The 72089-nt window shown below is 36.6% G+C and overlaps 1 protein-coding gene across 2 annotated transcripts; it reads left to right on the top strand.

Moving 5' to 3' along the window:
• The first annotated feature begins 35418 nt into the window (after positions 1-35418).
• Positions 35419-42933, top strand: LOC131045924 (thaumatin-like protein). Of its 2 annotated transcripts, none has more exons than XM_057979572.2 (3): positions 35419-36040; positions 38059-38507; positions 42333-42933. In XM_057979572.2, the coding sequence occupies exons 1-3, from the start codon at positions 35992-35994 to the stop codon at positions 42564-42566; spliced, it is 732 nt and encodes a 243-aa protein (XP_057835555.2). In that variant the 5' UTR covers positions 35419-35991; the 3' UTR covers positions 42567-42933. The 2 variants fall into 2 exon arrangements, with proteins under 2 accessions (XP_057835555.2, XP_057835556.2); XM_057979573.2 differs by lacking the exon at positions 35419-36040 and adding an exon at positions 37718-37836.
• Positions 42934-72089: the final 29156 nt, after the last annotated feature.

Raw genomic sequence — 72089 nt, 5'->3', positions numbered from 1 at the left:
ATGGGATTGCAAGGACATGCATGGAATAGATCCAACAGTTTGTACCCACCATATCTATATAAAAGAAGAATGTTTCCCACTCAGATAGCCACAAAGAAGAATCAATCCTAAATTAAAAGAAATAGTTAAAGAGGAATTGCAGAAGTTGTTAAAGGATGGGTTTATCTATCCTATCTCTAATAGCCAATGGGTATCACCTTTGGTAATAGTTCCTAAGAAAGGAGGGAAATGGAGGGTATGTGTTGATTATAGAGCTTTGAACTTAGCAATAAGAAAATATCATTTTCCATTGCCATTTGTGGATCAGGTATTAGACTCTTTGGCTCGGAAGCGATACTTTTCATTTCTTGATAGATTTAGTGGTTACAATAAGATTCAGATAGCCCCAGAGGACCAAGAGAAGACCACATTTACTTGTCCTTGGAGAAAATATGCATATTATGTTCTTCCTTTTAGATTGTGTAATGCTCCAGCTACCTTTCAACGAGCAATGGTCAATATATTTTCAGATATTTCTCAAGATATCATGGAAATTTATATGGATGACTTTACAACTTATGGTTCTGAATTTGAAGAAGCAATAGGGAGCCTGAAATTTTTTTTGCAACGGTGTGAAGACTAGAGTTTGTCATTAAATAGTGAGAAGTGCTTCATAATGATGCAAGAAGGAATAGTCCTTGGTCATCATATGTCTATAAAAGGAATACAAGTTGATCCAGCAAGAATTGAAGTCATTCAAAATATCAATGCATCGGTAAAACAAAAAGATATTTGAAGTTTCCTTGGTCATGCTAGATACTATAGAAGGTTTATCAAAGATTTCAGCAAAATTGCATGTCTCTTATATTCTCTACTTACCAAGGATATGAAATTTAAATGGACTTCTTCATGCAATGAAGCATTCTTGAAGCTTAAGCACGCTTTGGCCCAAGCACCAGTTCTTAAAGGTCTGAATTGGTCTTTACCATTTCAAATTCATACAAATGCATCTTATAATGCAATAGGATTAGTCTTAGGATATAAGATTGATAACTTGGAAAGTGCAATATATTATATTACCAAGAACTTGCAGGGGCCTGAGTTAAATTACACAGTCACTAAAAAGGAAATGTTAGCAATTATATATGCACTCAACAAATTCAAGCACTATATAACAAGGTATCCCATATTTGTGCATACTGATCATACTACAATCAAATATCTCATGAATAAGCCTTCAATTACCCGTAGATTGGCTTGTTGGTTATTATTGATGCAGGAATTTGATATCACAGTTATTGATAAACCAAGAAAGTCCAATGTGGTTGTAGATTACCTTTCAAGACTTCACTTACAGAAATATCCTACAGCCATAGACGATGCTTTTCCAGATGAACATCTATTCCTTATACAATCCCACACTCCCTGGTATGTTGATATTGCCAACTATTTAGCTGCTGCTAAAATGCCACTTCATTTCTCTCCTAAGGAAAGAAGGTTTTTAGTGGAGAAAAGCTTAACTTCTCATGGATTGTTGATTGTTTTTTTTATACTGGACCTGACCAAGTCATGAGAAGATGTGTAAGAGAAGATGAAACATATGACATCCTGCATGCATGTCATGATGAACCATGTGGAGGACATTTTGCTGCTAAAAGAACATCACTCAAAATACTGAATACATGATGCTATTGGCCCACATTACATAAGGATGCAGCACAGTATACATGAAAATGTGACAAATGCCAACGCATGGGGAGACCTACTAAATTTGATGAGATTCCATTGTATCCACAAATATTGGTTGCACTGTTTGATAAATGGGGATAATATTTTGTTGGCCCAATTGATCCCCCTTCTAATGCCAAATCCTACATTTTAGTATGTGCAGATTATGTAACCAAATGGGTGGAGGCTCGTGCCATGACACATGCAAGAGATAATAAGGTGGCTGAGTTCTTTTATGAGGAGATATTTACAAGATATGGAGTACCAAGGGAAATTGTATCGGACCAAGGCCCACAATTTACTTCAACATTGATTGCAGCCTTGGTCAATGAATACAATATAAGGCACATAAAATTCACCCCATATCATCCACAAGCTAATGGACAAGTAGAGGTTACAAATAGGGAGCTTGAGGCTATTCTTGCCAAGATAGTAGTAGTTCATAAAAAAGATTGGTCTCATAGACTTTCAGAAGCAATTTGGGCATACAAAACAACTTGGAAAACACCAATTGGTTTTACACCTTTTGAGATGGTGTATGGAAAAGTAGCAATGATGCCTATTGAGTTTGAGCATAAAACTATGAGGAAAGCTTTGCAATTAAATATGACACTTTCTGAAGCACAAAAGGAACGTATTCAACAATTGAATGTTTTGGATGAATGGAGAAAGATGGTTGTCCAACAAATAGAACTAATACAAAATCAGAGAGAAAAGTGGCATGATTAATACATCAAAGAGAAAAAGTTCAAAGCAGGTGACTGGGCAATATTGTATGACTCCAGATATAAAGATACTATGGGAAAGTTGCAAACCAGATGGTTAGGTCCATATGAGATAGAGGAGGTTTTCAACAATGGAGCGATTCTTTTGACCACAATTGACCCGGTTCGGTTCAAGCTTTTGATAAATGGTCACAGATTGCGTCTTTATCATAAGCCGGCCAACAAAGAGGAGTTCCTGCAGCAATTTGCTAAAAAGGATCAAACACAAGTTCCTACAGCAACTAATCAAGTTCCCGCAGCCATTGATCAAGTTCCCACAGCCACTGATCAAGTTCCTTCTGTAATTGAGCAAAGTATTGGAGGTAAGGTTCCTGCAGCCACTGCAGTGAACATGCTTGCCACTTCATAATTCTCCAAGCATCATTTCACAAAAATATTTCCATGTTTTATGGAAATATTATTCTCCATAAATAATTTTTTTCATCCACGTCATCCCATCTCATTTCCTTATCTATCGTTTCATTTCATTTTGCCATTCTTTTCACGCGACTGGAGGTATGTACATATTTTATTTTATTTTAATTAGGCATTTATGATTTCATTATGATTATTGCCTTTGCTAAATCCGCGTACACTTTCCTAAATCCTTTCAGCCTGTGTGGACACGTGCCAAAGTAAGTTGGGGGGGTGTTTTATGGTTCAGTTTCCAAAATTAGTAGTTACTCATCCTTTTCGGTACCTTGATTTGATTGCTTGCCATCATTTCTAAGATATTCTTTGGCATAAGAAAAGTAATAAACTGTCGCCAAACTCTGCTACCAAATGTGGAAATAGGTAAGGAAGTTGCAATTTTCAGTCTGTAGAATATTTTGGTTCTTCATTTCTTAGCTGCAGAGTTTGATACATTAACAAATTTAGAAATGGGTGGAGATCCAATCCGCCATGAACCAATAGTCCATGATGCGTTGCTACAAGATGCTCTTTGTGAGCATTATTTCAGGCAGCATGGTTGGATTGTCTACTTTCTGAAAATAAGGGATTATAATGAAGAAATTTTCGTAGAGTTTATGCATTCATTCAATGAAGGAGAGGTCATTGTTAAAGGATTAAGGGTCATTGCTACAGAGCAGTGGATAGCTGAAGTTACAGGGTTGCCGTAGGAAGGAGAATTGTTTCCATAATCAAAAGATGCCAAAAGCACCAGAGTAGAGTTTACACTTCCCACAGATGGACCTCTAACAGTGAACAAGCAAGGAAAAAGGAGGGTTTCCCTTGCAACAGAGTGGCCTCGGGTGGCTTTATATGTAATAAAATACATTACTTGTGAAGGGAGGTATTCAAATTTACATTCACCCCATTTCAAATTGCTTAGTCATTTATGGCATGGTCATAGGGTGAATGTTCCTAATTTTCTATACCACTTCATTTCCAGAAGTGCCAAAGAAGCACAAAGGAATGGAAATCGTTTTGTCAACCATCATGGTCTGATTAAATTGCTGGTAGAATGTTCTCTTAGCGATGTTTCACATATAGAATGGGGGGTATTTGAAGACATATTGCAGTTTAGGGTTGAAGATGCTCCTGTTGCAGATGAGCCAGCAGTTGAAAAAGAAAATATTGAAGAACCCTCTTCTCCTATAGTTTCTGCAGAGAATGAATCGCCTACCGCTAAAGGAGTTGTTACTGTTATGAAGAAAGAGATGACTAAGACAAACATTGAGCAACCCTCCACTTCTTTTCATAAAGAAGTGGTATATTCTAAAAGAAAAGGGAAAGAATTGGAAATAATTGATGTAGATGATGAACCTATGGTTCAGCCGCAAGCAACTCAAGTTTCTCCTGCAGCCAAGAGGCATAGGTCGAAAAGAAAAACTCTTGCAGCAAAGCCACAGGTAGAAACCATTCTTGTAGCCACTCCAAAGGTTTATGTGAGAAGGACTCAGAGAAAAACCCAGAAGGCCCATCCAGCAACTGATCCGGCAGAGGTTATTTTAATGGAAACATCATAATAAGGGAGTCCTGCAGATGTTGAAACTCAGAAGGAAGATGATATTGATAAACTCTCAAATCTGGCATATGTGGTAGAGAAGCTTGAGGAACCTATTGAAGAGATTCCATGGCCTAAGGTAACAACTATTAGACCTCCATCATCCCTATGCAGTTTATCTATTGCGTTAACATTTTATAGGAAATGGGAAATAGAGAGGGCTAGATTACAGGGCATTATTGACAAACAACAAAGGGAAATTAAAAAGAGGGATAATAAAATTGAGGAATTAGAGCTTAAAGTTGATACAATCACTAGTATGGTCCCTGAATTGATGCACTGCAAGGCACCGCCAAGAGTTTACGCTCTGCATTTAAGGGAGTGGTATAAAAATTTCAAATTGAACCGCATTGTCAAGGACCTTAGCCCCACTTTAGAAACCCCTGAGGAATTTTATGATGCTTACCAGACTTCCCCAGCAGTTGTGAAAAATTTGTTGTGTGAACTTTATTTGCATAACTATGTTGTAGCTTCTGATAGTGAGTGGAATCCCTTGTTATATATTGGTGATATCCACATAAAAGCTTTAATGTCATGGATTCAGAATGAGATCAGCATGGGGGCACAAGCTAGAGCACACAAAGATTTCAAATTTGATTGTCCATTGTCATTAAGGAAGGAATCAAAAGAACCAAGAGTTCTTTATTATGAATGACAAAAGTTGCTAATAAGGCAAGATGTTAGGAATCTAGTGCTGTTGATGAGGGAAGAAATATTCCAAACATATGAGCATTTAGTTCAAAATGAAAGTGCAGCTACAATTGATGGTTTAACTCAGTGCTAGAATAATTTGCTAGAAGAATTGAAACAGGGAGAACCTCATTCACTGTCGAATTTCCATGCAGCTATGCAAAGAGCCCCTAAATATATACAACTGGGCAGAGTGAAAACCAATGACTAGTTACCCTTGATCTTCCAGCCTCTTATTCTTATGTGGCCATTATTGGGATGTAAGACTACAGATAAGCCCTATGAAGCAGATACAAAAGAGGCCAGATGGTCTAGGTTGGAAAAGATGAAAGGGTTTTACTGGAACTTAGCTTCAGGAGGAACAGGGCAAGGAACCATTGCTGACCTAAGAGTTAGTGCAAGAATCAGAAATTTGTTGGCATTATGTGAACCGGTATGAGGACATGATGACATTGTATGTTGTCATTGATGTCAATATGTTGAAGAAGAGAGAACCGACATGTTACCAAGAACTGGTATATGTGAGAACCGGTATAACATTGTGAATCGGTATATGTGCCAAAGTGAAGCGGTGTGTTTGTCCAAGGTGAACTGACATGTTGATATGGGAATCGGTACATGGAAGCTTTGTATGACTACCAGTTGGTAGTCTCAACTTTAGGGTTTCCGGTTGAAGTGCTTCAAGCCTGTGTGACTCAACCGGTGACTTTGTGTGATGAGTTAGCATTGTAACGAAGAACAAATTGTGTTGCCACGTTAGCCTTGTGCATGTGAAGGATCTTGCATGAAGGAGATTGTTCCTTTCTACCTCGGGAATGTGCAAAGTCTGTAAATGGTGAAAACGCATGATGGGTTATCAATCGCCATGAAAGCGGTGGAAAACGAATGATGGAGAATGTCTTGAGATCGGTTCAAGACTGTTGCATTTAATGCAATGTGCTCAATGGTCAGGATTGAACCATTTGAATTGCTTAACCTAACAGGTTTAGGGTTTATGCTACCAACCTATCTGTTTCCTATAAGGTCATTATTGTGTTTCTTTCTGAGGTTGTTGGCAAAAGTTGTGTGTGTATCCAAGTAAAGAGATATGTGATTCTTGGTAGACCAGAGGAGAGAAGTGATACCTGCAGAGTGTAAGTGCAGAAGGTGAAGAGGAGCTAAAGCGGATCTGCATTGGCATTAAGTGTTGTTACCAGATCATTGTAATACCTATTGATCTCTAACCACTTCAACAGTTGGGAAATCCCTTAACAGGGTAGCTTTAACTGGCTTATTGTAAATCCTTTGACAGGATGACTCAAAACCATTGAGTTCTTGAAATCCTCTAACAAGGTAACCTTTAACAGGGTTCAACCCTTAACCGGGTATTCTAGCCATCCCTTAACTGGGTGATCCCTAACAGGATCGATTCCTAACAGAACCTATTGTATCAGTCTTTAACCAGACAAGGCTCCTAACAGAGTGGACTTCTAAAGAGTTCAAAAATAGCTCGTGGGTATTCATCCTCACCATGGTTTTTCCCAATTGGGTTTCCACGTGAAAAATATGTGTCTCATGTGTGGTGTTATTCATGTGATGGTTTAAGTGATTTGTGTCTAAAGGTAAATCATGTTGATCTAGCTGTTTATATATCTTTGATGATAGATTACCTGTTCATGCACTAGGGTGAAATGGAAATGAAGTACTAGATTGTATGAAAAGATAAGTGTCAGTCAGTTTATGCTTGTCTCAGTTATTTTGAGTTTTGCCGGTTGTACTTTGTTTAAGCCGGTGCTACTGTTTGTCTGCCAAAGCACAGTGTCTGCTGACAAATCGGTTTTAGGAATGTATTTTTGTCTGCACTGATTCACCCCCCCCCTCTCAGTACTAGTTTGGTACTATTCATTCATCATTGAGTTATCAATTGGTATCAGAGCGTCCTCCAGGTCCTCTGTGTTATAAGCTTAACTGCTTGAGGAAAAGATCCTAGTCTAATGATGAAGAGGGAAGGTCCAAAGTTCAACAGAGATAATTTCAATATATGGAAAGACATAATGAAGATATACATTAGAAGCATGGGTGCTCAACGCTGGAGCTATGTTGAGAATGCTTATGTTTCCCCTATTGGTACTCTCACCGATGACCAAAAGAGAGACATGTAGGAGAATGGGCAAGTCATGGAAGCCCTAATTAGTAGTTTATCTGACATTGAGTTTATTGATGTCCAAGATAAAGTAAATCCCAAAGAAGTATGGGATACTCTTGAAAATATCTATAGTGGTGATGAGCATGTAAAACAAGCTAAGGAAGAAAGCCTTAGAGGGAAGTTTGAAGACATACAGATGGTTGAAGGTGAGACCATTCAACAGTATGGAATAAGAATCAAAATTGTTGTCAGAGATATCCAGAGTGCAGGTGGTAAAATGGAAGATTCCACTATGGTAAGAAAAGTTCTGAGATCCTTATTATGGGTCTATGCAATAAGGGTTGTTGTTATTCAAGAGTTGAGATCAATAGACAAGACTAAGGTATCCCTAGACTCCATCATTGCAAAGTTGACAGCCTATGAGCTAAATAGTTTTGATGGCAGTGTTTAAAAGACTGAATCAGCTTTTAAAGCTTCTGTTGTACCATCCAGAAAAGGAAAAGAAGCAAGCACCAGTGGTGAACCAAGGTAGAGCAGAGAAATGGATGATGAGGAGATTCTGATGGAATTTGAAGCTCTTCTTGCCAGGAAACTTCCTAAAGGAACCGGTAAATATAGAGGTAAGCTTCCTTTGAAATGCTTTTCTTGTAACCAAATAGGACATATTGCTGTAAACTATCCTAATGGTGACAACAAGGACAAACCTGAAAGGTTCAAGAAATGCAAAGGAGGAAACCGGAGAAACTGTTTTGTGGCAATTGATGAAGGTGTCACAGATGAGGAATCAGAAGATGAAGAGAATGAAGATATTGTGTTTGTTGTTGTCAAGGAAGATGTGTCAGATAAGAAGGCTCTTGTCTCCCGCTTTGATAATTCCAATGAGTGGATTATTGACAGTGGCTGTTCTCACCATATGACTAGTGACCGGAGCAATTTTCTATCCTTGGAAGAGTATGATGGTGGTGTGGTTCGTTTTGGTAATGATGCACCATGTATGGTCAAAGGCAGAGGGTCCATCTCTCTGAATGGAAAGAGTAGTGCTAACAATGTGTATTGGGTTGATGGTCTCAGACACAACCTTCTGAGTGTTGCCCAGCTGAATGATAGTGGTCTCACTCTGGAATTCAAGAATGGAGTGTGCAGAATCAAAGGAAAGAATGGTGAATTGGTGGCCACTGGCATGCAGACCAAAGGTAACCTATTTCAACTGAATGCAAATATCAGTACATGTCTTATGGCCAAGTTCGATGATAGCTAGATATGGCATAGGAGACTCTGCCATGTAAACTTTGATAACATTGTGAAGGCCAATAAGATCAAGGCAGTTAGAGGGTTGTCGGTGCTTAGCAAACCAGAAAATACCTTGTGCAGAGAGTGTCAACTGGGGAAAATGTCTTCCTCAACCTTTAAAGGTGAACCTTTCACTGCTGACAATTTACTTGATCTTGTGCATACTAATTTGTGTGGTCCTATGAAAACTAGGAGTGTGCAGGGTGATAGGTACTTCATGATTCTCACTGATGACTACACAAGAATGATGTGGGTCACATTCTTGAAAGATAAGTCTGAAGCTTTTGGAAAGTTCAAAGCTTTCAGAGCATTAGTGGAGAAGGAAAGCGGTAAAAGGATTAAGTGCCTTAGAACTGATCAAGGAGGGGAATTCACTTCCGATGAATTCAACAAGTACTGTGAAGAACATGGCATCAAGAGGCAACTCTCTGCCCCCTGAACTCCACAACAGAATGGCCTAGCAGAGAGGAATAATCGGACTGTGGTTGAAGTAGCAAGAACAATGTTGATTCAAGGAAAGGTTGCTCACACCTTTTGGAGAGAAGCGGTGAGTACTGCAGTCTACACAATGAATCGGGTACTCATCAAGAAAGGTAAGGATAAAACTCCTTATGAGTATTGGACCAGTAAGACACCTATGGTTAGCTACTTTAGAGTGTTTGGTAGCAAATGTTGCATCAAGAGGAGCGAACACCAGAGCAAATTTGATGCGAAATGTGATGAGGGATTATTCCTAGGGTATTCCACCAAGAGAAAAGCTCTCAAGTGTTTCAATAATAGGACTCAGAGAATTATGGAAAGCATCAATGTGAGAGTTGATGAAACCTCTGAGAAAACTGAGGAAACTGGCAGTGAGTAAGCGGTAAATGAACCGGTTGTAACCTTCTGGGAACCGGTTGCTAGTCAACCAAGTACCAGTAATAGTGTTCCTACATCGGTAGATGTAGATGTTGATACTGATGGAGATGAGAATGAAGAACAAAAGCAAGAGGAATCTGTTAAGACCATTCCTCGATATGTCAAGCTAAATCATGATCCTAAGCAAATCATAGGAGATAAGGATGCAGGAATCCTTGCAAGAAGAAAGGTCAGAGAAAACTCATGTATGATCTCTGAATTTGAGCCTAAATCATTCAAAGAGGCACATAAAGATGAAGACTGGATCAAGGCAATGTAAGAGGAACTTGACCAGATAAAGAGAAATGGTACATGGTCTGGTACCTAGACCAGAGCATAAAAATGTCATCAGTACCAAATGGGTTTCAAAAATAAGTTGAATGAGGATGGCACAATGACTAGAAACAAAGCCAGACTGGTGTGTAAAGGATATGCCCAAGAAGAAGGAGAAGACTATGGAGAAACCTTTTCTCCTGTAGCCAGATTGGAAGGAGTTCGTATGCTTCTTGCATATGCAGCTTTTAAAGGATTCAAAGTATATCAAATTGATGTAAAATCTGCATTCCTAAATGGTGTACTTGAAGATGAGGTGTACATAGAGCAACCAGATGGGTTCGCCCTATCTGAAGATAGTGACATGGTGTGTAGGCTACATAAAGCCTTATATGGTCTAAAGCAGGCACCTAGAGCATGGTATGAACGCTTGCACTCCCATCTTGTGAAGATTCGATTTGAGAGAACAAGCGAAGATAGCAATATCTACTTGAAATCTAAAGGAGATTAGATCCTAATCTGTGAGGTATTTGTTGATGACATTATCTTTGGTGGAGATGACAAGATGAGTCATGAGTTTGCAGATGAGATGAAGAAAGAGTTTGATATGTCACTCATAGGGGAGATTAAGTTCTTCATTGGATTGCAGATTTAGCAGATGAAAGATGGAATCTTTATCACTCGGTCCAAGTATGTCAAAGAGGTGTTGAAGACCTTTGGCATGGAAGATAGCAAACCGGTTGGTACATCGATGGTGACCGGTTGTAAACTATCCAAAAAGGATGACTCAACATTGGTTAATGAGAAGGAATACCGATCAATGATTGGTAAGCTACATTATGTAGTGCATAGCAGACCAAATATTGCACATGCAGTTGGCATTACTGCAAGGTTCTAGAAAAGTCCAAGAGAATCCCACTTGGTTGCAGTCAAGCGGATTCTTAGGTATCTGAAGGGAACTATTGATTATGGATTGTGGTATCCATATAGCAAGGATTTCAACTTGAAAGTATTCACAAATGCTGATTGGGCAGGTAATGTGGATGACCGAAAGAGCACAACCAGTGGTGCATTCTTTCTCGGTGGTAGATTGGTCTCATGGATGAGTAAGAAGCAGATTTGTATCTCCCAGTCTACAATGGAAGCAGAGTATATTGCAGCTTTCATGAACTGCACTCAAACAATTTGGATGAAGCGTGTATTAAATGGCTTCAAAGGTCCTGTATCTGAACCGGTAAATATATTTTGTGATAATACTAGTGCAATTAACATCTCCAAGAATCCGGTTTTACATTCTAGAACCAAGCACTTTGAGCTTAAGTATCATTTCTTGAGGGAAAAGGTTCAAAACAAAGAGATTGCACTGGAACATGTTTCCAGTAAGGAGTAGTTAGCAAACATATTCACCAAGCCTCTCCCAAAGGCTACATTTATGTACTTAAGAGGTAAATTAGGGGTGTTGCCCCTTTAGGAGGTGAACTAAAGGTATATGCTCCACATCAGTCAGGTATTGCATAGTCAAATTTTTTTTAGGATTGACGTGTTGAAGGATACTACTCCTCAGGGGGAGCAACATAATGGAACAGGGAAGCTTGTGCCTCCACTTTGGCATTGTTGTCAAAGGGGGAGAAGAAGTGAAGCAGAGAAGATATTTGCAGAAATTGGGGGAGAAGATGTGAAGCAGAGAGATATCTTTGTATATGACCATCAATGCCAAAGGGGGAGATTGTTGGCATTATGTGAACCGGTATGAGGACATGATGACATTGTATGCTGTCATTGATGTCAATATGCTAAAGAAGAGAGAACTGGTATGTTACCAAGAACCGGTATATGTGAGAACCGGTATAACATTGTGAACTGGTATATGTGCCAAAGTAAAGCGATGTGTTTGTTCAAGGTGAACTGGCATGTTGATATGGGAACCGGTACATGGAAGTTTTGTATGACTACCGGTTGGTAGTCTCAACTTTAGGGTTTCCAGTTGAAGTGCTTCAAGCCTGTGTGACTCAATCGGTGACTTTGTGTGATGAGTTAGCATTGTAACGAAGAACAGATCATGTTGCCATGTCAGCCTTGTGCGCGTGAAGGATCTTGCATGAAGGAGATTGTTCCTTTCTACCTCTTGAATGTGTGAAGTCTGTAAATGGTGAAAATGGGTGAAGGGTTATCAGCCGCCATGAAAGCGGTGGAAAATGAACGATGGAGAACCTCTTGAGATTAGTTCAAGACTGTTGCATTTAATGCAATGTGCTCAATGGTCAGGATTGAACCATTTGAATTGCTTAGCCTAACAGGTTTAGGGTTTAGGGTTTATGCTACCGACCTATCTATTTCCTATAAGGTCATTGTTGTGTTTCTTTCTGAGGTTGTTGGCAAAAGTTGTATGTGTATCCAAGTGAAGAGATACGTGATTCTTGCCACACCAGAGGAGAGAAGTGATACACCTGTAGAGTGTAAGTGCAGAAGGTGAAGAGGAGCTAAAGCGGATCTACATTGGCATTGAGTGTTGTTACTAGATCATTGTAATACCTATTGATCTCTAACCACTTCAATAGTTGGGAAATCCCTTAACAGGGTAGCTTTAATAGGCTTACTATAAATCCTTTGACAGGGTGACTCAAAACCATTGAGTTCTTGAAATCCTCTAAAAAGGTAACCTTTAACAGGGTTTAACCCTTAACCGAGTATTCTAGCCATCCCTTAACCAGGTGATCCCTAATAGGATCGGTTCCTAACAAAACCTATTGTATCAGTCTTTAACCGAACAAGGCTCCTAACAGAGCGGACTTCTAAAGAGTTCAAAAATAGCTTGTGGGTATTCATCCCCACTGTGGTTTTTCCCAGTTGGGTTTCCACGTGAAAAATCTGTGTGTCATGTGTGGTGTTATTCATGTGATGGTTTAAGTGATTTGTGTCTGAAGGTAAATCATGTTGATCTATATGTTTATATATCTTTGATGATAGATTACCTGTTCATGCACTAGGGTGAAATGGAAATGAAATATTAGATTGTATGAAAAGATAAGTGTCAACTAGTTTATGCTTGTCACAGTTATTCTGGGTTTTGTCGGTTGTACTCTGTTTAAGACCGGTGTTACTGTTCGTTTGCCAAAGCACAGTGTCTGCTGACAAACAGGTTTTAGGAATGTGTTTTTGTCTGTACTGATTCACCCCCCCCCCTCTCAGTACCGGTTTGGTACTATCCATTCGTCATTGAGTTATCAAAATTTTCCTCTTGCTGGAGGATCAACAAGACCTTAAAGTTGGGGGGCATGATGAGTTGAGACATTGGCATATTTTTATCCTTATAACTCTTACGCTTTTGTCATATTTTGATTAACATAACAGTAATGATGTATTGAAAGTTTACTATATGTATTTCAGATGTTAGCCTGAACCTATTAAAACGTGTTTTATCTTTGCAAGTTTATTCCTGCAGCCATGTGATTCATTCGTATTGCCATGCAGATTGTTTAAGGCAATATCATGTGTGAATTAATAGATGTCCTGATTAATTAAAATATGGATGTATGTTCTTGTATGTTATTTCTTTTGAAGTGCAGGGAATAAATGATGTTGCAGTGGAAGCTCTCCTATCATGCCCGTTGCAAGAAGAGATATTCAACGAGATGACTGAAAGATCAAACAACAAAGATGTTGAATAGCGTAAGGAACGACAGGGGAGAAGTAATCACGTGATACTACCAATGTCTAACTCGAGTGGACATTAGTGTTGTAAATACCGCCACAGTATGTTATGATTGTGGTTCGGTTTAGATTCGCATTTTTTGTAGCTTAACTGCAGCTATCTCCTTTCTCGTTTAGTTATCCGCCTCTTCTCCTCGACATGATCCGTGTTGTTTAAAGTATATGCTTTCTTTTAAAATAGGCTCTTCATCTCTTCTTAGAGGTTAGAAAGAAAAAAAAACGCAGAGGATTTTGGAAATAAAGTTACAAGTGTTTTTAAGTTTCTTTTTATGTTGAATCATGTAATGACTTTCGAAGAACAATGAATAAAAATGTGTTATTCTGAGCACTTAGAGTTGTTTTTGGGAAGCCTGGAATCACTCATCCAAGGTGGCCCACTTGGTGAGTGTTCATGTGTCTTTTGTTAATATTAGTTTTCTTCTTTAGCTGTAGTAGACGTTCTTGCATTGACTGTTTCTGTAGCCATTGGAAACAGATCCATTGACTATTCCTGCAGCCAAACCAAAGCAGAGTATTTTTTGTTTATCAGCATTGAACTTAGCCAGTATTGTTTGAATGAATTTATGTTAATACAGAAGTTTTCCTGTAGCTTTTCAATAGTTTCAATTCTTGCTTATCTTTTCTGCATAATGTTAGTTGTTGCAGTAATGCAAAGTAGTTGTTGCAGGAACTTAGTGCATATATAGTGCAGACCCATTTTAAGTATTACGTCTATGGGTTGGCAATCAAATGAACACTAGCTATAGAAATAGTGACTTTACCAAGTGAATGTCCAAACTTCGGGTTGAGACTTCAACTAGAGTTATTATTATTATTGTTGGGTTGAACAATAGATCTATATCTTTTCTGATCAACATTCAAATATCCATCATCTTTCTTAATTTACAACCAGTAGCCATAGGAATTACAACCAATTTAGAATTTTCCATCTCAAACTTCTTCAAGATCTCTTGATATAGCTGGTCTGAAGAATAAAAACGTCTCTTTTCTGATTGAGTAACTTGAAGACCAAGGATAATTGATATCTCACCTATCATAGACATCTCAAATTCCCTTTGCATCTCTTCTACAAGCTTCCTCCATACACCATCATCTCCTCCAAATATGATATCATCAACATACTCAACAACAACCAACAATTTATCACCTTCAAATTTGAAATAAAGATTGCTATTTGTAGTACCTTTTCTGAAGTTATGCTACAACATATACATATCCAACCTTCCATACCAAGCTTTAGGATCTTTTCTAAGTCCATAAATTGCCTTCTTGAATCTGCAAACCATATCCAGATCTTTATAAAAGTGAAACCATTCAGTTGTTCGATGTATACTTATTCCTCAAGTTCTCTATTCAAAAAAGTTGTCTTGACATACATCTCATACACTTTAAAGTTCTTGTAAGCAGGAAATGCAAGAAACATCCTTATAGACATCATTCTTGCAACAAAAGCAAAAGTTTCCTACAAGTCTATGCCTTCAAATTGTGAATAACCCTCAAATGCCAATCTTTCCTTATTCCTTGTCACTTTACCATATTCATTTAGCTTGTTTTAGATCAACTATTTGGTTCCTATCACATTCTTATTCACCAGTCTAAGTACTAGTTCCTATGTTTGATTCTTTTTTTTATTTAATCTAGTTCCTCTTCTGTTGCCTTAATCCAACTTTCATCCTTGCTAGATTTAACATAAGTCTTTGGTTCCACTTGAGATAAGAAACAATAGTTTTCTTCTTCATTGGTTTCTACAAGTCTTCTTCTTGTTTGAACACCTTTATTCTTGTCTGCAATAATCTATTCCTCTAAATGATTCTTCCTCACATATTTTATGGGTGTCTTAGGAGTTTGTACAGGTTCCTTTTCTTCAACATTTTTCTGATCTTTCTCTTCTGCAACAACCGAAACAACTTCATCTCAGTCTAAAATTTAGGTATAGTATCAGTCTGATTCCATTCTTCATTAACTTTGACATTTACACTCTCCATAATCTTGTTTATCTTTTTGTTGTGACACCGGTAGGCCTTTTTCCTTGTAGAATATCCCAAGAATATTCCTTCATATGATCATGCATCAAACATCTCTGGATCATCTTCATATCTCCTTATGTAGCACTTGCTTCCAAAGATTCTAAAATACTTTACTATAGGAGGTCTCCCATTCCATAGTTCATAAGGTATCTTTGTGCGATTCACTCTTATATAAACCTATTAATAATATAAACAACTGTATGTGTAGTCTCTTTCCAATACACATAAGGCAGGTTAGCATCCTTCACTATATTTTTAGCCATTTCAACAACTATCATATTCTTTCTTTCTACTACTCCAATCTACTGAGGGGTCCTGGGAACAAAAAAATGTCTTCTAATACCACGTTCTTCATAGAATCTATCGAATTCATTTGAAATAAACTCTCCTCCTTTATTAGATCTTAAACATTTGATTTTATCAACTTGATTTTCAATCATAGACTTGAATACTTTAAACCTTTCTAATGCTTTAGATTTTTCTCTTAAGAAAGTAACCCATGTCCTTCTGAAATAATTATCAATAAGAAACATAAAGTACCTTACACCATTCGGTCATCTTATCCTTGTAGGTTCATATAGGTCTGTATGAACTAACTTCAAAGGCCTTGAAGTTGAATACTCCGTGTTCTTGAATTTTCTCCTTGTTTGCTTTCCTAGCTGACATTCCCTGCTCATAGTATCAACAGGTTTGATAATATTTGGTAAATCTCTTACAACATGAATATAACTAATCTTCACCATATTTGAAAATTTTATATGTCCCATCCTTTTGTTCCACAACCAACATTTTATATTTCACACCAACATACAACTGCTACCACTATTGTCCTTCACATAGTAAACATCATCACCAGTTCTTGTACAATCTGTAACTAATTTTCTGGAACTACATTTTCTAATTTTGCATCCAAATCCATGAAATATGACCTTACAAGATTTTCTACACATCTAACTTACACAACATATTATGTTTCAAGCCCTTAACATAATAAGCATCATCAATTCCATGCTTGCCATCAAATGAAATAGTACTTTTACCATAAATAGGTACAACTTCCTCTCTTGCAAACTTTACTAATCCACCAACATACTTCACAAGATCAATGGAATTTCCTTTATTTCTTGTCATTTAATTTGAGCATCCAAAATTAGTTATACATGCCATAGGATCAACTTTCAAATGTAGTGCAGTCTTCACTGGTTTTTCACCGTCTTTTACTCCTTTCAGGATTACTAGATCTTACATCACTCTTCTCCTCTATATCTAGAAATAATTATTCTTCATTTGAGTCATTACCATCTTTATCTTCCAATGAGTAAGTATTTCTAAGCTAACATTTCAAAATTTATGATCATAACAATAGGCTATATAGCTCCATATGAGCAACATTTCCAAAGTTATGATCAAAATAATAGGCTATATAGCTCCATATGAGCATTAACATTTAGACAAAAAATTTGATATCCTTGTTAGAAGTCAACAAAAAAAGATCAAACATTATCACTTGGAATTCCATACAAGATATTACTCCAAAGGTTTGAACGTGAACCTCCATAATAAAAAGTCTATGATTTAACCACTTGAACAAAATATAATTTTTAAAATAAAGAATCATTTTATTTATTTATAATATTTAAATATATACACTACATAAATATTATTTAACCACTACTTCCTATTTAACCAATATACAGAGTTGATTTTAGAGTAGAGAATTGACAAGTTGTGCGCATGCATGAAAACCCTAGACCAGAATCCTTTCATTTTGTGTTGGAGAGTGTGGCTACCACCCTATGCTACTTTTCTAGTGTTGAGTAAGTGGTTTTGTAGATAGTGAAGTGCATAAGACCCCTTTACCATGGTGGAAAAGGGTTAGAAAAGCATGAGGTTAAAGGTAGAGGCCTATCAAGGAGGTATCAATTTGACCTAGGGAGAGCCAGTCACCTCTATTGCTGAGATGGGAAATGAAGTTCCATCTATTCCAGCTAACGATGGGTCTAAGAAACTTTTTGTTTCGACATTAGATGGAGTTTTTCATGTTTCCTCCTCTTTTTCCCCTACCAACGCTAATATAGTTAAGGTATTTCTGGGAAAGGGGATCAAACAATGGAAGGTGTACCTGACGAGGAGGTAGGTAATCCTTTGAGCTTCTGCTTCCTGATGAAATAATTGAGTGCATTCAAGATTGTTAACATGAATCTATTATTCTATTTTTCTTAAGAGGTATATCATCTAAAATTGATTTTTATAAATGGGCTAAACTAAACTGGGAAAATAGGGGATGGAAGATTGAGGCCCTGGTAGGATTGGGGAAGGGTTATTCAAGTATGTTGAGCATGCTTAGGCTATTTTATAGTATGGTTCCTGGATCATTTGCAGGCAAGTCTGTTATCTTCAGGCTTGGACCCTAGATTTCCATCGTGAAGGGCCATCAAAATCTCATTATCCAATGTGGGTTGAGCTTCCTTATTTAAATCTGGCATTCAAACCTTTTTTGAAGGACATAGTTTCCCAGCTTGGAAGAGTTATTTGGTGTAAAAATAGTGCAAATAAATTTTCCATCCTAAGGGTTCGTTCGAGAGTATGTGTGGAAATGGACTTAAATAATTCTCTTCCTAAGAACGTCAAGTTATCAGGCTTGGGTTTGAGTTTTCTCAACCTCTACTTTATCTAAATAAGCTAAATGCTTGTTTTTTTTTAATTTTTGCCAAGACGACCATTTGATAAAAATATTCTCCTATTATAAGAAGAAAAGTGTTTCAGCCTCAAGTTGTTTCTGCCACTAGCTCTCAATCTTTGTAAAACCTCTCTCATCCTTCATCACCACATTTGTCCCCTTCAATTTCGAAATCTCCATCTAATTGTTCAGATAGCCCAAATAAAAACAATGGTTCTTCTATCTCTCTTAGTCCTTCACATAACAAGGTTGTTGGGTTTGATGATTGGACAATATTAAGGAAAAGGAAAGAGCCCTCGCCAACTAATTGCAAGGGAGATGTTGTTTCTCAAAATGGTCCTAAGTTTTCACAACAATATCCCTCCTTTGAGGTGTGTTCTTCTTCTAGAGCTCAAGCTCGTAATTCTAGGTCACCTCCTTCAGCTAGGTAAAGATCACGATCTCTCCTAGCTGCTACAAAAGATTCAAAACCTAATCTTTCTATTGTGTTGGTTAATGTGAGACAAAGATCAAGATCCCCCCTAGCCTTTGCAAAAGAACCTAGTTTTGCAGATTTGTGTATTGTTCTTATTAACTACTTTGAAGCTTTACCACAAGATGGAAACCCTTCAAACTGCTCTTAGTCACAAATTTTAAAATTCTCTCATGGAATGTTAGGGGGATTTCCCTCTCGCATTGCAAATATGGGATTAAAGATATTATATATAGGTGGAAACCCGATGTGATTTTTCTTTAGGAAGTCAAGCTTAATGGCCCTTGTCTTGATTTTTCTCTATGCAATGTATGGAGAGATGCTTTCTTTCTCAATACATCGCATAATGAAGGTTGAGGAGGGGTAGTCATTGGGTGGTCTTCTTGGATTAATAAATTTGTCATTGATAAGGGGGAGGATCTGTCACATAATTGTGTTTGGATTCTGGCCTTTATTAATGGACAACCTATTGGTTTTTGTTCAGTTTATGCTCCTAATAATGCCAAAGAGAGATGTATGTTATGGGATTGGATGGCCATCAATCTCCCCACTGTTGATTGGGTTATTGGTGGTGATTTCAATATGGTTGAATATCCCATAGATCATAGTTGGTGTAATCATATTAAGCCTGGTATGGAAGAGTTTGATAAGTGGTTGAATTGTTGTAATTCTATTGGGGTAGTTGGTCCAATTCATAACAAGCACTCTAGTCATGACCAAAATTGGTTCACATGGTCAAATTGTAGAAGTGGGAATGAGAGGAAGTTTAGTAGGTTGGATAAGTTTTATGTTTCTGCCAACTTGCAACCTATTTAAGAGCCTTCGGGGGCCTTTGTTAGAGTTGACTATTCTACTACTATTTCAGACCATTTTCTCATCCTATGCTCTATCTTAGGGTCTACTTTTGCCAATAAGGATTCCCAATTACCTTATAAACTCAATGTTTCCCATTTAAAAAAATTGTCATATTTTGTTGCGCTTGTTTGTATTTGGAAATCCTTACCTAAGCCTTGAGAAGGAGAGTCTTATAGAGATTGGTGGTAGCATACTCTTTAACAATGTGTTGAGTTCCTTCGAGCTTTTGGAAGAAGACTAGCTTGGTAAAGGAAACGTAAGGAGAAGTCCCTTCATGGAAAATTGGAACACTATAGAAAGTTGCTCTTTTCTAGCCTAGATAGTACTAGCATTTAGTATTCTATAGGTTCTATTGTATCTCAACTCCGCAAACTTGACATAAATAAGGGTCAAGGAGCTAGAATAAGATTCAAATTAAATTTGATTGAAGAAGGTAATCGGGGTTCCAATTTCTTCTTCAAATTTTTAAATTACAAACATCAGAAGGAGTACATTGGAGCAATATGTGATGAGGTCAGTCATAGTTATACTGATTCAGATGAGATTAAGACCTTATTCAAGAATTTCTATGAGATTGTTTTTTGTGAAGACCCTAATTGGCTTGATGCTCAGCTTATCTTGGAAGAATATATTCAAGAAACCATTCCCAAAAAGGTGGCTTTTGAATACAGTCAATTTTTGGACCGTGATTTATCTATTGAGGATCTTGAATATGTTGTCTTCTCAATGCCCCCTTATAAAATTCTTGCCATTGATGGGCTCTTAGTTGAATTTTATCAAATGATGTGGCCATTCATTAAGGAGGACTTTTATTTTTTATACATGGAGGCTTTGGAGAAAGGTTCTTTAGGGCCTTCTATTAATAAAGGTTTAATTAAATTTCCGCAAAAGGGGAGAAACGAAGACTCCATCTCTGGTTGGCATTCGATTACTTTGCTTAACACCTTGTTGGTTAATAGATTTGCCTTTTACACATTTTAATTCTTTAACTTCTACATGCCCATAAACAAAAGACAAAACACACCAATAGCTGGATAACTACTTAAACAGTTAACCTCTGTATATAGGTACAACTCCCCAAGAATGATTTTCAATAAGCTTAGGTTATGACAATTTCTATGCACATTTTTACCAGAAAGCATTAAAGGTATTTAAGAATTCATATGTCAACAAAAAATGAACACCACAAATGTGTTTAAGAACAAATTTCTTTTAAAAGCTCAAGGACTTTCATTCTTATAATCGACAAGACAAACATTTCAAAAGTTTTCCTTTTGCACACTCATATACACTGTATCATAAAGATGACAAATTTTATAATTGAATCAAATATTCACAAAGATTCACACTTCAATTCATAAATACACAGATTTATAAGACGAAAAAATGTTGCAATTTCATCCACAAATTAAATTGTCTTTCCTCCAGAATACATAGTACTGCAAAAGTATAAAGCTTTATGTTCTATCTTAACCCAAAAATTCTCCAACCTTTTATAAGGATTTTAATCAAGTATATATAGCCACCAGGCTATGATAGTTTGTTACAATTTAAACCAGAGTAAAAAGATTAACTCTCCCCCAGAGTCAAGGAAGTCTATTCCTATAACTGAAGAACAACAACTAAATAAGAAAAGTGGCATAAGTTGTGAGCAAAGACAAGCAATCAAGCTCCTGTAGAAGACGTGGCCTCCAATTGTTTCTCCTGAGGCGAAGGAGTGGTACGTATATTGCATCATTCCAAATGATCTGAGGAGAAGTGGAGAATAAGCTGATAATGCAAAAGACCAATATGAAGTATTCGTTGCTTCCAGACCTCCTCCTTCTTGCTCACCTGCACAACCTTTCCCTTATGTGTCTCAAGATGATCAAAGAAAACCACTAGCATGGATTCAATTTGTGCAATTTTTTAGAAATCCTCTATTGTTAAGGATTTTGCTTCCTGGATTTGTTGAACTCGATCCTTGAAGGCTTGAATCATATCAGCTGAATCTTCGAGTGTCTGCTTATCTTCTTTTAGGTGTTGAATATCTATGCACTTCATATCTTTCTACATAGCATTAATCAGTTCTTTTAACTCCTTCAAAAGTTTGATGGATTCTCCATGCCCCTGTTCAATAATTGAGTTCCTCCATTCAATATTTTCTTTACATACGAAAAGCACATTGTCGTCAAGACCATGCATTGGTTTCTTTGCCAAGAAGTTCATGACTCCACACCTTTGGGTATCCCTCATTTGTTTCATTACAACTACCTATTTGCTTTTCTCTTTTTCCTAGGCAATTATTTCCATTTCTAACTCCTTGCCCAAAGATTCTGCATTTTCAAATACCTTAACCAAATCGGAAATGTAGCTTGTACCTTGCTGGGAAATTGATTCCAGCTACTCATTGAAGACGTCTACTACCATCCGACTTCTCTAAACCTGATCAAGAAATTTCTAGTTCATTGGTGACCTTGGATCAAATGACAAAGGTACTTGGGAAAGCGGTTGTGGATTGGGATCATGTATGACATTGATGTACTGGGCCATCTGCATTATGATCTATTTCATTTCATTTTTATCCTTTTTGTCTTTCCAAGTTCTGGTCATAATTCTCTTGGTGGAGGTCTCCAGGTGTTTAGCGTCCACAGCTTGAGAGGTCACCCCTAAATCAATCTTCTCAATAACAAAGTCCTTCTTAGTGATAGTCTCAGCATCTTTATCCATTGGGGGTCTAGCTACCTTTGCAATCCAATGCCCCGTTTGATCATCTACATCTATCATTGCTTCAGTTTTAAGTCTCTTGGACTTTGACGTTATCCCCAAACATTTACTGACCATGTCTTCCATTGGAATTGATATTGGAATTACATTTATTTTCTTGCTAAGTGAGGCACTTAACCATTTGGGAACAATAGATGTTTCCTTTGGTGGAGGTGATTGCTGGTTAGTGATGAAAATGACCACGGTGTTTATAGAATCCTCAACTTCTTGAGTTTCCTTTCCCTTATCAGCCGCACCAACAATGAGCTTATCCTACATCTGGGCATCCATCATCCCTTGAGTTTCTTCTTCAGAGTCCAAATCTACTACAAGTGGACTTGTAGGGATTTTCCGACTGTTCTTCTTTCTAAGAGATATGGTGACACGAGAAGGGGAGGAACTCAGAGAAGATTCTCCTAAGTTTGAAGTTTTGATTTTCTCGGTCCTCTGTTTCTCATTACCTGCAATATCAATAGCAATGTTAGAAGAGGGAAGAGATACTTGTGAAGTTGCATGAGTTCGACCAAATTTTCTACTCTTAGGTGCAGAAATGGGCTACTGTCCAAAATGACGATCTTTTAGTCATCTTTATATATGTCTAATCATAGTGAAGGTTCTAGCTTGAATGTTGTCATCCCCTTTTCTATCCCAATCAACTTCTAGAGTAGGCTGCCCCTATATCTTTTCATTGAACTCAGGATTAACAACTTCTTCACCTTCATCGTCTTGTACATCAGAGACATTCATGGATAGACCCATTGTCACAATCTGTTGAACTGTGAACCTTGACCACAATCTCCTTCTGACTTCAAATTCATCATCACAGTTCTCCTAGTAGTCTTCTAGCTGAGGTTCATGACAAAAATCAATATCAACATTCAGGTTTTCTATAGAAAATCTTCGACTATCAAATTTACATCTAGCAACATATAACTGCAAATTGAACTTCTTGAATTCAAGTTCAAGATTTAAGGCATCTAAAATAAATCTACAACTATAATATCCCAGATCTACTAGAAGACAACTTCAGACTTCTCTTCACTTCTCTTCTCAATGTAGGCAAGTTGTCAACTGACTTCAATCAAAATATAACTATCCAGAGCATACCTAGGTAACCTAAAAGGTCCACCCTGAATGCCACCAACTCTAATATAAGTGAATTGAGCAAACTAGATGAAGAAACTACCATAGATACATACAAATTCCATTGCTTCTATGGATAATATCTTGTTTATGTTACCCTGCAACTCATGAACCAATCTACCTGCAAAAATATCATTCCACCTCATGAATTTTTCAGCATATCTCTGCTGTTGTAGGTGAGGATAGTATTCATAAACCCTTATCCCATCAATCCAAGGTTCATGGTGTAAGCCATTCTACTCTTGAGTGCAAGAGAGCATACAAAATAGGTACAAGGACATATAAAAACCACTCATCCTTGCAAATTTGTTTAAGCTCTCATGTAGTCTCTCTGCAACAACTTTTCCCCAATCTAGATAAGCGCTTCCATTCAACATGACTTGAATGTAGAAATACATCTAGTCTTCCCAATAAGAGGCATGGGAATTTCCTTTTAATATATTCAACAAAATAACAATATCTTGCACTTCTGTTATAAAATGATCTCTGGTGAGTGGCCTCGATAACCTGGAACCTCCTTTTTGAATTTTCAACAATTAGTTTCAAGCAATTATGCTTCTGTAGGTGCTCTTCTTCTTGGAAAAGAAAGAGTATGAAGTACCAATGGTCCAATCTTCATATGGCTCCTTATGAGGAATTCACATAGCTACCATTATAGTCTCCTTATCAATTTTCAATAGCACCTCACCATTGATAGCCCTAATACACCTGTGTTCTGCATCATATCGGCTCATAAATTCTAAAACTAGCTCCGAGCACAGTGCCGCAACAGGAAATGCAGTGGCCTCAATTAGACCACTTCTTACAAGTTTCTCCATCATGGAATTTTGGGTTGGATTCTTAACTCTTTCAAGGAAATCAGTGAGGTCTGCTTGTGCTAGTGAACTGTCACCCATCTCTAGAAGTGAGCTAACCAAACAGGAAGTATGACCCAATTTTGGTAGAGTTGGCCTCATGATGGCCCCTCTCATATTTATCAAATAATTTTGGCAATAAAATGAATTCCACTATACAGCAAAGGAAATAGACAACAACTAGATTTTGAACAAGAAAATACAACAGAAGAAGAAACAATTAAACTAACCCGATCCTGACAACAAATTCTCGAAACCTTCTGAATGCAAATACAATACCTCTGGCCTCCTTTGTTGGCTTTGCATGAAGATTGCATTAATGAAAAGCGCGTGATGAGTTAATAAGTTTGATGAAGCAGTAATCAAGGAGCGGTCGAGGCTTTCTTGAATGATGTGTAGAGATTTTTATGTAATCCAATGGTGATACTTGAACTGACTTGTTTGTAATCTCTATGAGAATTAGGTTCTTGTTGTGTTACCGACCTAGTTGAATTTTTTATAGGAGCATGAAAAGGATCTAAACAAGCAAGTGTAGTGCTATTCAAATAGATTAGAAAACCTCTATTGTTTTCTAACAATTACAACAGTTAAATCCCCTAACCAGGTAAGCTCTAACAAGCTTGGTGTTATTCAAATCCTCTAACAAGGTGGTCCATTAGCTTGGATTCCAAATCCTTTACAAAGGTTATCCCTCACAGGGTATTGCTTCTAACAAGGCATTATAGTCAATCCCTTAACCTGGTGGTCCCTAACAAGATTTGTTCTTAACATGACTTTTTGTAAAAGCTTTAACAAGATTGACTCCTAACAGGGTAAACTTCAGAAGAGTTAGATAAATATCTTGTGAGTCTCATCTCACTGTAGTTTTTCCCATTTGGGTTTCCATGTCAAAAATATTGTGTCAAGTGGTGAATGCTTTTGTGGTTATGTTTTCTATGGTTGATTTGTTTAACTACTTAATCCACTTTGATGAGTCATGATAACCAGCAACAATATCAAATGAAGTTTTACTTATGTCAAGTAAAAGTATTTGGATATTTGTGAGTTTCAAGTTGTTTACTGTTATCTATTGTAACAGTCAACCGGTTTAGCTTGACAGTTTAATATTGACAGTGATATTGTATCAATAGTTCTAAGTTTATTTTGAGAAGTTGATTTTGAGATTGGTGGATTTTATTAGTTTTTCTATCTACTGATTCACCCCCCCTCTCAGTAGTTGATCGGATCCTTGTTCTTTCATCATACCATCATCCTTTGCTTTCGCGACTACTGAGGAGATACTAGAAAGATTGCTAGCTTTTGCAACAAAAATGAATAAAATCTCACTCAAATCCTAGCTAGTTGTACTAATTAAGTAAGCTCGTGTGAATTGACACCTGATTTGATGGATATCCAACATGCATTTAATTTCGGGTCATTCCATGACATGTCACACGAATTACCATGATTATTTGGGATAATTAGGAACAAACATTTTGAACTACCTAGAATATTCCCTTTCCTGCTGCCATTTTCCCTCCATGATACGTGCACCACTTCTAAAAGAAGCCTTAGACTATGAATTTTAAACTTTGAACCTTGAACCAAGAACCCAAAGGTTCAAATGTTCAAGTTCAACTCTGAGGAAGAACATAGAACAAAACATAAAACAATCTTCATGACATAAAATAAAAGACAACGAATGAGCAAAGACATAACTGACGCACAACCAACTTTGAACCTTGAAGCTTGAACCAAAAAGTTCAAAGGTTCAAGTTCAACATGGAGTTTCAACAAAGCGCTCTCCTTTGCCATGAAACAAAGCCGCGAAGACAACTATCTTTAAAGTGTGCTTTGAAATTGAACTTTGAACTAAGGCAAGGTTCAATGACTTGATTTCAAACGAAGGAAATACACAACCGAAAAGGAGAATAAAAATAAAGGACGACTTCAAATTAAAACTCAAAGAAAAGAAGGGAGGACTAACACACCTCTTATAAAATTATTGCTAAAGAATTAGATTCATGCATAAAATTGGTGCTAAAAGATATCATTGGATCTGAACAAACTGGTTTAGTTGGTGGCAGGTTTATCCTTGATAATCTTATGTTGGCATGGGAGACTAGTGAGTGGGCTCAACAATCAGATCAAAATGCCTTGTTGGTCAAACTAGATTTTGACAAAGCATACGACAAAAATTGTTGGAGATTTATCTTAAAGATGCTGCAATGGTTAGGCTTTAGTCCCAAGCTATGCAAACATGTTAAGATGCTTTTCCAAGATGCCAATGCCCAGTTAGTTATTGTAGCATCCTAAAATTTCACCCCTTTGCAAATTTGACTGCATTTAGGTCTTCACCTTAGTATTTCCACCCCTTGGCCTATTTGAAGACCTGATTATGCTTACACGCCTCATAAATGTCATAAAATTTGATTCCCCCCCCTTGGGCACCTTGATCCAAACCCATAATAGGGTAGGACTAGGGCGTGGCACCCTAGTCCTCATTGGGCCCTCTTTTAACCCATTTTGGATATTCAAATTTGAGTGAGATCCCCCTTTTCATGTCAGCTCATGTCGGAAAATTAATCAGTTTTCCCAATGAGCAAGTATATAAAGAGGACTTCCCCTCTCATTTGACATCTATCAGTCATCTATCTAAGACATCTATCAAGCATATGATAATCACATAAGATCAAGCATTCAAGCATTCAAGAGCAATTGATCATTTTCAATCTTCCTTCAAACCTTGGAGCAATAATAAAGTTAAGATTCAAGCATTGAGGAGGAGATCATTCATCCTATTTTATTGAAGACTTCATTTCGTGTGGAGGCAAGCAAAAATTCACAAGGAGGTATCATCATTCAATTTTCAACTATAATTCAGCATCTCCCTCAAAAGGGGAATCTTTCATTACAGTCATTTCAATTATCTTTATTTCAATTTCATGGTTAATTCCAAAGCCGGGGTTTGACCTAAGGCAAGCCCCTATTCCCAACCTATTTCCCTTTTTTTCTATGTGTAGGAAGTAGGTACAGAGCTACGATCTTCAGAATAAGCATTACTTGCAAAGACGAATCAACCCTTTTTGGCGTGCGAAAAAGTAAGACCAGGGCACCCACCACCACAGTCTCGACATTTTTGGAGATTTTTCGAGGATCAAATTTGAGTCTGTATATACTACTTAGAGCTAGGTGCATGCGAAAATCCTGCGTCTATAGCTCACTGTTTTCTTAGTTTTACCAAGTCATTTTTCAACACTTAACCTAATTTCAGTAATTCAATGTACAAAAGAGGAATAAAATTATCACACAATTAACCCCAAATCCATTCAATATTCATTCCTTGTTTGATTTGTAGTTGAATCTAGTGGATTCCCTTTCCTCTTTTGAATGTAATGGTAAATTAGTGGTTTTTATCCTTTTATGGTGAAAACCCTAATTTTTCACCATTACAATTATTAATAATTCTTTGTCTAATCCATTTCTCCTACAACATTCCATCAGACAAAGGTGCCCCTTGGCACCCCTTTTTAATGTTCTTACTATAGATGCTCTGGGGTATTTGTTGCATAAATACAATCAAATGAATTTGATTAAGGGGATCTCTATTCCCAACAATGTTGTGGTGATTAAATCACATTTTGCTAATGATAGCATGTTGTTCTTACAAAATTCTGAGAGGAAATCGACCATGTTCTAGAGGTGTTGAATCTATATTGCTCAGTTTCTGATTCAAAATTAGCTTTTCATAAAAGAAAATTCTTTATGGTTAAGTTTGATCTAGTTGTTAGATAGTTCAAATATCCAGAAGACAACTGAGAGGGGGGGGGTGAATCAGTTGTCACAGATTACCAGAATATTTAGCAATTAAAACTTTAATATCGAAACCCAAAATATTAATACTGGAATGCTTAAACCAAATACCGAAATAACAGTTAAACCAATTAAGCATAAACAATAATCACATAATAAATACCATCCACATGACACCAAGATTTATACGTGGAAAACCTGGTAAAGGGAAAAACCACAGTGGGAAGCCTACCCACAGTCAAATAATACTTTTGCAGTAAGTATGTGATTACAATTGAGGGGCCTGCAATTGCAGGAAGGCCAACAACCTAGAGCACACTGCTCATCACAAAAGGAGCCTCACTGACTACATAAAAATCCAGACAACAATCCGAAAGAATGAATGAGCTGCAATGATAGCATCTCCTATGTCTAAGTATAGTTATGGTTAAGCTCAATACCGGAGGACTAAATCCTTTTATATAAAGCCAACTCGATCTCCAATGATTGACCAAATCCTCTGCCTGAATGATTATTACATTATTTGCACAAACAATCGTATAAACCCATAACCCATATATAATCTACAATGAGATCTTACATCTATATATACAAACCCTTGACCACAAACAATAAGGTCGACCACCAGACAATAAAACAATTACATAATTACAAAATATGTTGGCCAGAGACCAAACAAATAATATCCAACCCATAAGACATCCTGGAAACGTATCGAGAAGTCCAATCCACATGTTACATTAAGTGGGTCCATAACCTAGATAAACCGAGACCCAATTTAGGTCCATGCACGCTAATACAATGATCTCAATCAACCAAGTCTCGAACACGATCACCATCAAAATTCTAAAACTTCACTAGAAGTTGCACCAACACCACTTATGCATAATATCAAAGATCTTCAATAAAGCTCTGCCGGTGAAACCCTCGTCGGAACAACAAACCAAGCTTGCCAGCATACATGAGAGCATCCGATCACCAAATCAAAATAAAATGACTGAGCATGAATCAAAGTAGCATGAGTAAGCCAATTCCATAAGCCAAACATATCGGATCATCATGATCTAATCCAACCAGAAACCAAACAACCTACTGGGATCAAAAGGATACCAATAAAGCAACCAAAATAGCTAGTGTTGACATCAATGACAAAACATCAATGCAACACATAATCAATTCCACCAAATTGCCAACACTAGTACCAAAGTGGATTCCTAAAGAATGGAAGCTTATTAAACATGGGCGAATTACTCGTTACCTGGGTATTCCCTTTGCTTTGGGTGTCTTGCTTTCAAAAATTTGGATTTGTTTCATTTCAAAATTAAAAACCAAGCTTGGAACATGGGAGAATAAGTTGTTGTCTCTAGCCAACAAGATTCAATTTTTTAATTGTATTTTTCTTGCTTCCCATGTGTATTATTCATCATGTTGGATACCATCTATGAAGTCTATGAGGATTTAAATAAACTCATACGCCCATTTTTATGGTCTAATTGGGAGGGAAAAATTGGTTACAAATATACCTCTTGGTTGCATTGTATTCAACTAAAAGCTAAAGGTGTTCTTGGTCTCTTGGATCCCAAGACTCAAGGATTTTGCTTAGTAGCTAAATGGATAATTAGAGTGGTTTTAGGGTCGATGAGCCCTGGAAATGATTGGTGAGTCATCAGATTAGTTTTACTGCTGTAAAAAAGAAATGGCAGGATGTTGGTTGGATCGTTAAAATCCTCCTTTCTCCTTTATTCCAATTGAAAGCCTCATTCATGTTTCAATCCATATGGAGGGCCCGATAGCATGTTAGTAAATGCTTGAACTAGAAAGATTCTTCCTTATAATATGGCTTTAGTTTTGGGAATTCCTCTATATGGTGGAACAAATTGGTTCAATATCAGGGTCTTCTGCTTGCTCTTGCCTTCCCTAAGCATACTTTCTATCTTTTCAAGAACGAGATTCACCATTTTGGTGATATGTGGGATTTTAATTTGCTTGAATGACTTTCTTGGCTTTAAATTAAGGGCACTTTTAGTTTTAAAAATCATATTAAAGGGTTCGTTGTCTTTTTGAGATCCTTGGTTCTAGTGGAGCTTTTAATGAAGCTATGTGCCCCTTTGCATTGTGATTTTTCTAAAGACTAGGTATGGCTATCTAAATTTCATTTTTCAAGCTTTCCTCTTAAAAAGATTTATTTGAATCTCCTTCCCAAGTTACCTCTTAAGTCTAGACTGAACTAGAAATGGTGTTGTAGATTTCAAGATAAAACTTGGCGGAAGTTGAGTTCTCAAATATGGAAATCTAAGTCTGAAGCTAATGCCCAAGTTTTATCTTGCAAGATTATTCATCATAAGCTACTTGTAGGAGATAAGTTGAAGCATATGGTGTTTCATGCAGTCAAATGTCCCTTTTGTCATAAGGATGAAAGTTTAACACACATTTTTGGCTAAAAATAAATGGAAGGCAATTTTTATTAATTTTCCAACTATATTTGGTCATTCTTTGAGCTGGAAAGAGGCAATTCTGGGTGTTGGTTTTGACAATAATATTTTAGCTAATTCTATAAGACAAGTTATTTTGTTAAATTTATAGAAAAGCAGGTGTTTGGCAATGTTTTATATTCAATTATTTCATCATGAGGCAAAAATTCAAAGGCTTTATTCTGATATCTTATATCATATAATTGTTTTGTGCTTTCACCTATAGGGGGCAAGCAAATTTAATAAGGTAGTCAGCTGGCAGTTAGATAATATTAAATTGTAAATTCTTCAATACCATAAAGATGACATTTTCTACTCCAGACAACTTAAGAAATTGTTCAAAATTAGATTGTAATAGTAGATATGTATAATGCTTCTTGCTTCCCATGGAAGTTTCCCTTTGTATTGCCTTTGTGTTGGCTTGTTTTGGCACTTTTAGTGGTCAGTGCTTCTTTGTAATTTGTTGTGGACAACTTCTCTTGTAGTTTTATTTTTGGTAGCCTATAACTGCTACATATTTGTATTATTTTGCATTTCTTGAATACAAAAAAAAAAAAAATTATTGGAGTTGAGGAAAAATCAACTTTACAGCTCCCAAATATCACTTGCATATAAACCTGTCATAGAAGGAGAGAAGCAAAAAAGCTATGGAAGCCAGAATTCAGAGATTCACAAAAGATGAGTCATATTGATTGTGCAACAAGAATGCAATTCAATAATTACAGTTGTTATGAAAATGCAAAGAGAGGATCCTTATAAAAGGATACTCGAAACCCTAAAGGTGAAAACCCTAAAGAATTATAAGATTCCTAAGTTTAGCTTAAGCATAGAGTATAATAGACTAATAATTAAATAAATAATTATTAGCTAATAAAAGATAACTCCAACACCCCCCCTTAAGATGAACTTAGGAAGTAGCTAAAAAACAACTAAGGACTAAAAAAACATGTAAAAAATGCAGGAACGCAACAATGGGTCCTGACAACTAGGCTTGATGAGGTACCCAAGTACAATAAAATCTCTGTAAAGTGGAGAAAAAAAGAGAAAACCCTGTGGGAACAAAGCTCCTCTCCAAGAAGAGATGAAAGCTCAAGTGAAGGACTAAGAAGCCTCCAAACAAGAGTGTTCCAGAAGATAGGAACCAAAAGAAGAGAATGAAGAACACCACTGAAGCATGAAATAGCTGCAAACACTATCGAAGAGTAACTGGTGATTTAAAGAACCTCCACCAAAATAGAACATGACTAGGTAGAGAAGACTGTAATCTACATGAGTGCCCTCAAATGACAATACTCGAATCAGATGGCAAATGAAGGCAAACAACTGAACTCAAAGATACATATACTATGAAACACTAAAGTCTGAAGAGCTGACCAATCGAACCAAGGAAGCATTAGAACAACATGACAAACCTCCTCATAATGCCGATAAAGGGAGAGGGACAGGTACACTGAAAAGAATAACCAACAAGAACTGCATGACGAAGAACTAGGAACAACAAAGGTGCAGAGAAAGTGCATAGTGTCGTGGAAGGAACACTCACTTGACACACATCATGAGGCTAATGTCGTGGAAGAAACACTCACGTGACAAAGGTAGATGGAAAACAAAGGCAAACATCAACCCCCCATGGCACTTTATAAGTAGTGCATGTACAATAAGGTACAAGATGTGCAAGATCCCAAGTATACAATGCATGATGACACTTTATCTCAGTGCATTTGCATAAATAAAATGCTACAATGATCAGAAGAGACATAAGACTGGAAACAAAAAGAATAGCCAAAGACGAGACATCCTATTCAAAGAAAGAGATCTTAAGACCTGAAACATCCAAGATATTCATTAGAGTGCTGAAAAGAAAAAAATTGAATACAATATACTTGGAGCAGAATCTGGAAAGAAAACTCATATGAATGAAAATAACACAGAACAAGCTTTCCAACGATATAAAGTTTTTGAAAAACGAAGTTCGGATGATCAAGTTATGTCTCCCGAAGTGCAAAAATGAACCTCTGGCTTTGACAACAAATAACACCATAAAAAAACAAAATAAAAAATTCAAACCTCTAGATCTAGATAGAGCTCGGAAAGAGCTTTCCAAGGATATAAGATTTGTTGAAAAATGCCTTCGTATGCCCAAGATATGGCCAAAAGGAAAAAACCCCTCTTTTAATTTTTTTTTTGATGAATTTTTTTGATGCATTTGCAGGTACAACCTTATGGATTTCCTTGCCTCGAAAAATGTGCAAATAAAAATTCATGCCCCAGATGCCCTGTCACCAAAAATAGGTCGAATTATATATCAAAATTCATGGAATTGGCCTCTTGAATCCAATTGTGAGGTCCTTTTGGCACCAAAATGTACCCAAATTTTAGCTACCCCTAGAAATGGAAAAAAAACTACACAAACCCTTGAATACTCATACTTGAAGAACAAGGCCCCAAAACTCTCATGAAGAGGACATGGACATGCAGGTCTGGAGATCTGATACCATATTGGAGTTGAGGAAAAATCAACTCTACAACTCCCAAAGATCACCTGCATGCAAACCTGCCACAGAAGGAAAGAAGCAAAGAAACTATGGAGGCCAGAATTCAGAGATCCAGAAAAAAGGAGTCATATTGATTGTGCAATAAGAATGCAATTCAATAATTACAGTTGTTATAAAAATACAAAGAGAGAATCCTTATAAAATGATACTCGAAACCTTAAAAGTGAAAAACCTAAAGAATTATAAGATTCCTAAGTTTAGCTTAAGCATAGAGTATAATAGACTAATAATTAAATAAATAATTATTAGCTAATAAAAGATAACTCCAACAAATATCAAGATCTGATTTCTTCCTTAACAAAATACAACTACATAAACAACCAATTTATTTTCATTTGATAAAAAAAACCGTGCATCTAACATTCCATTTTCAATCAAAACTATTTTAGTATCTCAATTGTATGTATATAGATTTAATTGAAACGATATTAATTTCTAATTCTAATTCAACTAGAATCAAAATTCCGACTACTAAATAAACTAACATATATATCTTATAAATAATCTATATATAATTGAAATATATTCTTTACAATTATAATATATTATAACTAAACATTTTTTTATAACATTATTAAATATCATGTAGGGAAGGCCACACTTACCGGCAATGGCTACGCAGCGGACAAAATGGCCCGCCCCATGCCATGCCTTCTCCATGCCCCTCATGCCTGATGCCAATCACCATGCCTTATGCAGTAGTTATACCTGTCCAATCAAACCGTACAATATTTACATAGTTTGGATTTAATTTTTTACTTGTGTGCAATTTATATACATTCTCTTTGTAAATTTGAGCAAAAAAGTTATAGTTTGAATTAAATTTTCACTTATGTGTAATTTTCTCCCAAAAATGTTCTAAATTTGAGCAAAATGTTATAGTTTGAATTAAATTTTCACTTATGTGCAATTTTTACTTATGTGTAATTTTCCCTCAAGAATGACGTTTCTAAAGTTCAATCTTCCTACATTTATATATATAAATTCAAAAATAATTATACTTATTAGGAACTTCTTATTTTAATTATATAAATTCAAAAATAATTATACTTATTAGGAACTTCTTATTTTAATGTTTTTAATATGTAATTTTTAAAAATAAAATAATAACAGTATTAAAATTTTAAAATAATATATATCTTAAAATCACAATATATTATGGATATTTTAGTTCATAATAACTATTAAAATAAAAACGTAAAAATTAACATTAAAAATTAAACATATGACTTATTATTAAAAAAATAAATATATAATTTTAAAATTAAACTATTATTTATCTAATGTATTTTAAAATTAAACTATTATTTACTATTATTTACTCACTGAACGCTTGGCACGAAAATAGTGATTACAATCTCCAATCTACGATAACTACACAGCAACCAAGAACGGTTCGGCAATGTACGGTTTGATTGGACCGGTTAGTTAGACGGTGATTGGCGTCATGGCATGGGGGCCACCCATGGAGAAGGCATGGCATGGGCGGGCCATTTTGTCCGCTCCATAGCCATTGCCCACACTTACCACCGATGTTTCAATTATTGTTCACTCTTTTCTCACCCAACCACCTAATTACTAACTCCAAAGAAACCAAAAAAATGATAACTAAAAGCTCATTAATAAATTTCACATTTACCATAGCCACCCACTTTAACTTCCAATAGTTAGAATTTTTGGGCTTTGACACTATAAAAAACTCCCAATGTGCAAAATACAGTGCTTTTTTGTCTGATTTTTTGGCAATATTTCAAGTGGTTGTAATGGATGATTATTGGGACATTTTTAAGTAGGTATTGGGTGACACTTTGAAATGACCACTTTTTGACCCTTGCATTCTTAAGGATGTCAGATTTTTTGGCAATATTTCAAGTGGTTGTAGTGGATGATTATTGGGACATTTTTAAGTAGGTATTGGGTGACACTTTGAAATGACCACTTTTTGACCCTTGCATTCTTAAGGATGTCACAACTTGCATTACTACCTTGAGGCCAAAACAATAGCTATAAACCATTAAGTTGTATACAAGACAATAACAAAAAATCGTCAAAATTACAAGCTTTAGAACTTTTGAGTGCACAAAAATAGCTATAATAGCTTCCCTAATAAACATTAAAAGAAAGATATCCCTTGGCTCTGACCTAATACTCTTAGGGAGGGACCTTGACTAGGTATGTATTCCCTCTCTGAAAAAGGCCAAACACCTTTCCCATCAAATCCTATTCCGTACGAATCATTTGTAAATTTGCCGCTTCAACATTCAAAAACCAAATCATGTCCCTTCTCGTTTACATATACTGAACTTTTAAATTCCCCTCGATGCAATAAACAATCAAGTTTAGAAAACATTCACAAACAATCAAGATGATGACTGTAACCAAATTCAGTGTCCATGTGGGTCACTAAAATTAAGTCCTGAGAACCAGATTCTTAACTAAAAATCACAAGTAACTTTTGAATGTGAAACCTGCAACACCTACAAAAACCAGTAGTTGAATGTGAAGCCAAAGCCCCACACAAATTTGTCATCTTATGTCTGGTAGTACTGAAGTCCTTTGTTTTAGGGCCCCGCCCAAATCACCAACGCCATTTTGCCAAGCACGCCTGTACTCCCATTTCTTGGATGCTGTGCACTGTGCATTAAGTATGACAGTCAGTCTGCCATTTCCTCTGGCTCTGTGCTTTGGTGCGCAGCAGTGAGAACCGTGCGGGGTTAAAATCTGTACCTTCTTTTAACTTTTTCTTTCCCTCATTCCAACCATCAGTTTTAAAGGTAGGCCTATCTTCTCCTTTCTAAAATACGCGTCATTGGAATAAACAGATCTTTTCGTCGCTAGGCTTCTTATTAAAGGCGAGACAGTATTTGCAAATTTTGCTGCAACTTGAGATCTCTTGCATTTTAAAGTACTTCTGTATTTTTTCTCTTCGGAAATGAGGAAGCTTCACGTTATCATTGCTGCAGTTCTTCTCTACTTTTCTGGTAAGAGAACCTTATTTCGTCTTTTTTGTTTTGAAGGGACTTAATCTTACAGTTTTTCGTGATGAAGTAACATTTTCACAGTTTATAATGTTCGTTTGGGATTTGAAGATTTGATTTTGTAAGGAGTTTCTTACGGAGCTAAATCCAGAATCTTTACGCTAATAGCTTTTCATTGTTTAGGTTTATTTTCAAGCAACTCAGTTAATTTAATTAGATTACAATATTTTTGGAAAAATTTGTGAAAATTTGTGAATCAGTGTTCGGATAATATTATATGATATCTGATTTTTATTTTTATTTTTTTTTCTTATTTTGATAATAGCTTATGGATTACGATCTATGATTTTGATTTTAAAATTTTGACTCGTTGTTTTGATAAACATTCTACTCTGTATAAATCTGACGCAGTTAGTTTTTAAGTTCTTCTTTGTGAAAATTTATCGAGTTTACTTGTGAAAGCAGGGTGTTCATGCCCCTAAAATAATCTACCTCCCGGGGGGGGCGAGAGCCCTACTATTCTAAGTAAGGGCGATAGGGGATAAAGGATTCTAGGGGGCCTATATATATCTGATTGTTTTTTTTTAATAGCTTATGGATTACGATCTATAATTTTGATTTTAAAATTTTGACTCATTGTTTTTGATAAACATTCTACTCTGTATAAATCTGTGACGCAGTTAGTTTTTTCAGTTCTTTTTGAAAATTTATCAAGTTTACTTGTGATTTAATGAAATAGCGTAGGAATTTGTTCTGTATTATATAAAGATTTAAGAACATCCGTGTTTGTTGTTAGATTCAACTAAAAATTACTAGTGATTTGGGAAATGAAAAGTTGAAAAACAGTTAGCTTAAAAAGATTGTTGTTTATGTAATCGGAGTGCTGCCGTTGTCGATGCACCAAGTAAGATCTTTACTTAGTTTTAAATTATTTTGCTGTATTATTGTGTCCAGAAAGAACGTAGATCTTTTCTTTAGCACTAAACTTTTACATTATTTGTCTGGTTTCTCGTGTTCATCAAGAACTAGCAGATTTCATTGTATTGGAAATGTGAAAATATTAGTTTGCTCTGTTGCTTTCATTAGATCTTTACTTTGACTGTGAAGTTTGAGATAAGATCTGCCATTTCAAAATATTGGTTTGGTTTGTGGTCTCCAGCAAGAAATAACATCATTTACTTTTCATGTATCAAAAATTTAAAGTAACTACTTTGTTATGATGTGCCTGAAGAAATATTGCTGGGCAAGAAGGAATAATATTTGAAGAATAGTAATTGTAAAGTTTTTATAAAATGTTGTGTATAATTTGGAGTATTGATTTTTAGATCAATTTTTTTTTGGTAAGTTTTTTTTTTTTTTTTGACCCTCTTGGTGATATCGGATCTTGGGGTGTTGCATAAAAAACATTATTCACTTTTGGATCAAAAAAATATTAAAACTGATTTATATATATTTTAAAAATATTATACTTTTAAATAATTTACAAATTACTATTATTAAAAATTAAGCATTTAAAACTAAAATTAACCACTTAAAATTAAACACTTGTAATCCGTGCTTTAAGGGATCAATTTCCAGGTCTGCTGCCCTGCCCATCAGGTACAGGTTTTATGGCAGTTACAAACATGACATCTGGAATTACTCATCGGGTAAATCTACCAATCTTAACAGAATTCAAAACTTTTGGGACAGTATTAACATAATTTCAACAGATTTGACAGTTCTCAGCCGTCCACTTCTCTGTCCCCAAAGAGAATAAATGATTCTATTTTAAAGTTAACAGCTGTCATAAATGCATGGCATGTAACCCCTGCAGATATCTTTTTTCTAATAAATGGAGACCCCTAATTAACCACTTGTCTGCAGATGTTCATTTACTTTTGGATATAATACTTCATTGGCCAATTCTACTGCAAATGCCTCACCTGTGGCTGATATTTTCTTTTCTTTTTTCAGATCTTTTTTTTGTCTTATTTCCAGTGTATGTAATGGTGTTTCACTAATTGTTTAATGGTGGACAGGTGGAGGTGATTTTTGTGTGAGTGCAACAACATTTACACTGGTGAACAAGTGCAAGCACGCGGTATGGCCGGCCATACAACCGAGCGCAGGTAACCCGGTGCTTGCAAAGGGGGGTTTGCATCTCCTCCCTCACCGAGCCGTGTCCATCCCTGCGCCCGCTGGGTGGTCGGGTCGGCTGTGGGGGCGGCACGGCTGTTCCTTCGACCGGACAGGAAAGGGTTCCTGCGCTACTGGTGACTGTGGCTCCGGTCTATTTTGCAACGGTGCGGGCGGCGCCCCACCTGCAACCCTAGCCGAGTTCACCCTGGGCACCCAGGACTACTACGATGTTAGCCTCGTCGATGGCTACAACCTGCCCATCGCCATTGCACCCAGGCGAGGCACAGGCAAGTGCACTTATGCTGGCTGCATCAGCGACTTGAACGCGAGCTGTCCACCTGCTCTTCAGGTAAAGATTAGGGTTTCAATTTCACAATTTTTTTCTTACAAGTGTTATTTGTATATAAATTTTAGTTTTTCTTCCCAGACTAAGAAATGAGTGTTATACCTAAATGAGATTGGTGCCTTGATGGGCATGATTGGACGCCAATTGTACCTGAAGAGCTGTTCACCAGCTCTTCAGGTAAATATTAGGGTTTCAATTTCACAATTATTTTTCTAGCAAAACTGTATTTGTTTATTTATTTTATTCTTTCTTTCCAGACTAAGAAATGAATGTTTCGATTGAAATTGGTTTCCATGATGGGCATGGTTGGACGCCAAATGTAATTTTAATGTTTTTGCTTCTTCCATACCAAGTGGCTTACGACAATTGCACCGTTTTTTAATGTACAGTCATCTTAGAAAGAGTGAAACGATTGAAAACAAGAAAAGGCATTTTAATGTTGTCAGCTATAAGTGTCTACCAAGCAATTTCATGGAAGTAGTGTGAGTGTTCCACAGGGAAATGTACAAGGTGAAAGAGTTCTAAGGTCTGGCAAGCTAAATTGGTGATATTATTGCTTCCTAGGACTATTGAATTGCCTATTATAGATTAATTTAACTTATTGGCCTGCTTTTTGTTTTTTTTCGTTCGTAATCTTGCTCCCCCTCTGTTTTCTTTTGGGGTCATGCCTTTACCATGTTATTTTTTATATTTATTTAATTTTAATCAGGTCCTTAGTAAGGTTGGTTATATTTTGTTTTAAGGTGGATTTAATTTGAAAAATTAAAATTAAATTAAATTAAGTTCACACCTTTTTATTTAGATCGGACCCTTAACTTTTTTTTCTTTTGAGCTCATGCCTTTCCTATGCTAGTTAATTACTTTCTTAGTGTGATTTGATTTTGGCAAGGAATTTCACTGGTTTGCTTGTTTGTGACAAGCCTCTCCCCTGGTTTTTGTTAGTTTCAAAAAGGGAATAGTAGTCAAGCTTTCAAGTTGTCTATATATTTGTGATATTAGGGGAAGTGTATCAGTAGCTGTTATAGCTAACTTCATGCATCCACAGATTCTGAACGGTATTATCAGAATTTTATGATTTTTTTGTTGTTGTCTCTACACGCAACTTAATTGCTTATAGCTATTGTTTGGGCTTCTGGGTAGTAACGATGCATGTTGTGGGATCCATTATGAGTGCAAGAGTCAAAAAGTACATTTTTCAAAGTGTTGTAAAAAAGTACACTTTTCAAAGTGCTGCCCGATGTCTATTTAAAGATGCCCTAATAACTGTGCACTTTTTGGTTTTTTAAACATAGTAACTGAAGGGTTGAGTGTGCAAATAATAGACGATTATTGGAACATGAACGATAACCGGTGCTCTTCCCCAATACTGCTTGTGTACCATTGAATTTCCTATTATTGGCTTTGTCATGAAACTCTTCAGTTTTTGTTAGTACAGTTATCTGCGGTTTTTGCGAGCCTCTTAAAAAATGTAGTAATCAACTGTGAGGTTGTGACGGTATGGTTCCAAGGATTTCTTTTTTCGGGTTTGTTATGTCTTTTTCTTTGTTTTTGTTAGCCTCTAAATAGTGCAGTCAAACGGGTGTAATTTGCTTATTCTTATGTTATAAGAATTTTGAGATTAGGGCTTATTACATGTTTTGGTATTGTTAATTAAAAAAGAGTTTAGAAGGTGAAAAGCTTTAAAAAAAAATGAAAAACAATTGTTTTATATGATGTCCCACATAACGGACATGAAAGAGTCAGCTTTTATGTATGAACCAGGGAAGAGGTTTAGTAGCTGTGTAATCTAACTTTGTGCATCTCTAGCTTTTTAACAGTACGTCTGTATTTTGGCAATTTCTTTTTAAGCATACTGCATACTTAAATATGTGAGTAGAGTGAAAAATATTGTTTTTGTTTCTAAGGTATTAATTATTTGGTCATGTCAACTATGTCTCTGTCTAGTTGTTCAGAAGCATTTCCAAAAAAGAATGACTGAAACATGTTAGTTAAGATATGTATTATCAATTGCTCATTATTTGTAATGTTAAGTATTAGTGGTTGGTATATTTGTACTTACAATTAGATACATAATATCTATATTTTATAAATCACAACAAAGAAATAATCAATCATACAATAAGTAAAAATCATGATCACATTACACCATAACAATTATTAAAGTTTTAAATTTTTGCTTAATATATTAGCTGAACCATCAACACCCTTATGTAAGTCTTGTCGTAAAGAATGAGAAGATTACTCAGTCCCATTCTTCCTCATGCTGCCCATGTAACAGTATTGTACATACGCTTCCATATGTTTCCCATGTAACACTGTTGCATTTAACCTGATTTAAGCTACTAATCAATTAAGCTATCAACATTTAAAACCACCTTTCATACGAAAACAAGTATGAAAAGAACATTGATCTGATTTAGCATTCATTTGAACTATCAATGTTTTTTTCTTTCATCCTCATATAGGTTTTGGGGTGAGGAAAAGTTTCGTTAGTGAATTGACTACTGACTATCCCATTGAGATTATCTCCGAGATGATTGGGTTTAAGGTTTTGAGGTGAGGAGAAGTGTCATTAGACTATCCCATTGATATTATCTTGGAGATGATTGGGTTTAAGATTTCGTGGTGAGGAAATGTGTCATTAGTGAATTGACTACTGACTATCCCATTGAGATTATCTCCGAGATGGTTGGGTTTAAGGTTTTGGGGTGAGGAGAAGTGTCATTAGACTATCCCATTGATATTATCTTGGAGATGATTGGGTTTAAGATTTCGGGGTGAGGAAATGTGTCATTAGTGTAGCGAGTATTTCATTGAGATTATCGTGGAGATGATTGGATCAAATTTTGATTTCTTTTTTCTGCATGTTGTATATCTCTAAGCAGTTTTACACTTTAACTGATGTTAGCAAGAATTCAACTTTGCTATCAGCATTTTAGTCTTCATCCCTACTTTTGTGATGGTGGCATCTTGCGCTTGCTAGTTTCCAATCAAATTATAAGCATAATAGACTTATCGTCCTATCCCATGTGAGTTTTGTGATGGTGGCATCATATGCTCTAGTTGATGTGGGCTAGCTCTCCATCAAAAACTGTTAATATTTTAGCTTTTGCCCTTGTGATGATGCCATCTTTGTGACGTGAGCTCTCAGCGCTTTCTCTTGTTGTCTTTGTCCTCTTTGTGATGGTGGTCGATGCGAGCTTATTTTGAAATGAGCTATTAAAACTTATCTTTGCCATGTAATGTCATTGTCTTGCACTAGGCGCGAAATAGATATTGAGCTATTAACATGTTTACTTTCGTCTCTATGCAGGTTCTGAGGTAGTGCTCATATGTAGAGATGAATTTATTGATAATATTCTTAGTATCATCCTCGATGTTTTGTTTTGCGCAGCAGCGCTACCCTCATAGTTAACCCATTTCCACTACCACTCTGGACGATTGGATTAATATTCATCTCTGTTGTTGTTGTCTTTAGATAGCTTATATAGACTTGTAGTTAATTAATAGTTGATATATCCAAGGAAAGGTGCCGCTATCGATTACTAGTTTCTCATTTCATGCTCTGGCTCTCATTTTGAAACCACTTGCAAATAATGATTTCAAGTTCTCTGTATGCATTTCTATATAACACCGAGGAGTAAGGACTACTATTGGATTGGAGTAACAAGCAACCCAAGCAAATCTAAAAATTACTATCAAAACCAGATAAATTACTAACGATGGTGATATACCTTCAATACTGCTTGTGTAATCAGTGCAGCTAAAGGGGCTGTTGCTGGTATTTATTATTCTTGAGTACTAAGCTCCCAGGGTTTTTCGTTTCAGGTGAAGAGCAAGAGGGGTGAGGTTGTGGCTTGCAAGAGCGCCTGCTTTGCATTCAGTACGCCACAATATTGTTGCACAGGGTCATACGGCAATCCTCAGACGTGCAGGCCTACTAGTTATTCTCGTGTGTTTAAAAATGCATGTCCCAGAGCTTACAGCTATGCCTATGATGATCCTAACAGCTTAGCTACATGCGCTGCAGCTGATTATCTCATTACCTTCTGCCCCCATTAAGTGATCCTAGTTTTATTAACTATTTCTGGGTAAAGTACTAATGTATTTTAATTGTTTGCTTGGGTAGGAACTCTGGCGATTGTCCATAACTATGCATCTGTCCTGAAATAGGTTTATACTCATTCAGTATGTTAAGCTTATGCTTTAAGTATTTGGAGGCTAAGAAAATGCCATGAAAATGAATTTGTATGTCATCAGCTTTTTGAAAATGTAAGTTGAAAGCAGTGCCTGACTGTTATCATGATGTTCATATAAAACTGCCAATAGTGTATGGTATTTAGGTGTGTATAATGCAAGGGTAGAAGGATACAGTTATTGTACTTGTTTATACATTAATGTCAGGGTAGAATCATTTGTTTATCTGAAATATTTGCGTGTTGTCCACATTAACAGGCTTTTGATTAGAAATGTTTATGGATCTTATAATAGTTTTGCCAACAATCTCATTGAAGAGGATCAACTTGAATGATTGATATGATCTTTTAACATCTCCACCTTACTATCATTATGAAAATGGTTCAGGAATCTAAGCAACTTTATTAAAAGGAAAGATACCCAACTTGTGAATATCAAGTAGCGTATATTTAAAAGGAAAATAGACATGTTTTTGCATATTTTAGTTCAAACGATTTACAAGCAAACTTAACCTGATAAGAAAAGCATGAGAATAAAAACACGTCTGATCTGATAATGACAAACATGCAGTTGCAATATATTCTTGCTGCTGTTTCATATTCCTAGTCTTAAAGTAAGATTATCTAGTCATTTACAAAGGCGGCTTACAACCATTTAAAAAGTTTTCAAAAGAAAAGTTTTCATATTTACTTGATTACAAAGAAATTTCATGTTAAGCTTTAAGATTAGAGTCATTAATACATAATACAAGAGTTCATGTTGTAGGTATCTAGATGGTGCTGAGATAAAATCTTCTACAATATTTGAAAAAGATTAGTCATTAATACATAATATTGATATTGGTAACCAAAGTCAACAACAGTAGCAATACAAACTAGAAATTGATATACAGTAATTTATGCTATATATTTTGTTTAATGAAAAAGTTCATGTTGTAGGCATCTAAATGGTGTTGAGTTGAAATCTTCTACAATAAGAAAAAAAATAAAAAATAATTCATTAATACATAATATTGATATTTCAAATTGGACGCTGAAACATAGTCTAACTTATGCTACATTCATTGAACTTTGTAAGAAATGTAGACCAAGATTATAGGCACAAAACATTGGATGAGTGACCTCAATTCTACTCAACCATGGATTACATAGATGACAAAGAGATAAACACTATGAAGTTGAAGATGCAAATGGTACCATGATCAAAGAGACAGTGACCTCAAGTACACTACTAAATGTGTATGTGGTGCTCATTTCATGAATACTAATCAATTGAAAAGTAGGTGGTTACCTTAATTGCTCAATTGAGTTGAAATGAAACATTGGTATAAATCTATAACTTAAGAAGAGACTAACTAATTCTATAACCTAAGCTCCTTCCCCTTTACCCTAATTTTTCACAAAATTTCTCAATCTTTCTTCCCATGAATATTGATAAATGGATGTATTTGAGTTGGTGTGGGGGAATGTTTTATGTTAAAGCTATTCGTTTTGAGAAAGAGATAAACTAAATCTATAACCTAAGCAAGCTTATTGCATCAAGTAGGCTACCTATCCAAGACCATTGTAACTATTCATTGCTAGTTAGTATACTATATAACCTTGCCAAATTATGGTAGTGAGCTACAATCTCACATATTCCAAGATTGGTATATGTTATTTTCCTTTACCCAACTTTTATTGGATGGCTTGGATACCTTCTACTAATTGAGTACTAGTCCTTAAGGGCCTTGAGAATCATTAGACAATTGTGTCCTTTAAATCATAACATTTCTTCAAAGGTGTATGTTAGCTATATATGATGTCAAACCTAGAAAATTAGTTGCTCCAAATGAGGAGTGTCATTTCCATTTGTAGAGATAAGCTTGGTACATGGGATAAATTCTAAGGAAAAATGTCATAGATGGGTGAGGACTCCATAAGGACATATGTAGAGGGTGTATACCCTTAAGATGTAGATTGTTTCTCTCCTTTCAAGATGATCATCAAGATAAGGTCATCGATGCTCTAATGTGATGGGAACCAAGGAGTATGCTCTACTTATATATTTTTAAGACATGACCCATAAATAGCAACATGGTTTACACTAACTTGGCATACATGTCATAGTGCTAGTGGCATGCAAGTGATAGATACCCAATGCTACGCTAGAAGGATAGATTGTTTGTCAACCATATGTGAGCCTCAAAGATGCTAACACGTAGGTGATGGATATCATATTTTAGTACTTATTCGTTAGATGGACCACATGGAAAATCGATTTCTAAAGAGGAAAAGGTAAGTAGGAGTTTGGTGATCATCAAGATAAGCTTATCGATGCTCTAATGTGATGGGAACCAAGGAGTATGCTCTACTTATATATTGTTAAGACATGACCCATAAATAGCAACATGGTTAACACTAACTTGGCATACATGCCATAGTGCTAGTGGCATGCAAGTGATAGATACCCAGTGCCACACGAGAAGGTTGGATTGTTTTTGCCAAACATATGTGAGCCTTAGAGATGCTAACATGTAGTTGATGGATATCATATTTTAATACTTATTCGTTTGATGGACCACATGGAAAATGGATTTCTAAAGAAGAAAAGGTAAGTAGGAGTTTAGTGTAACCCCCATAGTCAAATTCTTGGCCTACCTTATTTTAGAAAGTGCTAGCTCAAGTTAGCAGTGATAATACCTCGTAGGGTAAATGGTTAAAATGCAAAACCTTGTGCATGATAGGATGCAATGATTGACATATCCTAGTGAGCAATATAATTCACTTGGATGAGGTGGATACCTAATTTATATTCACTTGGTTGGAATCATACTGTACCCTTGATAAAGATAATGTTGAGGAAACCATCTATTTTTAGGAGAACAAATAAAGTATGCTTTAATTTAGTAATGATATTTAAACTCCATCAAATATATTTTTCATAATTTGATTTTAATTGTATAGATAGCTCTATAGATATGCATGACTTCATGGAATTATACTACTAAATAGGTGTTGGTACTACTTTTCATGATTGTTCCTTAGTTGTATACTTTTTTACTTATATTGTTACTATTGTTTGAGTGTCACTTGTATCATAAAACAAGTTGTAGTAATTTGGATCAATTGGGGGTTGTTTTTACACTTATGTGTTATCCAATTGATGTGTCTCAAAAAACTACAACCTTTGATTCAAGAGAATATTTTGTTGATGAGACACTCTTCATTCAAGTGCATTATGTATTACCCTTTGTGATTATTAGTGGTTGATTAGTCAATTTGAGGTACTTGCCTCATAGACTCCTATTGGTACTTCCAAATATTCTTCCTCTTTCAACTATAAAAGGAATAATAATGAATTCTTTAAAAATAATTCAACTGTTATTACAAAATGTTCTCTATTGGTTGTCTCTACTACTCTACCTTAGAGATGAAGATAATTTACAAAATCATATTAGTCTCTCAAAAGGATTCTTCAATAGTTTTTTTAGTTTTTTTATATTGAATATAAAGAGAAAACAACACAAGAGTTCAGCATCAGTTATTCAAGTTGATTAACCAAAATATTGAGCTTCCTCAATGTTCGATTTATCATGTCCCAAAGAGCAACTGATGCCTTATCAAAATACACTGATATAAACTATGACACTATGTACATACCCTAGCTAGCTATATAGACTATACATAACATACACCATACATTGACTACATATCAAAAACATTATCAAACAAGCAACCAATAATCATTGGTCCACCTAGGTTGTCCAACCCAGTGGACCCTTCATTCATAATATTAACATTATGAGATATATTAATTCAAAAAGGGAGAGAGATCTCCTTAGCATTTAAGCAATCAAAGAATAAATGGTTAGTAGTTTCTGCCACTTTATAAACACTACATAAATCCATTTCATGCTACTCATTCCTGAAGGGCGGCCTATTAAGAATAAGTAACCATTTGAAACATTTCTTTTTAGGAGTTATCATACAACTCCATAAATTATTAAGAACATTATGCCACTATTTATTAGAGAAGTCAAAATGCAAAACAAAAATCATGTGAGCTATAATATCATCATTAGAGGATAAAACATTATAGACAAGCTTCGCTTTAGTTCCCACAAGAGGAGTGTCATCTGTCCAAGTGTAGGAGAGAACCCTTTCATTGTTGACTTTGCAAGATCTAGGGAGTTGAAGAATGTTACAAGCTTCTCTCCGTAGAGAGTATGTCCTCCAGTTGGATGCAGGAATATGAAAAATTTGAATAGTTCAGCCCATGAGATCAAATGCCCACTAATAATAATATAGATTTAAAACAATAAATGCTTTTACTAGCCCAACTCTTAGTTAAGCAAACCTTGAATGAGTGCAAGAGGCTTGCCATTGTGGAAAAGATTCCACCATATAGATCTTTGCCCACATATACACTCACTATTGTTGACCCTACAATTAGAGATCCATACTCTGACCACTTCCCAAGCCTTCTAAATAGAATTAAACACAGCCGAGCCTACTGCAAAGACAAGGAAATTCCCCGCAACAAGGTAACTAAAGTGATAGATTTAGATGATTTGGCCTGCTTGGGAACAACCATCCTAATATTGTTTCTGAAAAGAACCTTCCAGGGTTCATCTCCTTCCAGGGCATGAAAAATCCACTTAACAATGAGAGAAATACCTTGGAGTTCGAGGTCCTTCAACCCCAGCTCCCCAAGCTTTTATTCATACAACACCATTCCCACTTAATCGAGTGTCTCTTCCTATTACCTCTTCCATTCAACCACAAAAAATTATTGATGTTTTTCTATATGTTGTTGATTTGATAATTGCTAAACATCCAAACAGACACATAATACAGGCTATATGAGGAGAGGACCTTCTAACAAACTTGAAATCTCCCTGCAAGAGGTAGATATTGTTTGTCCCATTTCCTTAATTCGGATTCCACCTTTCCCTTAAGCCAAAGCCACATTTCTTTCAAATAGAGGTATACAAAGAAAGGTATACCTAGATATCTAACTTTCTTGGAGGGACTACCCCATAGGTATCCATATTTACTCAGCCAGTTAGGGGGGTTGTCCATCCAACCCAACAATATAGACTTGGTTTGGAATACCTTGGCTCCAGAGGCTTCACCAAACAACCTGATTTTAATTATCGGAGACTCCATGTTTTTCTCATTTAGCTCTAGGAATAAGGTAGTATCATTAGCAAACTGGATATTTAATGAGTCAGCCTTGTTAGGAAGACTGATACCTTTGATTCTCAATAAAGAGTAGCATCCCTTAATAAATAAAAGATAGCATCAGAGGTTATGACAAATAAGGCGAGCGCTAAGAGGCATCCTTCCCTTATGGATCCTCCTAGACTTATAGGTTTAGTAGGAGAGATCCATTGATTTCCAATTGTGCAAAAGCATCCCTAAGAAGGACCTGAACCGGATGACAAAACTATTTGGGGAAACCGAATGCTTCTAACATCATGATAAGAAAACTCCACCCGGTCATATGCCTTCTCAAAATCCAAGAGGGACATAGCCACCTTTTGGTTGGCAATTTTTGCCCAATTCATAGCTTCCCAACTTGTAATAAGGTTCTCAAGGATGTATCCGCCCTTTATGAACCCAATTTGTGTAGAGAATATGAACCTAGATAGGACATCCACAAGTTTGAGGGCTAGAATCTTAGTAAGAATCTTGTAGGAAACACTGAGTAGAGCAATAGGTCTCCAATTATTGATCAAGGACTTATCCCAATCTTTAGGCAGAAGTTTAATTGTACCTTTATTTATGTTAGGACCAAGAGAGCCTTTATCAACCGCTTCCATATACAGTAGTTGCAAATCCTCACTAATCTAATCAATATTAGTTTTGTAAAATTTTGTGGGCAGCCCATCTAGACCAAGGATCTTATCATTATTTAGAGCACATATGGCTTTCTTAATTTCCTTAATGGAAACAGGTTCCTTAAGAGCAAGAGCATCCTCTGCAGAGATTAGGTTCGGAATTAGTTTCTTACACTGTTTTCTAGCACTGACACAAGAGGGGCTTTCTTCTGAAGCAAATAACTTCTGGTAGTAAAGCAAGAATTCATTCTTGATTTCATCTTCCACCATGACATCTTTCCCTTCAACCCAAATTTTGTCTATCTTCTCCCTATACTCCTTCTGCTTCAACATATTAAAAAAGAATTTGGATCCTTTGTCCCCTTGTTGTATCTACTTCAATCCAGCCCTAATTTTGGCCCCTTTAATCTTGTTATGTTGTATGAATTTATCCTCCTTTACCCATTTACCCATTTTCTTGAAGCATTACAAGGTCTGCATCCCTATGCTAACTGAGAAACCTTTTCACAACGTGTTTTCTATCAAGAGATTCAAGTCCCCTAATGTTCCATGAAATGCACTTCATCATTCTTAACCAGTAAATCATTTAAAGTTCTTGGCAGTCATAAAACTGTTGAAGCATTTAGGTATATCCATCCTAGAGTCCATTTTTTCATGGAGGGGAGATACCTTGCCTTTTAAGCCCCTAGGCCTCCCTCTTTTCTGCTTGGGCTGATTTCATTGCCTCTATCACCAGATATATCAGTTTCACCATCACTAGGATCAACATCTCCTTGAATATCAATCTCACACTCTTGCTCCCCACTAGTGACCTAATTGTTGGAAACCCACTCTGCCTCCGCTTTAGACTCAGTACACAAATCCTCAAGAGAATCCTCATAGTTTCTCAACTTGGGAACACCAACAGGCACTACGAAAGGGCTATGCTCTAGGCCAGGAGTAGAGGCTTTAATTGTCGGGTCAACAGTAATGAAATCAAAATAAGCACTATCCTTATCAACCACATCCTGGGGAATAGAGGAATCTACCTCAAGGAAAACAACAATATGGGAGCATGGGGGGGAAAGACCTCCTCCTCGACCATACACATCCTTAGAGTCTTGAGAAGGAACAAAATTTTCTACCCGTTCCTCTGAGAGAATATCAAAATTGTTAGATACAACTAAGGGATATGCAGTCCCCGAGGGTGATATTCTTCCCCTAACTCGACCACACTATTGTTGGCTCTTTCCTTATCCTCAAACCCCCTAACAATATATTTAACCACATAATCCTTTTTACCCTTGGACAACCTAATCACAAGCAAGGTATCACAAGAGTCATCATCCATGAGGACCGAGCAAGAGTCATTTCTACCTCTATTATTATTAATGGATTCTTTAATCTTGTCCATGACTAGTTGGTGAGTATTTTTCCTCCTAGTTTAATGACTTTTAGGCACCACAAATTGATCAGATTTATTATGAGACTCTCCAAGTTGAGCTAAAGCCTCAACAACTCTCGAGTGAGGAGGGGTTCAGATGTAAAAGACCCAAATCTGATAGAATGATCAAGTTTCGATAGTTAATTGACCGATTTTGAAATCGAGTTAGAAATCGCCCCCTTAACAACCACTTTGAGAGATTCAAATTTATCAAAAGGGGGAGAATGGCTATCATGGTCGTCCTCAACTGAGCGAACCCATAATCCCACTATTCACCATAGCATTAACCTTTTTCGATTGACTGCTGGTATTATCAGTTTTTCGAGCGCTGAGGATAGGACGGTTTTTCCGAATATGCCCATCACACCTGCAAATAAAGCACACATTGATCCCATCAAGGGTCTCAACAAGGCATGAAATATGTAAATTATCAACATTGATCTCAATAAATCTGGGTAGGTCTCAACAAGGGTTAATCGACATAAGCACTTGAGCATTTAAATAAGGTACAAGGGTCTGTGGGTTGTCAACCCTAATAACCCTCCCTGTAGGCTCGAGAATCTGGAGGATGAAATTCCACAGAATTGAAGGAAGACTTAATTTCAATCTATCTAGGGAAAGATAAAGCAAGGATTTCATCATGCACAACATCATGGGACCAATTGAGGGCTCTAAAGGAGCAATTACTAACCGACCAAAACTGCTTTTTAACTACTTCCGCCTAAGATTTGGCATCCTTGAAAAATATTACAAACAAACATTTCTGAATCATTTTAAAAAAGAGACATTATACCCTAATTTTCTAATCTAGACATTCTTAATCCATTCATCCAAAAAAATTATGGCTGGCCATTTAGCCACATTCATAGCTGCTAAAAAAGTTGCAACATCTTTTAATCTTGCTTTCTCTGGTTTGATAGCCTTAGCCATACATTCATTAGGAACGATAGATAAAGGAGGCAGGGGGATGCTAGGGGACTTACCTCGTTCTCCTCCGTCACCGTAACTATCAGACATAAAAGAACTCACCACTTCAAATTTTGCATCGCATGAAACTGAAAAAGCCAAATCAATGAGGGCTTCCTTAAACGATTTCACATAACTAACTATTGCCTCATTCATCGAGTCTGGCAAGTTGTCTGCATTAATTGCCCGTTCTCTTAAAGAGTCTTCCATGGCATGTCATAAACCCTCGCACGCTCACTTGGATGGACAACAAACACAACAAAAACTGCCAATAAATGCAAGAAAAGAAGGAAAGGAAAAGGGTAAAACTAGAGCTTACCGTCATGGAGGAGACCTTACCACCTCCTCCACACAGAGGGGTCGAACCCTTCGAACAACCTCCACGTCCACGACGCTACTGAAGTTGCAGAACCAAAAATATCTTCCTCCTTGGTTAGTGTTCCTCAATATATATTTTGAGAAATTGAAAGAATTGTTTCTATTCTTCAATAGTTGTTCAAAAGAAATTTGGTGCAAATATATCTTATTTATATCCTTTGATACTAACTAGCCTTTATCACCTTCTTATGACCCAAAGGTGTTATGTCAATTCCAAGTGCTTACTCATAATACCAAGCGATGTTTCCATTTGAAACATATTATTCAAGTCCATGTCCATGTATGCTATACAATTATTTGATGGAAGTGATAGAGCTTATAAATTAGTGACAAACCCTAATTAGAATCTATAGATATATTATACCAACCCTTTTCTTCTAGATTCTTTGCACTCCGTTTTCTTTGCATCCACTTTTTCTATGTTGGAGATCAAAACTGATAGGCCTTTGTTCACTTTATCTAATGTGGCATGAATGGTGGTTACTCATCCTTAATAATCTTAGGAGTTTAAGTATCTTCAACACTACCATATATTTCTCTCATGTTGAAGTTCTTAATGACATCAATGATGGTCCTTGACATTCTTGCTCCATTCAAAAAAGAAATCTGTGAATGAAGTCCTTGTTGATCCTATTATCATGGTAAATGTGGTCACAATGGAGATTTTATATGCCAAATAGTTATATAGATATGTGTATGAGTGATTGGAAGACTCTATACAGACTCATGATACCATGGATCTTCCAAGATTGGGTTTAATCATCAATTTTATCCAAGTAGGACCTAAGTGCTTGGATGTTCCCTTCTTAGTTATCCCTTTTTTTTAACACTTTCGTGCAAATTTGGGTCATACATGACTCACTTCCATGAAGGTGGGAACCTTTGTTATCCATAAGTGTCTTTATTTTCAACACGACGGAGTCATAAACACTATCCACCATAGTGGATATTATTTGCTTGCATCACATGGAAAAAATTTACTAGATTATTTTAAATGTATCCTAATGAGACTTATAATAATACACTTTGATATCATGTCTAAATGTTATAAGGAAATAAAAGTGAGCCATGTAACAACTTTATCTGTTGGCCCCTCCTCCTCTTCCTTAGCTACATCCCTTTTAGCTTCCCAACCTTTGTATGTAACTTTTATTGCTTTGCTTGCCCCTATAATGTCAAAGGAAAATACATGGGGGTAGGGGGAGGAAGGAGGGGGTGAATTAGTATATGCCAATTTCAACTTTATTGAACATCAATTACCATTAATATCTTCTCCAAAAATCACAATCTCAAACCTAAATCATCATTAGTGAACTTGGACGAGTAATTTGAGAACCATGTACTCGAAATCTGAAGATACCAAAAGAACAAGAATTGTAATACTCTAAATATAGTTTCTAAACTGCTATTTTTTCCAAAAAAGGGATAAGATTAAGAGGATCAAATGCTTCTCACACACAAAAGTGTTCCTACTTTTTTCAACAATACATAATGTAGTGTCTAATATACGCCCCTCAATTTTTTTAGTTGCATTTAGTATTTTGAAAAATTCATTAGTAGGAATATAGTTAAGAGTGAGCACTTGTATATTTTTTTGTTCAATTTTTTTTTATGATTTTTCAAAGTGGATGCATCCTGAAAATCACATCATCAAGCATGTGTGTCACATAACTTGCGAAAAAATAATTGAAATTGCAATTTTTTTCAATGTGTAAAGACTGAAGTGTAGAAACACTATTATATTGTTTTTTTCAAATTTGGACAAGTATATCAAACATGTTGGCATTTTGAGTTTGTTGGAATTTTGCATAGAGATTGCATTAATGATATGTTGTCATTGATGTCAATTGAACTGGTAATGGTATTCATGTTATTGCTGATATTGTTGTTTTTTATATTGGCTAGTAACCGGTAAGAAGAGTTGTGTGGATGATGTTGTAAACTGGTATGTAAATTTTGTGAGTTGAACCGTGAACCGGTGTAAAGGATTAAACCTTTCTATGTAATGCGACCGGTAAACCCTATCAGTTGTTAAACCCTAACCGATCAAGTTTGTTGGTTTATTATCCGATGAGCGGTAATGATGGAGACACGTGTGATCATTGTATAAGGATAAATTCAAAATTATTTTTGCGTGTTTGCTTATTGTCTAGGGAAGGAGCAAAGTGGATTGCATTTAATGCACAATGTGTGATGAGTTACAAAGTCCAATGGAGCAGTGATCATGGAGCAGTTGGAATTTTCTTGAAGAATGTGAAGAGATTGTCATGATTTCTAATGGTCAAGATTGAACCGACTTGTTTGTAATCTCAATGATGAGAATTAGGTTTTTGTTGTGTTACTGACCTAATTGATTTGTATTTAAGGTCGATGAAGTTGTTTGTAAATGTTGTTGGCAAGATTGGTAGAAAACCTGTTGAGTGTGCAGTTGCCCAACTAGTGAATGGATCTGCACTTTGAGTGAAGCAAATTGAAGCTTAGAAGGATCTAATCAAGCAAATATAGTGCTACGTAGACAGATAAAGAAAACCTGTTGTTTTCTAACAATTACAACAGAAGTAAAATCCCTTAACCGGGTAAGCTCTAACAAGCTTGGTTACTCATTAAATCCTCTAACAAGGTGGTCCATTAGCTTGGATTCTTAAATCCTCTAGTGAGGTTACTCCTAACAGGGTATTGTGCTTTTCATCAAGGCATATTTGTAGATCCCTTAACCGGGTGATTCCTAACCAAAATTAGTTCTTAACATGACTTATTGTAAAGATTTAACAGGCTTGGCTCCTAATAGGGCGAACTTCGAAAGAGTTCAGATAGCTATCCTTGTGAGTTCCATCTCACCGTGGTTTTTACCTATTTGGGTTTTCCACGTATAAACATTTGTGTCAATTGGTGAATGCTTTCGTGGTTGTGATCTTATTTGTTGATTTGGTTAATTTCTGATAAGGCATGTTAAGTAGAAGCATTGAGAGATGAATATCTTGAGTTATGATTAAGCATTGTTGATGTTTAAAAGATTGAAGTTGTTTACAGTTAAAGTTGTCTTAACAGTCAAACCTATTTATGTCAAGTATTCTTATGAATATTTATCTTGATTGAGATATGTTTACTTTCTTTGACTAAGCTTGAGTTTGGGAACTTTGTATCAGTTTTTCAATATACTGATTCACCCCCCTCCCTCTCAGTATTCTACCAGATACTCATTCTTTCATCATACCATCAATTGGTATCAGAGCATCTCAGGTCCTCTTAATCTAAAAGTCTAACAACTTGAGGAAAAGATCTTGTAGATCATGATGAAGAAAGAAGGTCCGAAGTTCAACAAAGATAACTATAGAATGTGGAGTGACAGAATGAAGATTTACATTAAGAGTCTTGGTAGTCAATATTGGGATCATATAGAAAATAAGTATACTACACCTACTAGACCCCTGACTGATGATCAGAAGAAAGAACAACAAGAAAATCACCAAGCATTAGAGGCTATTATCATTTCCCTGTTTGATGCTGAATATGTAGATGTTCATGGTCTTGAAACTGCATATGAAGTATGAAATAAACTGGAAGAGATTTATAGCAGTGATGAACATGTTAAGATTGCCAAAGAGGAGAGTTTAAGAGACAAGTTTGACGACATGAGAATGTCTGAAGGTGAGAACATCCAGTAGTACAGTCAAAGGATTAAAGAGATAGTTGGAGAGATAAAGAGTGCAGGAGGGAAAGTGGAAGATGCCACAATAATAAGTAAGGTACTAAGAACCCTGCTATCAGACTATGCTATCTGAGTTGCAGCTATTCAGGAGTTGAAATCCATTGACAAGACAAAGGTAACTCTTGACTCTATTATTGGCAAACTTACTACTTTTGAACTAAATGGCTATGATGGTAGTGTACAGAAATCACAATTTGCATTCAGAGCTTCTGTCTCTAACCCATCTGTGAGAAGAAGTAGAGATACCGACCATAGTTATGAATCTAGATCCAGCAGAGATGCTGATGATGAAGACAACTTAATGGAACTTGAAGCATTGTTGGCAAAACGACTACCTAGAGGCACTAGTAAATATAGAGGTAAGCTACCTTTAAAATGTTTTGCATGCAATGAGATTGGTCATATAGCAGCAAACTGCCCTAATGGTGAAAATGAATACAAGAGAGACAAATTTAAGAAGTATAAGGGTAAAGGCAAGAGAGATTGTCTTGTAGTTATTGACAGTGGTATTAGTGATGATGAATCTAATGATGATGCGAGTGAAGATATTGTGTTTGTAGCAATTAAGGAAGAAATGTCATATCAGAAGGAACTAGTATCCAGAATGGATAACTCTGATGATTGGATCATTGATAGTGGTTGTTCACATCACATGACCAGTGATCGAAGCAAATTTCTTTCCCTGAAGGAATTTGATGGCAGTGTTGTCAGATTTGGAAATGACTCACCCTGTATGGTTAAAGGTAAGGGAGTTATTTCTCTTAATGGGAAGAGCGGTGTTGATGATGTCTATTGGGTTGAAGGCCTAAAGAACAATCTATTAAGTGTGGCACAACTTAATGACAGAGGATACCCACTGGATTTTAGATATAGAATGTGCAAAATATTTGACAACAAAGGTGAATTGATTGCAACAGGGAAACATACCAGAGGTAATCTATTTCATCTCAATCCTAAAGTTAGCAACTGTTTGATTGCAAAAATAGATGATAGCTGGCTTTGGCACAAGAGATTTTGTCATATAAATTTTGACAATATTGTTAAAGTAAGCAAGTCTAAGATAGTAAGAGGTCTGCCTCTGCTAGACAAACCAGTTAATGCTCTTTGTAAATAATGTCAGCTAGGGAAGATGACTTCTTCAAATTTCAAGAGCAAGTCCTTCTCAGTAGAGCACTTGTTAGAGTTGGTTCATACAGACCTATGTGGACCAATAAGAACAAGAAGCATTCAAGGTGACAGATACTTCATGATCTTCACTGATGATTGTTCAAGGATGATGTGGGTCACATTCTTGAAGGATAAGGATGAAGCTTTTGGTAAATTCAAGGCATTCAAAGCCTTAGTTGAGAAAGAGAGTGGCAAAAAGATAAAATGTCTAAGAACAAATCAAGGCGGTGAATTCACTTCTGCAGAGTTCACTAAATATTGTGATGATAATGGTATCAAGCAGAAAATTTCTGCACCAAGGACACCACAATAGAATGGTATAGCAGAGAGAAACAACCGGTCAGTGGTTGACACTGTTGGAACCATGTTGATACAAGGAGGTGTAGCAAAAACATTTTGGTAAGAAACTGTAAGTACAACTGTCTACACAATGAACCAAGTTCTAGTGAAAAGAGGTAAGGACAAGACCCCATATGAGTACTGGTATGGGAGATCACCTGATGTTAGCTATTTAAAGATATTTGGAAGCAAATGTTTTATTAAAAGAGGTGATTACATAGGCAAGTTTGAAGCTAAGAGTGATGAAGGCATATTCCTTGGCTATTCCACCAAGAGTAAGGCCTATAAATGCTTCAACAACCGGACACAAAATTTGTTGAGAGTGTTGATGTTCATGTAGATGAATGTCCTGGAATTTCAGAAGGAACCAGTTCTGAGAAGAAAGATGGAGATCCTTGCATTTTTCTTTTGGAACATGAAACTATTAAATTAGAAACCGGTAAAGCAAATCCCAATGTACTTGTTCAACCGGAACAAATAAATTCAGAGGAAGATGACAATGAAGAAGTTGAACCAGAAGAGAATGATCATGTTATTCCTAGGTATGTGAGACTGAATCACAATCCTGAACAAATAATTGGGGATAAGGATACTAGAGTACTGCCTAGAAGGAGAATAAGAGAGAACTCTTGGATGATATCCACCTTTGAACCTAGAAATGCTAAGGAGGAATTTGGTGATGATCATTGGGTGAAAGCTATGGAGGAGGAGTTGGAACAAATTGAGAAGAACAACACTTGGACCCTATTACCTCGACTGGTAAACAAGAATGTTATAGGTACTAAATGGGTGTTTAGAAACAAGCTAAATGAAGATGGTGTTGTAATTTGCAACAAGGCAAGATTAGTATAAAAAAGTTATGCGCAAGAAGAAGGAGAAGACTATGGAGAAACTTTTGCACTAGTAGCAAGACTGGAAGGTGTCAAAACACTACTTGCATTTGCAACTCATAAGAAGTTTAAGGTATACCAGATGGATGTCAAGTCTGCATTCTTGAATTGGATACTGGAAGAAGAGGTTTATATAGAGCAACCTGATGGTTATGCATTGACAGATAAGGAAGACATGGTATGCAAATTGCATAAAGCTTTGTATGGATTAAAGCAAGCACCCAGAGCATGGTATGAATGACTTCATACTCATTTGATGAAGATAGGCTTTGCTAGAACCAGTGATGACAACAACATTTATCTCAAGTCTGAAGGAGATGATATATTGGTCAATGAAGTATTTGTAGATGACATTATATTTGGAGGTAATGATGACATGAGTAATTGTTTTGTAGATGAAATGAAGAATGAATTTGAGATGTCATTAGTAGGGGAAATAAAAAATTTCATAGGCTTACAGATACAGAAGATGAAGAATAGTATTTTCATTACTCAATCCAAGTATGTGAAAGAGGCTTTGAAGACTTTTAGTATGAGTGACTATAAACCAGTTCGAACCCCAATGGTTACAGGTTGTAAATTGTCCAAGGAAGATGCATCTAAGTCTGTAGATGAAAAGGAATACAAGTCAATGATTGGCAAACTACACTATGTTGTTCACAGTCGACTGGATATTGCCCATGCAGTTGGTATTGTTGTTAGATTTTAGAAGAATCCAAAGGAGGCACATTTGATGGCAATCAAGAGAATATTTAGATATCTGAAAGGTACTATTGACTATGGATTATGGTATCCATATGGTGGAGATTTTGACTTGAAAGCATACACAAATGTTGATTAGGCAGGAAATATTGATGACCGAAAGAGTACTACTAGTGGAGCATTCTTTCTAGGAGGAAGGCTAGTCTCATGGAGTAGTAAAAAGCAGAGTTGCACTTCACAATCCACTGCTGAAGCTGAGTATGTAGCAACTTATATGAATTGCACACAAGCTATGTGGATGAGACACGTTTTGGAAGGTTTGAAAATGAAAATATCAGAACCTATAAAGATTTTGTTGGATAATACAAGTACAATAAACATTTTTAAAAATCTTGTTTTGCACACAAGGACTAAGCACATTGAATTAAAATATCACTTCTTGAGGGAAAAATTTCAAAGTAAAGATGTTATCTTGGAGCATGTTTCTACCATGGAGCAGCTTGCAGATATCTTTACAAAACCTCTTCCTAAGACCACTTTCGAGTATCTTAGAAGTCAATTAGGGGTTGTCCCTCTTCATAAACTTAGTTGAGCATGATGCTAATTGCATTAGTCCTTGAACCACTTGCATAATTTTACATGGATTGATGAAGAAGTGGATGTATTCCACAAGGGGAGCATCAAGTTGCAGAATGTTGTTGATGCACAGTGAGAGAAGAATTACATGTTTTACTTTCACTTTGGCATTGTTGTCAAAGGAGGAGAAGAATTATGTGTCTGATTAGGTGAATACTTGGTAATGTAAACCAGGATTCCTATTCACCAGTGGCAGGCTGAAGACACATGGAGCAAGGTGAATACTTGGTAATGTAAACTAGGATTCCTATTCACCAATCTCAGCAACAATCAAAGGCGTTGATATTTGTATTGTCATCAATGCCAAAGGGGGATATTGTTGGCATTTTGAGTTTGTTGGCATTTTGCATAGAGATTGCATTAATGATATATTGTCTTTGATGTCAATTGAACCGGTAATGGTATTCATGTTATTTCTGATATTGTTGTTTTTGATATTGGCTAGTAATCGGTAAGAAGAGCCGTGTGGAAGATGTTGTAAACCGGTATGTAAAGTTTGTGAGTTGAACCGGTGAACCGATGTAAAGGATTAAACCTTTCTATGTAATGCGACTGGTAAACCCTATTAGTTGTTAAACCCTAACCGATCAAGTTTGTTGGTTTATTATCTGATGAGTGGTAATGATGGAGACACGTGTGATCATTGCATAAGGATAAATTCAAAATTGTTTTGGCACATTTGCTTATTGTCTAGGGAAGGAGAAAAGTGGATTGTATTTAATGCACAAAGTGTGATGAGTTACAAAATCCAATGGAGCAATTGGAATTTTCTTGAAGAATGTGAAGAGATTGTCATGATTTCTAATGGTCAAGATTGAATTGACTTGTTTTTAATCTCAATGATGAGAATTAGGTTTTTGTTGTGTTACCGACCTAATTGATTTGTATTTAAAGTCGATGAAGTTGTTTGTAGATGTTGTTGGCAAGATTGGTAGAAAACCCATTGAGTGTACAGTTGCCCAACCAGTGAATGGATCTGCACTTTGAGTGAAGGCAAATTGAAGCTTAGAAGGATCTGATCAAGCAAATATAGTGCTACTTAGATAGATCAAGAAAACCTATTGTTTTCTAATAATTACAACAGAAGTAAAATATCTTAACCAGGTAAGCTCTAACAAGCTTGGTTACTCATTAAATCCTCTAACAAGGTGGTCCATTAGCTTGGATTCTTAAATCCTCCAGCGAGGTTACTACTAACAGGGTATTGTGCTTTTCATCAAGGTATATTTGTAAATCCCTTAACCGGGTGATTCCTAACCAGAATTAGTTCTTAACAAGACTTATTGTAAAGATTTAACAAGCTTGGCTCCTAACAGGGTGAACTTCGAAAGAGTTCAGATAGCTATCCTTGTGAGTCCCATCTCACCATGGTTTTTACCTATTTGGGTTTTCCACGTATAAACATTTGTGTCAAGTGGTGAATGCTTTTGTGGTTGTGATCTTATTTATTGATTTGATTAATTTATGATAAGGCATGTTAAGTAGAAGCATTAAGAGATGAATATGTTGAGTTATGATAAAGCATTATTGATGTTTACAAGATTGAAGTTCTTTACTGTTAAAGTTGTCTTAACAGTCAAACCGGTTGATGTCAAGTATTCTTATGAATATTGATCTTGACTAAGATATGTTTACTATGTTTGACTAAGCTTGAGTTTGGTAACTTTGTATCAGTTTTTTAATATACTGATTCATCCCCCCCCTCTCAGTATTCTACCGGATACTTATTCTTTCATCATACCATCGAAACATTATTAAAAAAATGTAACACTTATGTCTCTAATAACTATGGAAACATAGTAAAAGAAATTAAAAATAAATATGTTAATGTAGTTCAAATCTAAAACATATTAATGGTTAGAAATATTAAAATACATGTGAAATTATGGTGGTAATTTACTAAGACTTGATATGTAATATGTAAACTTTATGATGAGCAAGTTGAGAAACGAGAATGGGAGAAAAAATCATGTTAAAATGAGGCAAATGGATCTCCCAAGTCTAAGGCTTGTCATCCAAGCCTAAGTACTAGAAACAATGCATACATGTTATTTGAAATAAAAACACGTGTGTTTTTATGCAAAAAAAAAATGTGTGTTTTTATGAAAAAAAAACATGCATGTTTTACGTACCAAGCTAAACAAGTACGTGTTTTTCTGACTAAGAAAAACACGTGTTTTTCTTAACAAGCAAATAAACACAACACATCCTAATTCCTTTGTCTTCCCTTTAGGTATTTTTATTAGGAAATATACATGAAATATAATATTTAAGTATTTATGTATATATTGGCAAGATGTTTGAGTGTAGTTTCAAATCTCTAAGATTCATAATGCAGATTCTAGATTTTAGGAGATCTTATAAATTTTTAGACTTAGTCAAATTCTAGTAATTAGCAGGCTCGTATCATCATTCTCTTTCTATCTCTCTATGCCACATATTTTGTCTCCCTCAAGTTCTAGATCTATCTATTTTCTTACCACTCTCTTTCTCCCTCTCTAATCTCTATCTCACTCTCTCCTCTCTCCCAATCTCTAAACCTATCTCTCCAACTCTTCACTCTATTGTCTATCTCCCCTCTCTTCTCTACCTATGCTACACACATTTTCTCCTCTCTACCTTACTCTCTCTCCCTCCCCACCTCTCTCTCTCTCTCTCTCTCTCTCTCTCTCTCTCTCTCTCTCTCTCTCTCTTTCTCTTCTTTCCTCTCTCTACTTATCTCTATCTCCTATCTCCATCTGCCTACATACCTCCCCTCACTCCCTCCCTACCTCTATTTCTCTACATACCTCTTCCTCCCTTTCTCTCTCTCACACCATCCCATGCTCTATCTCTTACACCCTTTCCCTCTCCACTTATCTCTATCTTTCTCTCCCTCTATCTACATACCTCTACGTGCCTCCCTCCCTACCTGTATTTATCTACATAAATCTCCCTCTTTCTTGATCCCTCCCTCACTTCCTCCTTCCCTCTCTATTTCTTTCTATCTCACTCTCTTTTACTTCCTCGAACCTTACACCTATCTCCTCCCTATCACTCTCACCCTATCCCCCCTTACTCCCTCCCTAATTCTATTTCTCTGCATACATCTCCTTACCTCCTCTCCCCTCGCTCTTCCCTTCTATCTCTACTTATACATATCCCCTCTCCCTCTCTCTATACATACCTTTCCCTCCTTCCCTCTCTCCACCTCTCTAAATATCCATCTATCTCTACTCTCTATCTCCCATCTCCCTCTCTCTCTTTATCTCCTCTTTGTATCCATCAATATTCCCTCTTACTCTCTTTATCTCCCATCTTCCTATATCTACCTACCTCTCCTTCCCTCTCTAATTTTATCTCCCCTCACTCTCTACCTCCTTCCCCCATCTCTCTCTCTCTCTCTCTCTCTCTCTCTCTCTCTCTCTCTCTCTCTCTCTCTCTCTCCATACTACTTTATATTTCCTCCCTCACCCTCTATCTCTCTACTTACCTCTCTCTCCCTCACTAATTGTCTTTGTGATGCAGTAGCATCCCCGATTCTTGGCAATCTTGCATCAACCAAAAACATTTATTTTCAGTTTATCTTCTATTTTGCAGTTTCAACATTTCTTTCTGCATTTTGCCACATTTTCTCACTAGATCTTGCAAAGCTGGAATTTTCTTGTAATCATGATTATCTTCCTTATTCCTAAACCACCAGATGTTTGGATCATTTTTCGGCAAGTTTATCGCTTCCAGATTCCAAGACAACTTTCTGGCTTAAAACATTGGAACCGCTTGGATCTATTTGCTATTGGTGAACCTTGCAGATCCTTTTCGCAGCTTGTGGAGCTTCAACTTATTGATTCCAATGTTCCTTGGCATGTGGATGACCTTCCCTTTGATCCACACTTCTTCCTTTGTATTTTTTGGAGGATTCTCTTTGGCGGAGGCCGACCTGGTGGTTTTACATGTTTCATCATGTTCATCATTGTTTGATCCCTCTTGGGCTTACGCGGATCTCTCTTGAGCATATAAATCAATATAATTAAGCATCATAATTCATCCCAAAAAATATAGGAGATATATCATAAGATTTAGAGGTTCGGAGTTGACCGATTATGTCAATAGGGCATATATGTAGCAGGCCAGTGAGCCGAATCTTGCAGTTTAGATATTACCAACCATTTGTAATCAGTTTTCATGATCTAATTCATCTTGTTCCGCATTACCTCTATCATCTTTTATTTCTTTTGTTGTGTTTACTCTTGTTGCATGGTCCAAATAGATCTCATTGAGGTCCCTCCTAACTGTGACTGCACCAAGTGGTATTAGAGCGAAATGTAGATTATGTTGTCTAGAAGGTTTTGTTGTAGGGTGGCGGAGTATGGATCCGATCTGCAGCTGCAGAGGACTGGCATGATGATGGCACAAAGAGTAAATAGGAATGGTGGAGCATGTGGCAATGTGGACCCTGCTATGATGGAAATGTTAAGAGGAATTGCAACCTAGTTGGAAGTTATTGAAACAACCCAGAGAAGAGGTCAACATATTGAAGATGTGAGTGAAGAAGAAGAAGCACTGGTAGAACAAGTAGAAAATCCATCAGTGATTAATGGAAGGTTGGATTCAGATGAATTAATGGATTGGATCTCAGAGATGGAGAAGTATTTTGATTATGAGAACACCGTAGAACAAAGAAAGGTGAAATGTGCATGTACTCAGTTGAAAGGTCATGCATCTCTTTGGTGGGAACATTTTTAGGTTGATAGAGACATAAGAGGTAAAGAGAAGATCAAATCAAGGGAGCAGATGGTTGCCAAGTTGAAATTGAAGTTCATTCTTGTTGATTACCAACTAAATCTGTTCTAAAAGTTGCAAAACTTGAAGCAGAAAGAGTCTAGTGTGAAGGAGTACATCGAAGAATTCTACAAGTTAAATATCCGGTCCGGACACGTCGATGATGAGATCTATCAAGTTGCAAGATATTTGAATTGATTGCAGATGTCTATACAGGATGAACTTAGTTTGATCAAGTTGTAGAGAGTTGAAGAAGCTTACCAATATGCCTTGAAAGGAGAAGAGAAGTTGAACAGAAGACATGAGCAAAGACAAAGAGGTAGAGGTGGAAGGTTTTCTGGAGGAAGATTTCAGGGAGGAAGAGGATATTCAGAAACCTGTATAGATCAGAAGAAAGACAAGGAAGCAAGAAAATATGGTAGTTCATATCGGAAGGATGATATAAATTTCTACTAGAGAAGAGAACCTAATGGTTACCGAAATGAGGTTTTTGGAAAAGATAACAAAAGACAAGATAAGAGAATGTTTAGAGGAACTTTATTTGAGCATGCAGGAGAAGGAAATCATGATTTTGAATGTAAAAAGATAGGGAACACTAGGAGAACAACATTGGTAGAATAAAGCCCCACTGGATCAGCTAAAACACCAAAAGATGGAGAACTGTTGATGATGAGGAGAGCCTTGTGTCATACTGGAGAGGATGAAGAACCCTTGTAGAGAAGAAACTTGTTCAAGACTAGATGTAAGGTATCAGGTAAGTAATGTAAAGTGGTTATTGATAGTGGTAGTTTGGATAATATTGTTTCAGAAGAAATGGTGAATAAATTGAAGTTGGAAAGGTTGAGACACCCTAAGCCTTACCAAATAGCTTGGATTCAGGATGATCGTAAGTTGTTAGTAAGTGAGCTTGATGCTTGATGAAATTGAAAATTGGAAATTATCATGATAAAGTTTTGTGTGATATTATGCCTATGGATGTTTGTCACCTTTTGTTGGGTAGACCTTGGTAGTTTGATAGACAGGCAATACATGATGGAAGGAAGAACATATACACTACTGTAGCAAATGGGATGAAACAAACCTTCTTACCTTTGGAGGAGCCCCTGAAGAGTGAATTTTGTACGAATGCTAGAATTTGTTTGGTGGATGGAATGAGACATGAGAATGTGTGTTTTTCCTTAGTCCCTAAGAAGACTAAGAACCTAGAGCATGAAGAACAACTAGAGGAGATAAAGGAGCTGCTGATAGAGTGTCAAGATATCATTCAAATAATGTGCCTAATGGATTACCACCTGTGAGGAGTATCAGTCATTGCATGGACCTAATTCTCAGAGCGAGTTTTCCTAACAAAGTTGCACACTGGATGACACCAACAAAGAATGAGGAGTTCAATAGAGAAGTGCAGGAATTGTTGAAGAAAGGTTTGATCAAAGAAAGTTTGAGTCCTTGTGTAGTACCAGTCATGTTAGCACCTACGAAGAATGAAGAATGGAGGATGTGTATCGACTCCAGAGCAATAAACAAGATCACAATGAAGTATCGGTTTCCTTTTCCTAGGATGGATGACATAATGGATTGTTTGAGTGAAGCTAAATACTACACAAAGATAGACTTGAAGAGTGGATATCATCAGATCAAATTAGAGAAGGAGATGAGTGGAAGACAACATTCAAGACAAACGAAGGATTGTACAAATGGTTGGTGATGTATTTTGGATTGACTAATGCACCAAGTACTTTCATGAGGTTGATGAATGAGGTATTGAAGAAATTCTTGGGTAAGTTTGTTATTGTATATTTGGATGACATTTTGATTTTTCAGTAAGACAAAAGAGGAGCATTTATTGCATTTAAGACAAGTTTTGCAGCGGTTGAGAGAGAAGAAGTTTCTGATAAATCTTAAGAAGTGTACTTTCATGAAAGAAGAGTTGGTCTATTTGAGATTTGTGGATGGATTTAAGATGGACCCTAAGAAGTTAAGAGCAATTATTGAATGACCTACACCAGAAAGCATTGGAGAGGTAAGATCATTTCGTGGATTGCCTAATTTCTACCGAAAGTTTATCAAAAATTTCAATTCAATTTGTATCCCTATGATTGAGACAATGAGAGGAGATAGGAAGGAATTCAAGCGGACAATCGTAGCAAATAAGAGTTTTGAATTGTTGAAGCAGAAGGTGATTGAACACCCTATGTTAGCTTTACTGGATTTCAACAAGGTATTTCAAGTGGACTATGATGCAAGTGGGAATGCAATAGGAGTTGTGTTAAGTTAGGAAGGAAGAGCACTAGCTTATTTTAGTGATAAATTGAGTGATGCAAGAAGGAGATATTTGGTGTATGATCAAGAAGTTTATGCCATAGTTCAAGCCTTGAAGAAGTGGAGACATTACATGTTGCCTAAGGAGTTTATGTTGTATATTGATCATCAAGATTTGCAGTATTTGAAGAGTCAAAGTAAGTTGAATCAGAGACATATGAGATGGGTAGAATTTTTGTAGAGTTACACCTTTGTGTTGAAGCATAGAAGTGGGAAGTCAAAAAAAATTGTTCATGCATTGAGTAGAAGAAGAATTTTCCTAATAGAGATAAGAGTGACAATATTAGGATTTGAAGAGTTGAAGACCTTGTATGATGATGACCCGAATTTTGAAGAAACTTGGAAAGCATATAGAGTGTCAGTTATGGTAGATAGAAGTGCGTGGTTAAATTATTTCATTCAGGATGGGATGTTATTCAGAGGATTTCAGTTGTGTATACCTAAGAGTTCTATGAGGGAGAATCTAATAAAGTAAAATCATAGTAGAGGATTAGTCGGACACCTTGGTGTTGAAAAAATAGTAGCATTGGTGAGTGAACATTACTTTTGGCCTCAGATTCACAAAAATGTCAGGAAATTTGTGCAGAGTTGTAGAGTTTTTCAAGTTGATAAGGGTAGTAGTTAGAATGTGGGGTTGTATAAGCCTTTGATAGTGTTGGCATTATGTGAACCGGTATGTGGACATAATGACATTGTATGTTGTCATTGATGACAATATGTTGAAGAGGTGTGAACCGACATATGTAAGAATCAGTATAACACTGTGAACCAGCATTTGTGTCAAAGTGAAGCGGTGTGCTTGTTCATGATGAACCAGCATATAGTTATGGGAATTGGCATATGGAAGTATTATATGACTACCGGTTGGTAGTCTCAATTTTAGGGTTTCTTCTTGATGTGCTTCAAGCCTGTGTGGCTCAACCGGTGACATTGTGTGATGAGTTAGCATTGCAAAGAACATATCGTGTTTCCATGTAAGCCTGTGTGCGTGAAGGATCTTGCATGAGGGAGATTGTTCCTATCTACCTCGGGAATGTGTGAAGTCTGTAAAACGGTGATAACGTGTGATGGGTTATCAGCCACCATAAAATCAATGGAAATGGATGATGGAGAATGTCTTGAGTTTGGATCAAGATCTGTTGCATTTACTGTAGTTTGCTCAATGGTCAGGATTGAACCGTTTGAATTCCTTAACCTAACAAGTTTAGGGTTTAGGGTTTATGCTACCGACCTATCATTTTTCCTATAAGGTCGATGTTGTGTCTCTTTCTAAGGTCATTGGAAAAAGTTGTGTGTGTGTATCCAAGAGAAGGGATACGTGATTCTTGCTAGACCAAGAGAACCTTTTGTAATGTCTCTAACCGGACAAGGCTCCTAACAAAGCGAACTTCTAAAGAGTTCAAAAATAGCTTGTGGGTATTCATCCCCACCGTGGTTTTTCCCACTTGGGTTTCCACGTGAAAAATATGTGTGTCATGTGTGATGCTTTGCTATTGTCTATCAAGCATATGATGGTTCTGTGTTTTATGCCTGTCAATTAAACATGTTGAACTAGCTGTTATTATGATCTGATGACAGATTATCTGTTTATGCATATGGGTGAAATGGTAGTGTAGTCTCGAGTTGAGTGAAAAGCTAAGTGAGTAACCAGTTAATGCTTGTCTCAAACATTCTTAGCTTTACCAATTGCTCTCTATTTGAAACCGGTGTCACTGTCTGCCAGTTGTTTGAAGTGTCTATTGTCAAACCGGTTTTGGACTGTATTTTTGTCTGTACTAATTCACCCCCCCTCTTAGTACCGGTTTGGTACTATTCGTTCATCATTAAGTTATCAATTGGTATCAGAGCGTCCTCCAGGTCCTCTATGTTATAAGCTTAACCGCTTGAGGTAAAGATCACAGTCAAATGATGAAGAGGGAAGGTCCAAAGTTTAACAAAGAAAATTTCAGTATATGGAAAGACAGAATGAAGATATTCATCAGAAGCATGGGTGCTCAACATTGGAGCTATGTTGAGACTATCTATGTTGCTCCTACCAGTACCCTTACCGATGACCAAAAGAGAGAGATGTAGGAGAATGGGCAAGTCATGGAAGCCCTAATCAGTAGTTTATCTGACATTGAGTTTGTTGATGTTCAGGATAAGGTAAATCCCAAAGAGATATGGGATACTCTTTAAAATATCTATGGCGGTGATGAGCATGTAAAACAGGCTACGGAAGAAAGCCTTAGAGGGAAGTTTGAAGATATGCGGATGGTTGAAGGTGAGACCATTCAACAGTATGGAATAAGGATCAAAACCATTGTTCGAGATATCAAGAGTGCAGGTGGTAAAATAGAAGATGTCACTATGGTAAGCAAAATCCTGAGATCCCTATTGCTGGTCTATGCAATAAGGGTTGCTACTATTTAGGAGCTGAGATCAATAGACAAGACTAAGGTATCTTTAGACTCCATCATAGCAAAGTTGACAACCTATGAGCTAAATAGTTTTGATGGCAGTGTTTAAAAGATTGATTCAACTTTTAAAGCTTCTCTATACCATCCAGAAATGGAAAAGAAGCTAGCACTACTGGCGAACCAAGACAGAGCAGAGAAATGGATGATGAGGAGATTTTGATGGCATTTGAAGCTCTCCTTGTCAAGAAACTTCCTAAAGGAACCGAGAAATACAAAGGTAAGCTACCTTTAAAATGATTTTCTTGCAACCGGATAGGACATATTGCTGTAAATTGTCCTAATGGAGACAAGGACAAACTGGAAAGGTTCAAGAAATTCAAAGGAGGAAACCGGAGAAACCGTTTTGTGGCAGTTGATGAAGGTGTCACAAATGAAGAATCAGAGGATGAAGAAAATGAAGATATTGTGTTTGTTTCTGTCAAGGAAGATCTGTCAAACAAGAAGGCTCTTGTCTCCCGGTTTGATAATTCCAATGAGTGGATCATTGACAGTGGCTATTCTCACCATATAACTGGTGATCAGAGCAAGTTTCTATCCTTGGAGGAGTATGATAGTGGTGTGGTTCGCTTTGGAAATGATGCACCATGCATGGTCAAAGGTAGAGGGTCCATCTCTCTGAATGGAAAGAGTAGTGCTGACAATGTGTATTAGGTTGATGATCTCAAACACAACCTTCTGAGTGTTGCCCAACTGAATGACAGTGGCCTCACTCTAAAATTCAAGAATGGAATTTGTAGAATCAAAGGAAAGAATGGTTAATTGGTGGCCACCGACATGCAGACCAAAGGTAACCTATTTCATCTGAATGCAAATATAAGTACATGTCTTATGGCAAAATTTGATGATAGCTGGATATTGCATAGAAGACTCTGCCATGTAAACTTTGATAACATTGTGAAAGCTAGTAAGATCAAGGCAGTTAGAGGATTGTCGGTGCTAAGCAAACTGGATAATACCTTGTGTAGAGAGTGTGAATTGGGGAAAATGTCTTCCTCAACCTTTAAAGGTAAATCTTTCACTCCTAACAACTTGCTTGATCTTGTGCATACTGATTTGTGTGGTCCCATGAAAACTAGAAGTGTCCAGGGTGATAGGTCTTTCATGATTCTGACTGATGACTGCTCAAGAATGATGTGGGTCACATTCTTGAAAGACAAGCTGAAGCCTTTGTAAAGTTCAAAGCTTTCAGAGCTTTAGTGGAGAAGGAAAGCGGTAAAAGGATCAAGTGCTTGAGAACTGATCAAGGAGGGGAATTCACTTCCAGTGAATTCAACAAGTACTTTGAAGAACATGGCATCAAGAGGCAATTGTCTACCCCTTGGACTCCACAGTAGAATGACCTAGCAGAAAGGAATAACTGGACTATGGTTGAAGCAGCTAGAACCATGTTGAATCAAGGAAAGGTAGCTCACACCTTTTGGAGAGAAGTGGTGAGCACTGTAGTCTACACAATGAACCAGGTACTCATTAAGAAAGGTAGGGAGAAAACTTCTTATGAGTATTGGACCGGTAAGACACCTGTGGTTAGCTACTTTAGAGTGTTTGGTAGCAAATGTTACATCATGAGGAGTGAACACCAGAGGAAATTTGATGCGAAATGTGATGAGGGAATATTCCTTGGATATTCCACCAAGAGTAAAGCTCTCAAGTGTTTCAACAATAGGACTCAGAGAATTGTGGAAAGCATAAATGTAAGAGTTGATGAAACCTCTGAGAAAACTGAGGAAACCGGTAGTGAGCAAGCGGTAAATGAACCAGTTGCAACCTTCTGGGAATCGGTTGTCAGTCAATCGAGTACCAGTAATAGTGTTCCTACACCGGCAAATGTAGATGCTGATACTAATGAAGATGAGAATGAAGAAGAAAAGTAAGAGGAATCCATCAAGACCATTCCTCGGTATGTCAAGCTGAATCATGATCCTAATCAGATCATAGGAGATAAGGATGCAGGAATCCTTACAAGAAGAAAGGTCAGAGAAAACTCATGTATGATCTCTGAATTTGAGCCTAAATCATTTAAAGAGGAACATAAAGATGAAGACTAGATCAAGGCAATGGGAGAGGAACTTGACCAGATAGAGAAAAATGGTACATGGTCTTTGGTACCTAGACTGAAGCATAGAAATGTCATTGGTACCAAATGGGTCTTTAGAAATAAGTTGAATGAGGATGGCATAGTGATTAGAAACAAAGCCAGATTGGTATGCAAAGGATATGCTCAAGAAGAAGGAGAAGACTACGGAGAAACCTTTGCTCCTGCAGCTAGACTGGAAGGAGTTCGTATGCTTCTTGCATATGCAGCTTTTAAAAGTTCAAAGTATATCAAATGGATGTAAAATTTGCATTCCTAAATGGTGTACTTGAAGGGGAGGTGTATATAGAGCAACCAGATGGGTTTTCCCTATCTAAAGATAGTGACATGGTATTTAGGCTACATAAAGCCTTATATGGGCTAAAGCAGGCACCTAGAGCATGGTATGAACCCCTGCGTTCCCATCTTGTGAAGATTGGATTTGAGAGAACAAGTGAAGATAGAAATATCTACTTGGAGTCTAAAGGAGATCAAATCCTGATCTGTGAGGTATTTGTTGATGACATTATCTTTGGTGGAGATGACAAGATGAGTCATGAATTTGCTGATGAGATGAAGAAAGAGTTTGAGATGTCACTCATAGGGGAGATCAAGTTCTTCATTGGACTGCAGATCCAGCAGATGAAGGATGGAATCTTTATCACTTAGTCCAAGTATGTCAAAGAGGTGTTGAAGACCTTTGGCATGGAAGATAGAAAACTGGTTGGTACATTGATGGTGATCAGTTGTAAACTATCCAAAGAGGATGACTCTGCATTGGTTGATGAGAAGGAATACCGATCAATGATTGGTAAGTTGCATTATGTAGTGCATAGCAAGCCAGATATTGCACATGCAGTTGGCATTACTGCAAGGTTCCAGAAAAGTCCAAGAGAATCCCACTCGGTTGCAGTCAAGCGGATTCTTAGGTATTTGAAAGGAACTATTGACTATGGGTTATGGTATCCATACAATAATGATTTTAACCTGAAAGTGTTCATAGATGCTGATTGGGCTGGTAATGTAGATAATTGGAAGAGCACAACCGGTGGTGCATTCTTCCTTGGTGGTAGACTGGTCTCATGGATGAGTAAAAAGTAGAGTTGTATCTCTCAGTCTATAGTGGAAGTAGAGTATGTTGCAGCTTTCATGAACTGTACTTAGACAATTTGGATGAAGCATGTATTGAATGGCTTCAAAGTTCCTGTATTTGAACCGGTAAGTATATTTTGTGACAATAATAGTGCAATTAATATCTCCAAGAATCTGGTTTTACATTCTAGAACCAAGCACTTTGAGCTTAAGTATCATTTATTGAGGGAAAAGGTTCAGAACAAAGAGATTGCACTGGAGTATGTTTCGAGTAAGGAGCAGTTAGCAGACATATTCACCAAGCCTCTCCCAAAGACTACATTCATATACTTAAGAGGTGAATTAGGGGTAGTGCCCCTTCCGGAGGTGAACTAAAGATATATGCTCCACATCAGTCATGTATTGCATAGTCAAATCTTTCTTCAGGGTTGATGTGTGAAGGATGCTACTCCTCAGGGGGAGCAGCATAATGGAACAGGGAAACTTGTGCCTCCACTTTGGCATTGTTGTCAAAGGGGTAGAAGATGTGAAGCGGAGAAGATATCTGAAGACACTGGGGGAGAAGATGTGAAGCGGAGAGATATCTTTGTATATTGCCATCAATGCCAAAGGGGGAGATTGTTGGCATTGTGCGAACCGATATGTGGACATA

Source organism: Cryptomeria japonica, chromosome 8 (assembly GCF_030272615.1).
Source record: "Cryptomeria japonica chromosome 8, Sugi_1.0, whole genome shotgun sequence".
In the NCBI taxonomy this organism is placed as follows: Eukaryota; Viridiplantae; Streptophyta; class Pinopsida; order Cupressales; family Cupressaceae; genus Cryptomeria; species Cryptomeria japonica.
The sequence above is the reverse complement of the archived record's forward strand: the minus strand, read 5'-3'. Positions and strand labels throughout refer to the sequence as shown.

Coding starts and splice junctions, on each gene's coding strand:
- LOC131045924 (XM_057979572.2), top strand. CDS start 35,992: ATGAGGAAGCTTCACGTTATCATTGCTGCAGTTCTTCTCTACTTTTCT. Junction 36,041..38,058: donor AGTTCTTCTCTACTTTTCTG/GTAAGAGAACCT, acceptor AATGGTGGACAG/GTGGAGGTGATTTTTGTGTG. Junction 38,508..42,332: donor GCTGTCCACCTGCTCTTCAG/GTAAAGATTAGG, acceptor TTTTCGTTTCAG/GTGAAGAGCAAGAGGGGTGA.